At 42.3% G+C, this 71,359-nt stretch overlaps 3 protein-coding genes across 3 annotated transcripts; 1 reads left to right on the plus strand and 2 right to left on the minus strand.

Moving 5' to 3' along the window:
• Positions 1 to 252: 252 nt before the first annotated feature.
• GOLT1B (golgi transport 1B) lies at positions 253 to 12,224 on the minus strand. Its single transcript, XM_086466750.1, has 5 exons — positions 12,200 to 12,224; positions 7,629 to 7,720; positions 5,596 to 5,774; positions 2,123 to 2,204; positions 253 to 759 (listed from the first exon to the last, which is right to left on the minus strand). The coding sequence occupies exons 1-5, from the start codon at positions 12,222 to 12,224 to the stop codon at positions 721 to 723; spliced, it is 417 nt and encodes a 138-aa protein (XP_086322876.1). The 3' UTR covers positions 253 to 720.
• Positions 12,225 to 12,555: 331 nt separating this feature from the next.
• On the plus strand, positions 12,556 to 34,276 carry RECQL (RecQ like helicase). The gene is made up of 15 exons (XM_086466761.1): positions 12,556 to 12,585; positions 14,802 to 14,874; positions 16,227 to 16,424; positions 18,730 to 18,909; positions 19,796 to 19,902; positions 20,905 to 21,103; positions 22,166 to 22,332; positions 22,893 to 22,974; positions 24,041 to 24,189; positions 24,275 to 24,392; positions 26,038 to 26,176; positions 27,017 to 27,108; positions 32,536 to 32,755; positions 33,644 to 33,773; positions 33,979 to 34,276. Exons 2-15 carry the CDS (start codon positions 14,859 to 14,861, stop codon positions 34,165 to 34,167), a joined length of 1,986 nt encoding a protein of 661 aa, XP_086322887.1. The 5' UTR covers positions 12,556 to 12,585; positions 14,802 to 14,858; the 3' UTR covers positions 34,168 to 34,276.
• Positions 34,277 to 41,777: 7,501 nt separating this feature from the next.
• On the minus strand, positions 41,778 to 60,090 carry PYROXD1 (pyridine nucleotide-disulphide oxidoreductase domain 1). The gene is made up of 12 exons (XM_086466771.1): positions 60,010 to 60,090; positions 55,645 to 55,725; positions 53,341 to 53,460; positions 51,778 to 51,906; positions 49,847 to 49,920; positions 48,715 to 48,875; positions 47,601 to 47,701; positions 46,222 to 46,351; positions 45,238 to 45,350; positions 42,982 to 43,104; positions 42,544 to 42,681; positions 41,778 to 42,043 (listed from the first exon to the last, which is right to left on the minus strand). Exons 1-12 carry the CDS (start codon positions 60,088 to 60,090, stop codon positions 41,795 to 41,797), a joined length of 1,500 nt encoding a protein of 499 aa, XP_086322897.1. The 3' UTR covers positions 41,778 to 41,794.
• Between the last annotated feature and the right edge of the window lie 11,269 nt (positions 60,091 to 71,359).

The following is a 71,359-nucleotide window of genomic DNA, read 5'->3' on the forward strand; positions in this document are numbered from 1 at the left end:
AATAAAGATTGACCTTTTGCATATTCCGAAACGGAAGGCAAATACAATCAACTTACATTTGGCTTTGAAACATTAAGATAACAATGTTTTATTTCAGCCACGTATTTACAAAAATGTTTACAACAGAACCATGTAGGGTCTCTTTTTTTTGTCGTAATACACTTGAAGATGAACAGCCATCTTAACCTTCATGCAAAGACCCATCTCTTGTTACACAAGAAGTTTTCTGTTTGGGTTGTTTTGAGTGTTTTTTTTTTCTCGTTGTGGGGGTTTTTTTTTTGCCCCCCTCCACTCTGAGGATAGCAAGCAGAGAGTTGGATAAATTTGGGTCACCCCTAAAAATGTAGGCCTGTTTGCTCTACTGCACCTTCAAAATAAGGACGTAAAGTACAGGCACCGTTAATTCCACAAGGGTTCACCGCCTCTAGCGTGTTTTTCAAAACCAACAAAAATAGTCTTGAACAGTTGTAACATGGGTTATTCCATGACTTTCACCTCTTCAGTTTACTTCCTGAACTCTGGAGTTACTTTCCTAGAAGCGTACTTGCTGAGCTTCTTTCCTAATGTATATTGTTGACTATACATTTTAAATTAAACTGTTATGTAAAGAATGTAACAAGCTTTTCCTTTGTACACAACTTAATCTTTGTGCTGAGTATTCTTCAAAAGGACTTTATAAATAATACAGTAAGTTTAGAATCAGTCTTCTGCCCTCTTGCATTATACCATGTTGTTGCTTTCTCCAACTTTATCTACAAGCTGCAGAAAAGGAGACAAAAAGGTTAAGTTGCATGACACTTACGTACACCGAAGTTACTCTCAAATATTACTTGCTACTTGCACAGTTAGTATGCGACTGAAAATGAGAGTCAAATTGTACTCACCAAGGTCTCATGATTTAAGTTTGTGAAAATTAAAAATCTTACATTGCAATTGTGTTTCTGCATGACATGTTTTTCTCATATCGACATTAACAGTGCAACATGAAGATGCAACAGAATGAAAAAGGAAATAAAACGCAGATAACACTGCTAGCTTAATGATTAAAACAAAACAATACAGTATCAGCCACACATGCATTAGTAGACCAAATAAGATATTTCAACTGACCATTACTGTGGATTCTCTTCTGAGCCTACGTAGGCTTTGAATAAAACATTAACAATTATCTTTCTAAAACAAGATTTAACCCCATTATGATCAAATTAAATATGACTAAGTAAGATCAATTGACAAATGAAACACTCAATTGATCATGAGTTATGAGCCAGAACTTGGCCTAACTGTGAGATTGGAACAGATGATCTCGAACACTTGTTTTTAAAAAAACAGCCTGTATACATCTGAGTTACACCCCCTGTTAATTTTTTAGTAGTAGCTCTCAAAACTGTTGCTTTCAAAACTAAGCTTAAACACACTTGTGTTAAAATACATATGGAAATTAGCACAGTAAAAGTAGTTGACTGAAACACTCTAGATTAACAGGTGCCAGAAAGATGGTAATTGTCTTCAAAACCCTGCCTATTTGGTTAAGAAAACGGAAAACTGCATTTGAAAAAATCCCAATCTTAATAAATAGCAAGATGTAGTCTGGTGCACTGGACCTTAAATGCGTTTGATGAATGATTATGCACCACAAGAGCTTCTGGATTTGCCATCCAAGCTGCAACTCAGCATTGAACTAAACCATTTGCTTTCACAGGCCACTTTTCATAAATACTTCCAAACGCTACCCAGAGAAGAACAGCGTCCTCCTCGTCGTACAGACAGCAGAAGAGGCACAGAACAGTGGCATGATTCACCTATATGGTCACCTAGGGCCAAGAGGGAGGCAGGAAGCAGAACCCCATCATTCTGAGTCACAGTCCAGGGCTCTTTCCACTTGACAACACTAAGTGGGGGCAGCTTCTGCAAAGGTGTCCTTTTGTTCCTTTTACATCTAGAATCCTCTCACTGGGAATGAAGGCGATCTGTATGGTGCAAGAGCTACACAGGAATACACTCAAAGTCACTGTTCTAAAGTCATATTTGCTTTATTTCTGATGCATTTCTACGATTACTATGACAATGGAATAAAAAACAGTACAAGCTTCAAATTTTGCATAAAGTACTGAACACTTACCGAGCTTATACCAGGTAAATTCAAGAGATATCCAAGAACTGGAACTCTTCTAATAAAGCCAACAACCACAGGAAAGAACCCCCTTTAGATCAGATAACAGAAGATTGTATTAGTTTTTATAATTAAACTATTCCCATATTGCTATAAAATGAAGAAATAAGAGGTATTTTTTAAACCAGGTTTACATAAAATCTTGTAGCTTGTTAGCAGCACATTAATTTTACCAAATATATCAACATACATTCAGCAGAGAAAGGAGAAAAACAGGAAAGAAACACCTTATTTTTAAATGGACTTAATTTTCTTCATAGCTTGCAACCCTCAGCCAGCTCTTCAAAAAAATAACTAAAAAAAGAATACCCAACTTAGTCAACAGAACTGATGCTTCCAACTGATTTCTCAAAATTACCATACATATTTTGAGACACTTTTTATATTATAGGAAATACATCCTTGCAATACCCAATGTAAAAACAACTGAAGCTAATTCTGACCAATTAAACCATATATGGTACTTTTTACACTGACTAAAGACAATTAAGCATAACAGAGTTGTGCATTCACTTATTTCACTAATTCACGTAAAGTCGGGGATTTCAATCGTGACCCAGGGGATGCGGCCTAGCACTGTGGCTATGCTGTAGCCCCCTGCACTGCCCACTTCATCTCTGCAGCAGGAAAACAAGTTTTCTACGGCAGTACTGCAGCTGTTTGTGGTCAACTGCAGCAATTCAGCTGGTGGTGACACTCAGATCTCTTGTTGAGCTACACATTCCCTGCCTAGAATGAGGATTAACGTGTAATGAGACCTCAGCCACAGGGAGGTTTCACAACTGATCATCCTCTTCACTACACTGGTAAGAACTATTTGCTGGGTAATATCAATACCAGCAAGTTTTCCCTGCCCATCTTCTTTTTAAAAGGCCGGATTATTCCAGTGGTCCAATAAATAGTGATGCAGGGCCCACAAACCACTTGTAACAGATTAAAACACTGACACAGCCAAGAATAAGGAACAGTCAGTACAGGAAAGATGACATTGTTAGCCGTAACTGTGGGTGCCTGTAATCTGAACAAGGCTCCAAAAGCAGCTTAGAGGACAACAAGAGATACCGTCCCATAAGAACCTTCTGCAGTGAATGAGGTTTGAGCATGTGAAAGTATGGCAGAAGACTACACCTCCAGTGGGAAACTTGTGGCAGCATGTTAAATAAAGACAAGAAGGCAAAGCCATTCTAGATTTAAACCAGAGTAAAATAATAATTGCGTGTGTCTCTCACTTCAGTCAGACACATCTTTAAAAAAAATAAAAATCTTTGCAATCCTGTCATTCCTTTAAATGTTCCTGGTCACCAGTGCTTTGTGTCCACCCTTACTTTGTGGGCAACAGGGTCTCTGCAATTACTGCTACAGGGACTATGAAAGGTGACTGTAAAACAGATATGCAAGACAACAATCTACAAGTAAAGATACTAGAGGGATCTGAACACCTAGTGGAACTGGTTTAGTGGTCTAAAAATCAAGAGACTGAAAAAAGTACAATACAATGGTTTACACTTGTACTATCGTACTTGTTATGAGTTGAAGTAAAGTTACTAGAACTGCTAAACTGCCCTTGATTTTAAATATAAAGGTTTTCCGTACAAAAGTCCTGGTAATCCACATGACCTAACCATTAGGATACACAGAAATGCCCATCCTCACAACATACTTCCCGAACAAATACAAAGGTGCATAAATTGATCTGATATTCCTTGGGCTTTAGAAATGTATGTACTTCAGAGACCAATGATAACCACAGTAGTTTTCTGTCACGCAGCCAAATAGCAGGATCCTGAGGAATCATATAAAATGATGTTTGAGGAAAGGCTCCATTTTTAACTTCTTCAGAAAGGAGCAAGCTGCTGAAAACAGGGTAATGGCCAAGACTAAAGCAAAACAAAAAGCTTTGTTTGAAGTAGTAACTACCTAACATTGTAGCAAGGGATTTAGATTCTAAGAACTATTAGAAAAGACAATCTAGAGATGTTTTAAATTAAAACAGATCAGATAAACATTCACACCTGGGAATTACCAATCCCTTGTTGATACTCTTCTGGCTAAGGGATGGTCCTAGTGACCTAGGGACGACTGTACTGACCTTCTATAATCTGTTCAACGTTACTTTACCCTGCTAGTCCCTGGCTAGCACCAATAGATGATCCATAACCATACCTGCATAGACACGGTAATTCGTAATTCTTCCGAGATCTTTTAAAAGGAGGGGCTTTTGGTTGGAAACACTCTACTTGCTTTGTACTGGCTGATTAAACCCAAGCGCTACATCCAAGCAGCGACAACGTATTCAGTGACATATTGTTGTTTTCAAAACACTTGCAGTGATAGAGTTCAGAGTAATACAGAGCAGAACAATAAGCAGCATATCAAAATCAGCTCTCATAAATCTGTCTTCAGTAGGAGCCAAGTCAAAATGTTTAAATATTTTTTTGAAAAAAAAATCTTATCTATAACTAAATACCACATTAGTAGATAGTTTTACTGAGTGGAAAAAGGGAGGGCCATGAGAACAGTGGTTTGATTTTGATTAATGGGAACTGCACTATTTAGCTAGCAGCTGAACACTTTGAAGATGTTTTAGGGGTCTGTTACTAGATTAATAGTCATTACCGAAACAGTTTCCATCTGAACAGAAGTCCAAGAACAACTACAGGCCTCCCTTCTTACTTAGTAACATATTTTGTACTTTGTTCTACAGTGAAGTATGGAACTTCAACCATGGAAATAAAGATAAAAATATAGATATATACAGGCTGTAACAAGTCAAATTCTTTCACCATTCCAATTCCATTATGAAGAAGTTAAATGACACACTGTGAAAGCTGTAACATGTACCAAGATTGCTGTTCAAATACATAAGACTTTTCATCTTTCCTTAACTCGGTTGAGATAATGCTAACCAAATCCAGCCCTACACTAGGGCACAAGCGTAACGAAACGTGACAGAAAACACCTTTTCACTGGGCTTCCATAGTAATAAAATGCTAAGGTTACAGACCTAGGACATTTGTAACAAAGTATTTTGCCCCATTTGTTAAAGAAAAGAACAAACTCCCCACCAAAAAAACCCGAAGTATCTAAGTTGCCCTTTTTTATGAGGGAGTATTTAAAATTTGCACTGCTAACAATTTGGGCTCCCAGATATTTTGAAGCTTTATAATTCTTTGGTTAGACATAAACAACATTACCAAAGTCAGTTTGGTATACGCCTCACAAATATGAGCAGATTTGAGTCTTGGAAAAACACTTACCAACTTTCCACCGCTTGCAAATGTGAATCAACAACTTTATACAAAATCTAGCAAAAGCAAACATTGAAAGGATGCCGCTTTATCAGCTGTAATGCGGCAACACTAAATGAATACATTTATTGCCGGATACACTAATACAGAAAGGTATTTTGAAATAAGTCTTACCTGAATAATAGGAAGAACCCATAAATTTCAAGGATCATTCCTATTAAAGGCCAACCAATGAGAACTATGAGCACGCCACCCAGGAAAAAGCCCGTCGCTTTCATTTTGTGTTTTTGAAAAAAGAATCTAAATGTTCTTTCTAAACCGATTACAAAAGACAAGCCAGCCACAAATAAAACCTAGAAAAGACAAAAAACAACCAAAGAAAGAAAATAGCAAATTATATTCCCAAGTTGAGGAGCTAAACATACGTACATTCTATGAAATCAGATTGCGTTTCTTGCACAACTTATTTTAATACCAAAAGACAGATGGTGAGAAGAATTTACTAGTGATTGTCTTTTGTAAAGTCCATCTTAAAGCATTTGCAGCTAGCATCCAAAACTCTTCTCTCAGATGCTTAAAGAGTAAAGAGTCTACCTTTGTGGTCTCTGACAAACACAATCATGGCAAAAGACCTGGTGACAACAGTTATATCTGTCCTGCAATGTAAGTGCAATCATTATCCACAAGCAGTGCTGAAGCTTAGTACCACTGACAGCAAAGGTTGCTAAAAACTGAGACCAGACATATTACAAAAGCACCTCGCCTCTGTTCTGTACCATGGACATCTTCAACAGCTTGTACTGATCTACTGAACAGTACAAAGCCAAAAAAGGAAAAAAAGCTGAAGAGCATCATCAGTTATCTTATTAGTCAGGTTTGTGGGGGGTTTTGTTCGTGGTTTTTTTTTTTTTTTTTTTACACTGTGTATAGACTTTTTACTAGTTCCAGTAGAGACTGAACACTATCACACTAGTCCAACCTAGTTAGAATTACTTTTAGTGTCCTTTAACAACAGGACCTGTAATTATTTCAGCTTGTAAGCATACATCTGGGCAACATTTTTGCTGAGAAGGGAATAGTATCTCAGACTTTACTCATGATTACAGATGAAATTTCAGTTTTGTATGTTAATAAACCACTTTCTTACCACCTTTTCCTCTTTCTGATATAACTTTTTTTTTTTAAAACTTGCTGTAAGGTTACAGTACTTTTCTTGCATTAGCTTTGGTTACCACATAGTGTCATTGTTTCTTCCTACCTATGTTTCATCACTTTCCCTAAACAGGACCTCTTATTTCCACCTTACATTAGGAAAAGAAAAAATAAGCATTATTTTATTTTTTACACTTCCACTATACACTTCATTGATGGTTAAGAACAATGCTTCAACTAACGCACCCAAATTCAGATATAATTGTAATATTTTCCTTCAGTGAATCTCAGTATTTGACTCTGCTGCAACAGAATGAAACTGATCAGTTTTGACCACAGACTTTTAGGCATCAGCAAAAGAAGATGTGAGCCTCTGCCAGGTTGTGCTCTTGGCTGGCTGTAAAAGCCGAGAACAGCAGAGGCACAGAGATTATCACACCATCATTTTATATTTGCTTTGGATTGGGAATTTCATGTACAAGAACTAAGATTTATTTTCTATGCTGCTTTAAGTGAAAACTTGGATTTGGTAAAAACTGAAGATATTAAATCTCTCTAGCATGCAGGGTGATTGGCTCTTCTAAACCCAGACTATCAGCAATTCGTACTTCTTTCTTTCCTCACAAAGCACAGCAAAGCTACATTTGCTAGCATGTACAAAACGCTTCACTATTCTTACCCAAATATATACTTAAATTTCACCATTATCTTACAAGACCACAAAGTGGAAAGCATTAGTAATGATGGCCAACCTAAAAATCCCATTTGCAGCAGCATAACAACTGTGGGACAAGCTGCTTCTTGCCTGACCAACATCCCGCAGGTCTGACCTGAAGGTATGATATTTAGATTCATGTGAGCTGTTCTAACTTTAATCAGGAAAAATGATTCGCTCCTATCACTGAGCATAATTCTCCCTGTACCCAACTGCCACAGTATTTTTGTAATCCAATTTCAAACTGACAATATATTGTTCTGTTTTCAGTTCATTTTTAATAAATCATATACTTAATTCTAAGCAGTGCAGAGTCTGAGACTAAACAGAAGGCACTTACATTTCCAATAGCCAAAAGAGCTTTGTCAAAGAAGAGTATCATTCCAAAGAAAAGGAAGAACACTCCAAAGCCTGTTAGTCCCATTCCGATCTCTGAAAAAGAAACAAACTTAGGCATGTAACAGAACACAGTACCAGGAAAAACTCATGCATAAAAATAATGAAAAACTTAGAACATCCAATCTACAGACATTTTAAATTTATAGAAAAAAAATCAGCCTATTTTATGACCACCTAAAAAACTTTCCTGAGTGTACAAATACCGTGAGTCTTTTACGCACTGATTACTTCAGCAACCGACAGATCTTTGGAAGCTGCTTATCCAAAAAAGTACATATTTGGAACTATGTTCTGAAACAGAATGCAACAAAACCCACATGCATATATGCATACAGCAAAGACATCCCTTTTGATTTACTGCTAGTATGGAGAAAATAATTGTTTTGTGAACAGATAATAAAACTGTCTTCCGTTTGCAACTCTTACCCCATTATGTTTACCACAGTAACATAAGTACCCTGGTCCTTTCCATCCTCCTGAGACCTCACGTTCCACCTGCCATACTCTTGCATAGCAGCCCCACTTCCCCTGACTTCTGGGCTGAATACAGCTCAGATTAATGCTGTAGGCTCTGACCAAGCTATACACACACTGTTGGCTACTAAACACCAGCTTGGTCTCCAATCAGTTGCCCATTTTCACCAAACTAGTAGATACTATGCATCTTTGAGTTCTGCCTGTCTGTAAAGGTTGTTCAAGAAATACTGGGAAGGCAAGAGTAGGATGGAAGGTTTGTCGGAGAAACTGGGCTAGAAACATCAAGCTGTGATTAAAGATACCATTTGACAATGGCCTCTAAGGTATCCTGAAGACCATACTTTGAATCTCCTTTTAAAATTAAACCTCTAAGGCCTTCCTTTGACTCTCACACTGACTGAAGGGGAGAGAAATAACAGGAACATCAGCAACACTGCTGCAAAAAATCTTGTATTTATCCATGCTCTCACCCGTACATTTTTCCTATCCCTGTGACCAGAGAATTTAGAAACCTACAGGATACACAAAACCAGCTAACAAGAACAGCTGTAATACTACAGACAGATATTAGAGATAGGCTGGCAGCAGAGTTTATGTGTGTCTGTGTGTGTGTATATATATAAATATATAAAAAGACCACAGTAGTTTTGTATAGTCTACCCTGAAACAAACAAAAACCCCCACCCACACTGCTACTGTTAGCCAGATCCACCTAAATATATTTCAGCTGCACCTTTGACTGCTATGTAGGTCTAGCTGATTGTTCACGGCTGCTTGAACAGCTCAGGATTAAAGGAGTATCATTCTGCCTGTTTCAGAACTTCCATTTGGTTATCTCAAAAAAAAATTTCTAAACAGCTCAGAGTAAAGAGATTCGTAACAGCAACATTCAGCTTCCCTAACCTCTGTCAGGGCTCATCTTTCCGCAAAGTTGGATCACATGGTGTTAAATCTGTAGTTCTATAGATCGCCTGCCGCTTTAAACTCCCACTATGAGCATTTTAACCACACAGAATTAAAACTATTAAGTGATCTGCTACAACTGATTTACTGTAGACAGTCTCAATACTTGTTTACAATGAGAAACAGAATTGCAAATTGTATTTTCAGTGAAATCTGCTGACTGAAGGCAACATAACAACTGCAGTCTGCCCTTTTCTCTAGTACTCTTTACTTTAGAAAAGCAGAAACAATCTGTATTCTGGAAAGAAAACACTTGAAGGCAGGACTCCAAAGGAATTACCAGCTGTCAATAAGATAAATATGCAGTCATGGGAAGCAAGTATCCCTTCCTCCTGCAGACACAGCACAAAGCAGGGATCTAGCAAGAAGGCAGAGGCCAACTCCCAACAGCTGCTGCAGTTACTACTCTGACACTTCTCCTGAATGTTTGTAGTCACCTACTCCTGCAACGGATTCAAAAATCTCTTTAAGAGTCAACCACATTCTCTGGTTAGTGGAAGGAAAAGAAAAAAAGGAACACCATTCTCATCATCCCAAAATTACTGCTGAAAGACAAGTAGTCCAGGACTATCATTCTCAGTTACTGGTATCTCAGTAGAAGGTATTACTGACTTGATTCATATCAAAATTTGGAAAAACATTTGACTAGCACTCTTAGAGGAAGAAAAAAAAAAGCACTGATATTTTGTACATAATCTTTGCAACAAAGAACTATGATTTTTTTATACAGGGTGTGAACTACCTTTAAACACTTTCTCCTGCACCAAAACAGCCTTCCCACATTACACAAATACAACATTTCAATGCCTAGAAATGCAGAAACACACACTAACCATGTGCCATTTACTCTGGATTTTTTTTACATTATTATGATTTACCGAGAGGAGGGAGCAATGCTTTCCCAATGTTTCTGCAGAAATCCCATAGCTGTGCAAGAGTGCTGCAGCACTGTATCAAAACACCTTAGTAAATACTAAGACTTAAAATTACGATCCATTGCTTGTGAAAGTTCCGGGAAGACAATGCACAGTCTTTATAATTTGTGTACAAAATAACAATGTAGTCACGCACTATAGGCTCTCAGAAGACAATAATTAAGTTTATAGGTTATGAAAAGTTTTAATTTTTAATCGTTATTTTACTAATAGTGGTTTTTAGTATTGAAAAATTAATTTGTTTGGCAAAACCTAAGTGCATTCTTTTGCAATTACTGGTGATTTATAACTCCATTCACTGACTCACTTCAAAAGTGTTCTAGACTACAGCTGCAAATTTAACTTTCCAAACATCAATCAATACAGTGGTCCTCTCCAGCGCTACTCCACCAGCAACTCTACGGCAAACTCCGTATTTTTCCAGACAGCAGTGAGTTTAAAAATATCTGATTAAAGATCTTCAGAATTTCAGAAAAAACTGTGAAAAAAACTAAAACCCTTGAACTCCACAGTATTTTACTTACTGCTCTTGGCTCAGAAAGTTAAAACCAACAGAGTCAGCACCAGAGTTAGCTGAAGGTCCCAAATGAGGAACCAAGAAAAGGAAAACCGGTAAGCACATCTCCTCTCTCTGAAGAGATTTTTCTTTTTTTTCAGAGTATGAATAATACTCTGGACAGGAGGGCAGGGGAACAGGCAAAAGCAATGCCCACAAGGGCTTAATCAATCAGAAGTCTCAAAACTAACCCCAAGGGTTAGTAGCCACCCCAGTAACAGAGCATGGCACCTGAATTTCTCAAGAAGTCATTGACCATGAACACTGCTAACCTGCTTTTCTGCCCGTCTTCTTCACCCTTGGCCTTGACTGGCTCTCCAACACCTCCATTTCCAGTATCCTGCTATCAAGCTAAACTTAGTTCTTTTAACTTTCTTCTCAACATCTTTCACACTTACCGTCCTTCACAACTGACACTATGGTGCTTATCGAGCAGACTCATTTCCTTTCATAGCAACCATGCCAGAAACGTATCATATGTGAAATATTAATTTAAATCAAAGACCTAACATTTTCCTTTATCTTATAGTTTAAACTCTTAAAAACGCCTTTAATTTAATTTCTTTGTATTTTCCCTTTCAGCATCTCTATTTCCAAATATTTCTATTCAGTGAAACCAAAGCTACAGTCACATCCAAGTACTTCTTTTTTCACTTCAGATTGAGTGTCTGGTCCTCACCTTACCCCCCCCCACCCGCCCCTTCAGTGTCACCTGCAAAGGTTCAGCGCTGTAACAGCAAGTTAAGAGAAACACAGCAAAGCCACGAACAATTACGCGATTCCAAACCACTGCCGTCCACACGGAGGCACACTAGAGGACTTTAGCTAATTGTTAATTTTGTTTACCGTCCAGCTTTCATTCATTCCCACCACCGGCACATCACAGCACCCCCGCCAACGCGAAGGGGCTCACAGCCCCAGACAAAGGCCAGCGGCAGCGGGGCTGGCGGCGGTGCCCTCCCAAGGACAGGGAGCCAGCCCTGCCGAGCGCGCCTCAGCAGCCCTGCTTCCCGTCCCACCTCCCGTTTTGCCTGGCAGCTCACGGTACCACCGCTAGACCCGAAGCCGGGGCCAGCGCGGCTTTCAACAGCCCTCACGAAGCGGCGATGCCGCCAGGCGCGGCCGGGTGAGCTCCGCCTGCGCCCTCCCGTTCCCATCCCGCGGCCGCTCTCCAGGCGGTGCCCGTCGGGGACCGCCGAAGGGGTGGCAAACGGGCGTGCCGACGGCCCTCCCTCACCCGCACAAGCCGGACCCCTCCCCGGCGACTCCCGCCCCAGAGCTCAGCCGGGCGCCCGAGCGGGCGTGGGCCGAGGAAGGAGACAAGCTCTCCCCGCAGGGCCGCTCCGCCACAGCGGCCCGGGCCGGGGCCCTGAGCCCCTACCGCTCCAACGGCTACGACCGACGCGCCGCGGAAGCGCAAACAAAGGGCGAGGGCCCGGGTGGGTCCGGGACCGGCGGGCCAGGCCCGCCCCGCGCTGCTCGGCCGCCACCGGTGTCCCTCCCCAGCCCCCGCCTCCAGCCCCGCGGAGGGCGACCCGCTCCCCACCGCAGAGCGCCGGTGAGCGAAGAGACGACGCTTACTCTGGGTGTCGGAGAGGGAGATCATGGTGGCGGCGGGAGCGGGGGGCAGCGGGCGCGGGGCAGAGCGGCGGCGGCGGCAGCTGCGACGGCCACGTCTTCCGGAAACACGCAGCCCCCTTCGCTTCGCCGCCGGGTGAAAGGGGAGCGCCGATTGGAGGAGCCGGCGCCAATCAGCAGCGGCGTTGTTCGCGCGGCTGCGCTCCCTGCCGTCTCGGTGCCCGCCTTTCTGCTTTCGTTACAGCAGGCGGGCACCTCGCGGGGCCGGTGCTGAATGGGCGGGAGGGGATGCACGTGGTCACCCCCGCGCTGTCGTCCCGCTCTTGGTGATTGGCCGAGGGAAGCCGTCAGCGGAAGGGGCGGAACCGGGAGCGGAGCCGGCAGTCCAGGTGGGAGTGGAGGGGGAAGGGAGGGGGGGGTGGCGGGACGGGAGCGCGGAGGCGGAGCGGGAGCGCGCGCCCCGGCACGAACCGTTGAGGGGGCGGGGCAATGAGGCGCGGCGGGGGCCGAGGCCGGTGGCGGCGGCGGCGGCGGGGTGTCTGCCTCCGCCCGTGCGCCCCCGCCCCGCCCCGCCCCTCCGCCGCGGCGCTGCCTGCCCCCCGAGCAGGTGCCTTTCCCTGCCTGGTCGTGGCGGTGCCGGTACGGGCCGCCGGGGGCGTGGGGCCGCTTGGCTAAGGCGGGCGCTCCCCGCGTTCCGTGCCCGCGGCTCGTGTTCGGTTTGCAGGTGAGGGGCGGTGAAACGGGCGGGGCAGACGTGCCTCCCTGCGGCCGGTGTGGCTTCCTCCCCCCCACCCCTTAATGTTGGTTGGGTTTTTTTTTTTTAAAGGGGGCTTCACAGGGTTTTATGGCCGGATGGGGGATTTTTTACCCGGTTAAACTGCCGCCAAGGTGGCACCTCTTGCTCGCGCAATTATTGTTGGGTTTATTCCCCAGTTTAAGGGCTCCTGGTTCCATAATGCTCTGTTAGCGTCACTTAGAGTTGGGAGCGAAGGGGTTTCATTCGGAGGCAGGGGTGAAGCGGGGAAAGAAACCGTCCAGCGCTGGGACGCCGGTTTAGGGCTGTGCGAGGTGGAAAGGGACCCTGGTTGCAAATCTGGCCGGTTTAGGTGTGGCCGTCGTGGATTGTTTTAGAGGCCCTTCCCCCCCCCCCCCCCCCGCCACGAGTGGGCTACTTAGAAAAGGCAGTGATGGGGTGAATTCACACGAATTCTGCTGGTTTTACAGTGGGGTAAAACTGCCTGATGGGCAAGATGCTGCCACTTGCCGTTTGTCCACCGTGGTTTATAAGCTATGAGTTCAACTTTATTCAGTTTCTCAAGAGCTGCATTTTTGAGGGATCAAATAGTGATTGGGGGTCTTTGGTGTCAGTGGTGGTATAGAGTTAATTCTAAGGTCTGCTGAGCTACTTCTTTTAGAGACAGGTGCTAAATTAAAGATTTGTGTAGTTTTAGCAGCGTGTAGGGAAATTTTCATCAGTCATTGTCATTCTTTTCCCACTCCCTGGATGAGAAAATGGCTTATGTTTCCTGAGCTATCAGCCTAGTGATATTTCTGAGGTTCGTGTTTACTGTGAGGAACAGAAGTGGTGTGTTGCGCTTACAGCATGTCAGTTCCACACCTACTGATTTTTCTGGATGTCCCTAGTCACTCTGTACTTTGAGGAGACTGATATTTCCAAATACTTTTGTGCAAGTAGCAGGTGGTGTAAGGACAGAACTGTGGAACTCGAATTATGTGGGTGACCTGGACACTGCTGAGTTATCTTACACATTAATGAACTTCTTTCTGAAGTGTGGGCCTTTACTGTATTTTTAATTATAACCTCTTCTGGCAAAGACAGTGTTTTATTCACACATTCTTTTTTTAATATATATTTCCCTCTCATTTATAGGAACACAGTAAAATATTTGTTATGTTGGGATCAGCTTATAGTGAGGGTCTGCTGAATTTGTTCCCTTTCACCTTCCCTCACATTTGTCTCCCATATATATATAATAAATAGTTTAGAATTCAACAAGAGTGAAAGAATATCAAGTTTCTTGAGTTTTATATTAGCATGTAATATGACAAAGAATGTTGTTCATAAAATTAGCCAATAAATAGAATTCTAAGTTCATCTCACTGATGATATAATCAAAACCAATCTCCCTTCTATGAACCAAACTACCTTTCTGTTTCCTGCTAGAAGATCCTCTAGGTGTTATGGTGGCTGTTTTTCAAAGGGGCACAATATAATTTGTTCAGACTTTTCTGTAAAAGTCTTTGAAAAGTTGAAAAAAAAACCCAACCAGGAGGCCGAAGGTAGGTGGATGACTGGTCTATATGAGACTGTGTCTCGCAGAAAATTCATGAGTTGGTCCAGATTCACTGGGTGTTGTGTATAGAAGGCTGACGAGCTGTAGCCTCAGGACTTGGTTGTGACTTGGCGTCTGTCCCTTTTGCAGAAGGGGAGAAGTGTGTTGCCATCTAGTTGGGCATATTGATATGAACTGGTGCTTAAGCTGTTGTAGTGAAACCTCCTATATTAATGAAGAATCTGCTGCAGTAAATGTGTTCTGAGTTTAGAAAGATTGCTTATTAAATATTTTTTCTTATTTATTCTTAGTGACAGTTGCTTGTTTAAGTAAGATCTCCGAAGGATAACATTCTCCAGTCTCCAAAGATGGCAACTGTTGCAGGTAATCCAACATTAGTGCTCAATAGGTTAATTTTGCTATCTTTTAGCTAACAGACACAAATTATTTCATTATTTACATGAATATAAAGTATTCAGAAAAGTTTGTGGGGTCTGTGTTATACTTCAGATTTGAAGAGAAAGTTCTTTTACTGGATAATTTTTTTGCTGTTAGATAAGAACTAAAACAAAAGCAGGTTAGTCAAGGAAATTACTTGGTTTTCGGTAGGCTTCATATTTTAGGATACTTTCAACTTTTTCCTGCTGAGTAACAGTGGGCATTTAGGAAAACAAACGTCCCCGTTTTGTGCCATTCCTAATGAGATTATCTTTTTCCTTATCACACATTTCTGCCTCCGTAAGCAGATTATGGTATCTGCTATGCTTGAACCAAAACCTCTTACTTTGTGGCGCGGGCTGGGGGAAGACATTTCTTCTTGTGCTTTTCTGACCTGGCTCTGACACAGTGGCACGCGCTTGGCTGCTGTGGTATGTGTTAATTATGCTTTTAAACCCTGGGGGCTGGATTCTAGAAAACAATCCGTAATTCACACCGATGCCTATTAGGATGTAAAGAGGCCAACTCCCACCAAAGATTCACTTATGTAACCCCAGCCTCTGGGGAATATTTCCTTCATTTTTTTTTCAGATCTGAAGAACGTCTTGTGCTTGCAAAAGCCTTCAGCTTCTGTGTTCAAACCTTGACGTTCCGCAGATCCTCTGGTTCTGCACAGGAGGGAGATCTGGGTGCATGAAATGTAGCTTTTTGCTATTGTCCCTATTTCCGTCTTCAGAAGACATTTACTTGCTGAGATTAATGTTGCTTCTCACGTGTAAATGCTTTTTATTAAAAATGTTCTAACGTTGTGCTGGATTTGGCTGGAATTCTAACGCTTTCAGCTTTAGTATCAGGCCAGATTCAATATGTCTTTCACTGCTTAACACGCAGCTGCAGAAAAGAAAATCGATTCAAGTGTTTCTCTGGAGAGGCACTGCTTTTGAGAAACTGGATTATGATACACTTTTTTTCCTCTGTTAATCAATGCAGACGATAGTGTTGCATATCTCATACACCATATTGTAGATGACAGCTTACAGCATACCTGTGTGTACATGACCTACTAACGTAAGAAATATGTTGTTAAGCATTGCTAAGTGTTTTTACATGGCATATACAGTATTAGATGCTATAATCTTATCAGTGGGCCTGTCAGGCTGTCAGTTTCTCTAGATACTTTTGGTTAGTGCTTAATTCTGATTGTTCTCGATCAGCAAGTGAAATAAAGTATCCTTTAAAACTGGGATTAGCAGTTTACCGTAGTCTCTGTTCTGCCTTCACCTTGCTTTTCCCTTCAGTGCTAGAGGAGGTGCTGGTTTCCATTGAAAGTGAGCTGCAGGCAGTGGAGATGCAGATTCAAGAGCTTGTGGATAAACAGCAGGAGCTCATCCAGAAGAAGATGAGGGTAAAAAGTCTGATAAAGCAGTCTGCAGGAGACTCGGAGGCAGGTGGAAGTAAGGACACCGAAACCTCAGCCGAAGCATGGAACAAAAAAGGTTTGCAGAGTCAAATTCAAATATTCAAACACAGAAGAAAACTAGTTCAGTAGGGGAAAAATGTGTTCATATAGAGTTTTATTTGGATAATGATAGTTTCCTATTTTGTTTTGTTCAGCTGGGTGACCTGCCATCTTAATTACACAGGGCAACGTTTGTACTTAACTCCCTGGACATTCCTGAATGCTAATCTGAGTTCTGGGGAGGATTATCACAAAAATGACCTGTTATAACTACTTTTATTCTTTTCTTCTTGCAAAGTGACAGGTTGATTTGATTTGCTCTAAGAATCCCAGAGCAACTTTGTGTGATAGGTAGAGACACAGACAATTTAAAGTGTCAAAATCCAATGCGAATTTTATTATATTAGCAAGCGAACAAGAGCAAAGGCAGCGCTGGGCGGCCGGGGAGTCTGCACTCCGCCAACGGCTCGCAACTTCCCGCCTCGTGTAAGCACATTATATACAGTCTCATTTTCTGTATTCGCGACGTCACAATCAGGGTGATGTCGCAATCAGGGCGATACTCTGCGCATACTCCTTCTGTTGCTAGGGGGTCTTTTTCTACCTCCTGGTGGTCGTAAGGATGAAGGCTGAGGGTCTTCCTCGTTGCCCTGTGGGTGAACTTATGCAAGAATGTGATTATTCAACCCCTTCAGCCACGGGTCTTGTTTACTTTGCCGAATGTCCTTCAGTTGAGCTATCAAGCCTTCTTGTGAGCACATAAATCTTTCATCTATACCCTCCCATACAGGTTTAATGAACAAAGCACAACATGTTACTTCTTACACTTTGGATATATTGCGATACTTATATTCCCTGTTTATTTATGTTCTGAAAATACTTGCTCTGGGTATTTTTAGGATTAGGTAATAACGATCTTGCACTCTCAGAGTTACTTCTCACTGCCTTTGTGTTTCGTTTTGCTTGAGTGGGTAGGATGTTGGTTGTGTCTGCCGTGGATTACGTAGCCCCACCGTTGTACCAAATTACGCAAATTAGATGGATGCCGACTGCCAAAAGTAACATGGAATCCATTAGTATGGTACAGTTAGTCCAAGTGGCCAGTGCCCCGTGGTGGTGTGAGGGCTGCTGTTCTTTTGGAAGTGCCATCTTTCAAGTTAATGTCTGACTGAAGTCCTGGATAGTTGCTCGGTCTTGACCACGTTATGCCTAGCCAAATTCAATTCAAATTTATTATTTATTATTTTTTTTTCCCCTCCCTCTTCATTTGTGGTTTGGAAGTGCATTGTTAGTTTCTGCCTGTATCTATTTTACGTATTCTGGGTTTTGGCTTTTTAAAAAATGAAATTAATTTTATAGTCTTATCCATATTTGTCTGCGTTTGAGAAAAGTATTATGCATCTATAAGAAAACTGATACTTTATAATTGCAAATTAATTGCAAATCAGTTTGTTTTGGGTGACTGTGCCTAATTCTTTCCTCTTATGCTTTGAAAACTGACATTTTGGCAACCAGATGCTGTGTACACGTTGAATAAGAGCAGTAGCTAAATTTGGTCCCAGTATAAAGCTCACTGAAGGCAGTGGGAGGCTTTTCTTGCTTTCAGAGAGTCTGTGAGTTCTCGCAGTTTTTCTGCATTTTAATTTTAATAATGCGAAGATGGTTAATATGCTTCCTGAGGCATCTGAAATTTAAGTTTTTACAGTATTACCTCTTTAAGTGATTCAGTCTTTCACTCTTTATTGAAGAAAGAATAATTATAAGCAAGTTGGTGTGACTATTTTGGGGAAGATGAAACTTCCCCTTCCCCCCTGCCCCCCCTTGGTTTTTTTTAATAAATGCTAATTATCTCTGGAATATGTGGGGGAAAAAAATCATAGCCCTGCCTTCATTGTACTATTTGTAATCACTGCGTTTGTGTGAGGGAAGCACTCGGGCAACTTAGTAGTGAGACTGCTCAGTGTCTGGTTTTATCTGTTTTCGGGGCTTCTCATTTCCATTTAATTTTGGACTAATCAGTTAACTTGATCATTAGCACTTTGAAGCTCTTCGTCTGCTTCTGGGTTTTTAGCATGAGTTCACATTTATGTGCAATGAGAGCTTTTAGTCTGGCGGTGGATTGTGTTTACATTTCATAGGGTTTTCAAAGGCCCACCTTAGAAATTAGTTTGTCCAGACTCAGGTTGTATGTAGCTTTTTGTGTGCCATTATTGAATCTTTGAACACTTTCCCAGATCTAAAATTGTGTTGCTTCCAGATTTAGTTGTTGTCTATGTAAATTGCCCTTCCTTCTTGTATTTTAATGTGGTTATGAAACATGTTTGGTTTTTCTCCCTTAACAGATTTTCCATGGTATGAGAAGATAAAAACGGCACTGCAGGGCAAGTTTAAACTCCAGAAGTTTAGGTCCTTGCAACTAGAAACAGTAAATGCTGCAATGGCGGGAAAGGATATATTTCTCGTCATGCCTACAGGTGGTGGAAAGAGCCTTTGCTATCAGTTACCAGCTGTCTGTTCTGATGGTATGTAAGGGAAGAAAAGGTCATATATGAACAACTGGATTTGTTTTCTCCCTTTTATAGCTGTTTGGAGAATGAACATTGTATTGGTGTCTAATATCACAGTATGGGGAAAAAAAGAGCAAAGATATGAGAGAAAGATTTACTAGAAATATTTGCTTTGCTCTGTTTTCACTGAAGATGCAACAGCAGCTTTAAAATAGATACACCTTTTAGATATGATTTCGATTTAAAGAATTTATCTAGGTTCTTTTCAATACATTATATTCTTAAACACTGAAAGAACTTTTTAAAAGTTTGTTGCTTCCCCCCCCCCTTTAAATTCAATCTACAGACTGTAAATTATTAAAAGTACGGATATCTGTTATTTGTCTGTTCCACTGTAAAGTTTTAGCTTCAGATTATTTGGGAGACTCTTTGGGTGTTAATTTTTAAAAGTAAGTATCCAGTTTCAGTTTTTAAGCTTTTTTTTTTTCTTTGAAAAATAACCCACCCAATTGCATGGAAGTTTACTTACTTACAAAGACCAAATTTACCAATACCTGGCATTGCTTAGTTGTGTGATAAATCAGCAGCTCATGACAGAGACGTGAATCCAGCTTGCTTTGTTTTGTGTGTTAGTTCTTACACTCTGTTTGTTGCAGCTCAGTTGTTTGTGGTGTAGATCCTAAGAGAAGGCGCATATCACGGGCAGTTGATAAGAAGTATCTCTGTGTGACCTAGCACTGACTGACCAGCTGTCCAGGAGGGGAGTCTGCTACTGTGTACGAAGCTCAAGCTCACGTTTGGCAGTTCCTTCAGAACAGGGCTGATGCATTAGTAAAAAGTATTAGAGGAGATGTTTGTGGCATCAGAACTGTTCAGTTTGCACATTGATTGATTGTTGCAGGTTTCACACTTGTGGTATGTCCTTTGATATCACTCATGGAAGATCAGCTCATGGTTTTGGAACAGCTTGGTATTTCTGCAACTTTATTAAATGCCTCAAGCAGCAAGGTATGTTTAATTGCCATGTCTTTATGGTTTTTGAGGTGCATGTGCCAGTGTCTTGCCTCTGTATATGTTACTTATGAATACCAAACGAACGGCATAGTTTTGTCAGCTAATGCCATTCTGTCAACAGTGTCTTGCCAGCTATGTGCTGTGGTACGGATTATGTGACTAACTACCTTGCCTTTTTGTTTTAATGGCAAAAACATGTGTAAACCTACATCTTTTGTGGTATAAATAAGTTTAATGGGACTATTTAGAGGATGTGAAGTACTTTTTGGCTGGTGTATGTTGTAGATTTTTACTCAGTTTCTAAACTTAAAAGAATATCAGAGTAGATGATTTTTGTCCACTAGCAACATGTTAGGCAGTGCAGGCTTTTACATGTAATTATTAATCTTACTTTAGGATGGTAAACTGTTTGATCCAGAGGCCGAGAAGCAACTTATTTCCCAGTCTGTTATTAGTCAATTGCTTTTTACAGTCAAATATATTTTCCTGACTTACCAGGAGGCTGTGGTCGTTAACTTGCACATGACACTGGATTTAATAGGTTGGTGGCTTGATGCAGTGTCCTGAACTTGGAGCCTGCTTTGAGGTAGAGCCCTTGGAAAAGTCAGTAATAAAGACTACAGTTGTGTACAAGAAGTTATTTTACACTTGTAGTCTCAGAGGCATGTTTGGTACCTTATAGTTTACTGGGAAAATACTGATACCATATGATGAAGCAAAGAGAAGTATTCAATAGTTTGCTTTTTGAAAGTTCAGTGACAGATTTTCCAAGTATTAGAATTAGCGTTTTGATATATATATTGATATAGAATATAATGATATTCCACAAAGACTTACAGTAGTGGTAAATACTATGTAACAGTTTATCAGTCTATTAGTCTCTGTTAATTACCCCTTATGAATTGTTAATAATCTCTTAAGAATCTTACCTCTAAGCGACTTCAGCGTGTTGTCCCTAGTTAGTTAGCCCCTGATTTCTCCTTTTGTTTTGAACAGGAACACGTGAAGTGGGTTCATACCGAGATGCTAAACAGAAATTCACAGCTGAAGCTCATTTATGTGACCCCGGAGAAGATTGCAAAAAGCAAAATGTTCATGTCGAAGCTAGAGAAAGCTTATCAAGCAGGCTGTCTTGCTCGCATTGCTGTAGATGAGGTCCATTGCTGTAGTCAATGGGGCCATGACTTCAGGCCTGGTATGCTTATTAGAAATACAGTTTGCAGTATTATTCAGGCATCAATAAATAGTGCCTTAGCTCAAGGACTTTAAATTTAATTCACAAATGACGATGTCCTTGTCCAGGAGCTAAGTGCATGCAAATGGCAGTGATTTCAATGTGGCTTTTGCTTTCAGTATTCTTTATTCTTTACTTGGAGTTTAATAAAAATGAAAGATTTTGTCTGCCATCTTTAATACAGACAGTACAGTCATCTTTAATCTACTGCTAAATGAAAAAGTGTCATTCCGTATGCTGCTCCCTAACACTCTGGGTGACAGAGGTAGAGAACTTCGTAATTTTGTGAAATATATTTTAATCACTTCTGAAGCGCGTTGAAACAAATGCTCTTGACCTGCAGGGAAAGAAGGTGTGCTTTGGTTTGTTTCCTATGTTGTCAGTTGTAGGAGACAATTACTGGTTACTGTTTCTTTGCCTTTGAAAGAAAACCTGATTTGAAGCAATAGGAACTGTAAAGTCAGCCTTTGCGGTTTTGCTAAACAGTGGTGTCTGAGCAAAAGCCATGCCAGTTAAACAGGCAACGTGGATTTTGGATATGTAGCTCTGGTTGCATTTCTGTTCTAAGGCAGCAAGTGACTGTCAGCACTGAACCTATAAAATCTTTCCTTAGTACAGTCTGGTTGGTGTATCCAAAATTCCACATTGCTTGTTTATTAGCAAAGCTGTGTTTTCTGAAAAACTGTTTGTAAAAACAGACCTGCAAAATAACCTGAACGTTGATTAATGTGATGCCACTTAGGTTTTTCTAACTCTTTAAGAACTTCCATTTCAATCTGTTTTGCCTTTTGAATTGTGGCTGCTTTTAAAAAATTCAATTAGAAGAGAAAGCATCTATTTTAGTAAGTGCAACTTTTCTGTGGCTTCATTTGTTGTGTAAATTAGCTCTGTGGTAAATGGATGTAATAAGATGTATTGCAGTATTACCCCACTGAATGCTATCTAATATCTTTTTAACTTTGGATCTATGGTATGAGAAATATTTCCTCTTTTTGTTTTTTTGGTTGTTTTTTTTTTGCTTAGACTACAAGTCTCTTGGTATCTTGAAAAGACAGTTTCCCAATGCTCCCTTGATTGGATTGACAGCAACTGCTACAAATCATGTTTTAAAGGATGCTCAGAAAATTTTGCACGTTCAGAAGTGCATTACCTTTACTGCATCTTTCAACCGGCCCAATCTTTACTATGAGGTAAGTCTTACTACCTATTTGTTTGACAGCATCACAGTCATGTTGTCTTCTGTAAGTTACAGTTGATGATTTTTAGAATAGATTTTCAATTACACATTTTAATAATAAATAGCTTTTCAACTGAATGATGGTGTTCTTTCATGACTTCATCTTGCTGAACTTGCTGTCATCTGCAGAGGAACTTGGGCTGCTCTGTCTTCGTGAGCAAGGCTTAGCAGATAGGACTGTGTATAGGCAAGAGGTAGGTAGCAGGCTCAGGCTGCTTCCAGATTGTTGGACGATAGGTCTCATGATTGCAAAATGTTGTGAATTACTGTGTTGTACTGTATTTTCAGTTTGAGCACAGCTTCTTTTATTGTTCTTCATGGAAAAATTTGTGCACCTTTTTTTTGGTGGACTTTTGAGATGTAATCTGACTACACAGAGAGAATCTAGTAATTTTGGCTAAATGGCAGAATAGTTGTGTTTGTTGTACTGCAGTAGGATTGTTTGACAGATTGTTTGACCGATTGCTTGCCCACTTGAAGAACTCTCTGGCACGTGTTTATTATGTTTTTGAGGTTCGACATAAGCCTTCAAATAATGAAGATTTCATTGAGGATATAGTTAAGATCATTAATGGAAGATACAAAGGACTCTCAGGTAAAAAGCGGGGCAGGGGGCGGGGTGGGGGGAACAAACCAAAACCCAAACCAAAAACAACAGCAACAAAAAAACAAAACATGAAAAGAAAAGAGCATGTTATTTTTTTATAATCTTCAGCATTACAGGGATGTTTTCAGCTGGTACTGAAACATGTAGAGAAATTCTGCCTTCACCATACATTAAACATCCAGCATTAGAAGAAATGAAATTTAATAAGATTTGTACCTTGAATAATTACTCTTTTCATTCATTAGTGTTTAAATGTCTTTACATTTTACTTATATTCTGAAGTATTGAAATATAAATAAGACTGTAAAAACAAGGCTCAAAAAAGTTTATGTTTTTAAATCACGTGTATCTCATTTAGTATCTATGTGTCTGGATACTTACTATCTTTAACACACTTCTTTTTCATATTTGATCGTAAGGTTCATGTATTATTCAGTGCCCAGAATGGGTGTGTGATGGGGTGAATTGCACTTTTGTGATGAAAGCAGAACTGTAAAAGTTGGACTTCGTGTAATCAATGAATTATATAGTGCAAACACAGAGGGGAGCCGTATTACAAAGGCAAAAGAACAAAATTTCCCAGATCATCAGCCTGTCCCTGTCTCTGCTGTGATGAGCAGCTCCCTGAGTACAAACCGTGCTAAGGTGATCACAAATCATGCGGCTTTGTGTGTAATCCTTGACTTAGCCCAGGCTGACTAATGACAAAAAGCAGATTTATCTGAATCCTCAGGTGAAACGTCATAGATGATGTAAGGAACAGCACCCCTTTACATAAGCATTAATAACCATTGTCCTCCTTGAACATTAGTAAAATACTTCTGTGATTATATGTATTGGATTGGCACTCGTATTTTCTCTTTAGTCTGCAAGTCAAAGCTGATAATTGAAGTTCCCTTCGTGGCTACCGATACTGCAGACTGAACAGGCACAAAGATTGTTTACTGGTTTTTATTTATTTAAGTCAATAAAACTTTCAAAATTGTTTTTAAGTATTGGGGATCGTTTGGGTTTTTTAATACATTACAATAAGCCATCTTTTACTTTTGTCCAGGAATTGTTTACTGTTTTTCTCAGAAGGATTCTGAGCAAGTTACTGTGAGTTTGCAGAAACTGGGAATCAAGGCAGGGACATACCATGCAAACATGGATGCTAAATGTAAGACCAAAGTTCATAAAGGATGGGCAGCAAATCAAATCCAGGTTAAGTAGAAACTTTTCATAGACTTAAGTCTCATTTAAGCGAATTGTGGTTTGGTACCTTGATGGTTTCTTAATCTTTTTTCAGGTTGTAGTGGCTACTGTTGCTTTTGGCATGGGAATTGATAAACCTGATGTGAGGTTTGTAATTCATCATTCTATGAGCAAATCCATGGAGAACTACTACCAAGAGAGTGGACGTGCAGGTACTGTAGGAAATGGCTTTTGCAAAGTCGCCGTTTGCATCCGTTAAACCAATAAAATTGTACTTTGGTTTCAGCCGTTTGTGCAAAGTGTCTTGTCTTTGAGACAGGTTCAAAAGTGTATAATGCCACTCTGCCTCTGTAAAGAGGCTTTAGAGCAAATATAAACTACATTCATGATCTCGGGCTTCTGTACTGCAGTGTAGCAAAGAATAACCGGGTACCTAGCCCTTTACTCAGCAGTTTTTTAAATTACTTGATTTTTGTGGCTTACCAGAATAATTTCATAATGTAACATTGTCTATCAGATGTACGTTACAGAAAAGATTTTTTTTTGTTTTCATTTGTGTACCAGCTGGGATGTGTGATTTGCTCAGATTGTCTCTAGATAATGTCTAATCGCTGTAAGAATTTCAGTGGGCACAGAAATACAAGTAGGATGTGGAGTCTGGAGCAGGGAATTTTAAGGCTTCATCAATGTATAGCAGCATTCAATAGCTGTTACAGCTGAAAAAAAGGTTTTCTGTTGTTTTGGTTTGGCTTGTGGTTTTTTTGGCCTTGTGCATTATTACTTTTTCAAAGACAGATTTGAATCCACGTGGAGGAAAGCTTTTTAAGGACCTTGAGGGGCAATTGGTTGAGATTTTAACTATACCTGTGATACAAATTGATCGTAATGCTACCTAAGAAATACAACAGTCATCAAAGTTTGTGGGAGTTTGCATCTGCTTACCCTAGAACCCGATTGCTTCTAGGTAGTGCTGGAAGTAACAAGAAGTTTATGTATTGAAGTGGTGAGACATAGGCCTTACAGATGCTGAAATAGTTGCTTCACAGTGTTTATTACCTTAGGATGATCAAAGCAAGCTTTTGTGGTTTTTTAAATGATTATTTAAATGAGATTCTTCTGGGAAGGGATTAATTAAGCACTGCTACCCATTTGCCTGAACATACTACTTAGCTTATGAAACCTTCCCTTTTTCCCCTTGAGTGCCTATCCCAGTGAAGTAGTTCCTTTCTGCTATATGTTAAACTTTTTAAAAAAGTGTAGGTTTTTTAGGCCTTTTCTGCTCTCAGGATCTTGTGGACAGCAGGAGGGCACCCATGAGCACATCATGGGAAGGGGTGGGAAGAGATGATCTAAGTTCAGCTATAGAAGGCACAGTTGGTTTTAAAGGGAATATTTTGTTTAAATCATACCTAATTCTCTGTTTATTTATTACCATTAATACCTAATAAGGTATTTGAAGCTCACAATGCCTTTTAATCAAATAAGAATTAGGCTTCAGTGTGTATTTGGCTAGGATTTTCCAAGAGGTGTTAGGGTGAGAAAAACAGTGATTTTGCTGACTTTCTTTATGATGCTAATATTTTTAGTTGTTAAAGAGTTAAAATCTTCATTGTGTAGTGTTTTCAGTTTACTTGGTTCTGTACTTTTAGAAGACTGCTCTCAAACTATTTTATTTCTAGTCTGTATCATGCTGTGTTCTATTGGCTAATATGTTATGCTTGGTACTCTGTTACAGTCATGCACTCTCTATATAGGGGCTGCAGAAGCCCAAGCAGATAAGGGTGGAATTTGTACCAGAAAATGCTGTGCTTAAAATAAATCTCTTCTAAAATTTTTGTTCATTTTAATGCATTGCAGGTAGAGATGACCAAAAAGCTGACTGCATCTTGTATTATGGTTTTGGAGATATATTCAGAATCAGTTCAATGGTAGTGATGGAAAATGTAGGGCAAGAGAAGCTGTATGATATGGTGTCTTACTGCCAGAGTATGAACAAGTAAGTTACTGTGGTGGCTTGGTTGCTTAGTTTTTAAATAGGCTACTTTTGTTACATTTTTTTTAGAGGGCATTTGAAAAAAAAAAAAAACCAACCCCAAACAAAACACCCACAAAACCAACAACAACAAAACAAAAAAACCCACCCACAACACTGTAGAAACACTGCGATTGTAACAGAGCCTTGAATTTGGAGCTTGTGGTTTGGCTGCTCAGTACGTGTACTCTTGCACACAACTGAACGTTGGTGGCTTGTGTGCCACCTTCAGGATAAAGCTCTGGAAGCAGTTATGTTGAGGTGAAATATCTGTCAACAAACACTGTCTGGATTTCAAATCCCATTCAGAGCAAAAACTGGAATGCTTTGGGTTTGACTCTGAGGTACCAGGGTTTAATGGCCATACAGGAATCCACATGGGCTTAATGCTTCACCTGCTGCACTGGGCTGTTTGGAATACTTCATGGAAAACACTTGTATCTATGGTCTGGACGACTCATGCATTCAGTATAGCCTTTGTTGGCCTCAGTCTAAGAATTAGTTCATACTCTTATGATTTTTCATTCTATTGAAATTGAAGGTTATACTTACTTTTCTGCTTTAACCAAACTGTTCCTACAGCGATGTTTACTATTACTGAAAGCTACTAGTTATTCCTGTTAGTGTAACTGACAGGGAATACTGTGTTGTGGTATTTTTCTGATTTTTTCCAGAGATAATTCTTTGTGCTTGTTTTGAGATATGAGCTGACCCAAGGGACCTTCTTTTTGCCACTTTCATGATTTATAACACGGGCGTATATGCTTATGTTTGATAGTCTCTCTTTGCTCTCTGTTCTTTCAGATGTCGCCGGGTCCTTATAGCCCATCATTTTGATGAAGTTTGGGATTCTGCAGACTGCAACAGAATGTGTGATAACTGCTGTAGAGAGAACTGTAAGTAAATTTTTATAACCAAGGATGGAGAACATGGAGAAGGTTGGCTTAAAGAAATACCTGGTTTAGACAAACTGTGAGCAACTTCTGTAAAGTGTACTCATAATACTGCCTGTTTCCAAGGTGCAAATCTTGTTATGAACATCAGTTTTTGGTGGCTTAGTGTTGCCAAGCTCAGGGTGTTTAGGTCGATGCTTTTTGCCTGAGGCGGAACACTTTGGTATCTTTCAGGCTCAGCTGTTCACATGTTCCCAAAAGTGAAGCTGGGACAAGGGGGAGATTGGCTTACCAGTTGAAAAAAAGATTCTGGTACGTGTCAGGCTTTGTTTCAGGATTTGTTTGGGTGCGAGAGCTTTATTTTGAGAAAGAGCCTCTTGGTCTCTGCATGCCAAACTGTTCCACTTGGGCTCTGAGAAGGCGCAGTTTGCACACGTCCTCATACAACTTGCCTGGTAAAATCTCTGAGGATTTCAATGCTGTGTGCTCATGAGACATACCTGTGTCAGGACTGTGCATGACAGTTGTGCAGAACAATTCAGCATACTAATTCAGGATTTCGCTATGTGTTAGCCCTGACAGCACAATGTCTGTTTAGTGTGTGCTCTTCCTTTGGAAGAAAGTTGGGATTGTTAGAGGGAAGGCATATGAGCCAGACGTAGAGGGAACTTGGGAGATGAGCTGAAACAAGACCTGCTGCTTGGTAAATGAGGATGATTATTATGTACTATATGGATGTGTTAGTGCTTGGAATAATTATTCATGATGAAGCTAATTTGTGTGATGAATTTAATACCTTTTTTCTGTCTCATTCTGTCTGTAAGTGTCATGACAGAAGATGTGTCTCACATATTCTTCAGTTCATAGAATCATAGAATGGTTTGGGTTGGAAGGGACCTCAAAGATCCTCTTGTTCCAAACCCCCTGCCATGGCAGGGACACCTCTCACTAGACCAGGTTGCTCAAGGCTCCACCCAACCTGGTCTTAAACACTGCCAGGGATGGAGCATCCACAGCTTCCTTAGACAAACTGTTCCAGTGTCTCACCACCCTCAGGGTGAAGAACTTCTTCCTTGTATCCAGTCTAAACCTGCCCTCTCCTAGCTTCCAACCATTACCCCTCGCCCTATCACTGCAGGCCCTTGTAAAAAGTCCTTCCCCAGCTTTTTTGTAGACCCTCTTCAGGTACTTGATGGCTGCTATAAGGTCTCCCTGGAGCCTTCTCTTCTCCAGGCTGAACAAGCCCAACTCTCTCAGCCTGTCCTCATAGGAAAGGTGTTCCAACGCTCTGACCACCTTGGTAGCCCTCCTCTGGACTTGCTTCAGCAGCTCCATGGCTTTCTTGTGTTGGGGGCTCCAGAACTGGATGCAGTATTCCAGGTGGGGTCTCATGAGGGCAGAGTAGAGGGGCAGAATCACCTCCCTTGACCTGCTGGCCACGCTTCTTTTGATGCAGCTCAGGATGTGATTGGCTTTTTGGGCTGCAAGTGCACACTGCTGGCTCATGTTCAGTTTTTCATCCACCAACACCCCCAAGTCCTTCTCCCCAGGACTGCTCTTAATCCCCTTATCGTCCAGCCTGTATCTGTCCTTGGGATTGCCTTGACCCAGGTGCAGGACCTTGCACTTGGTCTTGTTAAACTTCATGAGGTTGGCCTGGGCCCACCTCTCAAGCCTATCAAGGTCCCTCTGGATGGCATCCCTTCCCTCACAGAATCAACAGAATCACAGAATGGTAGGAGTTGGAAGGGACCTCTGGAGATCATCTGGTCCAACTCCCCAACCAAAGCAGGTTAGCCAAGAGCAGGTCACACAGGAACACGTCCAGATGGGTTTTGATTATCTCCAGAGAAGGAGACTCCACAGCCTCCCTGGGCAGCCTGTTCCAGTGCTCTGCCTCCCTCAGAGTGGAGAAGTTCCTCCTCATGTTCCAGTGGAATTTCCTGTGGTCCAGTTTGTGCCCGTTGCCCCTTGTCCTGTCATTGCACACCACTGAGAAGAGCCTGGCCCCATCCTCTTGACACCCACCCTTTAGATATTTCTAAGTGTTGACAAGGTCCCTTCTCAGTCTTCTCCAGGCTAAAGAGCCCCCGGTCTCTCAGGCTTTCTTCATATGAGAGATGCTCCAGCCCCCTAATCATCTTAGTAGCCCTCTGCTGGACTCTCTCCAGCAGCTCCTTGTCCTTCTTGAACTGGGGTACCTAGAACTGGACACAGTACTCCAGGTGTGGCCATACCAGGGCGGACTAGAGGGGGAGGATGACCTCCCTCAACCTGCTGGCCACACTCAACGCACCCCAGGATGCCGTTGGCCTTCTTGGCCACAAGGGCACATTGCTGGCTCATGGTCATCCCGTTATTCACCAAAACTCCCGGGTCCCTCTCTGCAGAGCTACTCTCAAGCAGGTTGACCCCCAACCTGTACCGGTGTATGGGGTTATTCCTCCCAAGGTGCAGGACCCTACACTTGCCCCTGTTAAACTTCATTTTGTTCCTCTCTGCCCAGCTCTCCAGCCTGTCCAGATCTCTCTGAATGGCAGCGCAGCCTTCCGCTGTATCTGCCACTCCTCCCAGCTTCATATCATCAGCAAATTTGCTGAGGATACACTCTGTCCCTTCATCTAGGTCATTGATTAATATATTGAATAGGACAGGCCCTAGTACTGACCCCTGGGGAACACCACTAGTTACAGACCACCAGCTGGACTCAGCACCCCTGATCACAACCCTCTGAGCTCTGTCCTTCAGCCAGTTCTCAACCCACCTCACTGTCCACTCATCTATCCCACATTTCCTAAGCTTACCTATGAGGATGTGATGGGAGACAGTGTCAAAGGCCTTACTAAGGTCAAGGTAGATCACATCCACTGCCCTCCCCTCGTCCACCCAGCCAGTCATTTTATCATAGAAGGCTATCAGATTGGTCAAGCACGATTTCCCCTTAGTGAATCCATGCTGACTGCTCCTGATAATCTTCTTTTCCTCCATATGCTTGGAGATAACAGCCAGAATGAGCTGTTCCACCAGCTTCCCAGGAATGGAGGTGAGGCTGACTGGATGGTGTTTCCTGGGTCCTCCTTCTTGCCCTTCTTGAAGACTGGAGTTATATTTGCTATCCTCCAGTCCTTGGGCACCTCTCCTGTCCTTCATGACCTTTCAAAGATGATGGAGAGCAGCTTTGCAATGGCATCCACCAGCTCCCTCAACACTCGTGGGTGAATCCTATCAGGGCCCATGGATTTGTGGATGTCTAGTTTACTTAAAAGATCTCTAATATAATCCTGCTCGACCAAGGGGTAGTCCTCCTTCCTTCTGACTTCTTCCCCTGCTGCCAAGGTCAGGGATTCCTGAGGGCCAGCTTTAGTAGTAAAGACTGAGGCAAAGAAGGCATTCAACAGCTCTGCCTTCTCCATATCCTCCATCACCAGGGTACCCGCCTCATTCAGCAATGGGCCCACAGTTTCCCTGGTCTTTCTTTTACTACCAACATATTTGAAGAAGCCCTTCTTCTTGTTTTTGACATCTTCTGCTAGATTTAATTCCACGTGGGCCTTAGCTTTCCTTGTTGCATCCCTGCATTCTCTGACAGCATTTCTATGTTCCTCCCAAGTGGCCAGTCCCTTTTTCCACCTGTTGTAAATTTCCTTCTTCCCTTTGAGTTTTTCCAGAAGCTCCTTGCTCATCCAAGCAGGCCTCCTGCCTCCTTTGCTCGACTTCTTCCTCAGAGGAATGAACCAGTATTGAGCTTGGAGGAAGTGCTGCTTGAAGAGCCACCAGCTCTCTTGGGCCCCTCTGCCTTCTAGAACCCTAGCCCGTAGGATTCCTCCAGGTAGGTTTTTGGGGAGGCTGAAGTGGCTCTCTAAGTCCAGGGTTGCAATCCTGCTTATTGGCTTGTTTCTTCCACGCAGGACCCTGAACTCCACCATCTCGTGGTCACTACAGCCAAGGGTGCCCCCAACCTTCACATCTCCGACCAGTCCTTCTTTGTCAGTACAAGGTTGAGCAGCGCCCCTTTCCTTGCTGGTTCCTCCACCACCTGTGTCAAAAAGTTATCATCAACGCTCTGTAGAAACCTCTTGGACTGTGGGTGCTTGGCTGTGTTGCTTTTCCAGCAAATATCAGGGTAGTTGAAGTCCCCCATGAGAACCAGGGCCTGTGATTGTGCAATGTGTCGACCACACCACGCAACTTGGTGTTGTCAGCAAACTTGCTGAGGGTGCGCTCGATCCTATTGTCAATGTCACAGACAAAGATGTTAAACAGCACTAGTCCCAGTACCAATTCCTGAGGAACACTGCTTGTCACTCGTCTCCACTCAGACATTGAGCTGTTGATTACAACTCTTTGAGTGTGACCATCCAGCCAATTTCTTATCCACCGAGTGGTCCATCCGTCAAATCCATGTCTTTCCAATTTGGAGACCAGGATATCCTGCGGGACAGTGTCAAAGGCTTTGCACAAGTGCAGATAGATGACAACAGTTGCTCTTCCCTTGTCAATTGATACTGTATCTCCATCATAAAAGGCCACCAGATTCGTCTAGCAGCATTTTCCCTTGGTGAAGCCATGCTGGTTGTCACCAATCACCTCCACAGTTTCCATGTGCCATAGCACAGCCTTCAGGAGGATCTGCTCCATGATCTTGCCAGGCACAGAGGTGAGACTGACCAGCTTGTTGCCTGGGTCTTCCTTTTTTTCCCTTTTTGAAAATGGGGGTCATGTTTCCCCTTTTCCAGTCAGTGGGCACTTCACCAGACTGCCATGACTTCTCAAATATGATGGAAAGTGGCCTAGCAACTTGGTCTGCTAGTTCTCTCAGGACCCATGGATGGATCTCATCAGGCCATTGGTCATCCTGGTTAGGTCGCCTGGAGCAGATCCCCACTGTGATATCACCTTCCCCTGCCTTTCCTCTAATCCTGATGACCCATAAGCTCTCGGTCAACTCCTCATCCACCCCCAGGTCGAGCTCCATGGATTCCTCTTGCTCTCTAATCTTTCCATAATAAATGTAATGGGTGAGGAATAGGATTCCTCGGCGGCAGAGTAACATAGCTACCTTACAATTTTTAGGCTTTGTAAATGCTTCTTTGTGGTTTGTAACGTTAAATACATGTACAAATGTTTGCAGGACTGGAGTTTTAATAATGAAGTAGAAAAATAAATGTAAGTTTGAGTACAAATACATCCAAATATATCCTGATGTGATAGAGGGAAAGTTACAGCTTTATTTGTTAAGTTATAGTTTAAAAACAAAACAAAAAAAGCATTGCTGTTATATGGCGTATAGATGCATACTTATAGAAATATATATATCTCTCTATAAATATATAAAAGTGCATAGATGTATACACCTAATGTATATATTGATACTATCTAAATAACTATAAATAACTTGCTATTTAAATATTATTTCACTTTTTTTTGTAGCATGTGAGAAAATGGATATAACAGGATACTGCAGGGATCTCATCAAGATACTTGAACAAGCTGAAAACATGAGTGAGAAACTCACCCCACTGAAATTAATCGATGCGTGGTCTGGGAAGGGTGTATCAAAACTCAGGGTGGCTGAAGTTACTCCACCAAAACACCCTCGAGAGGAACTGGAGAGAATTATTGCCCATTTACTGCTGCAGCAGTATCTGAGGTATGTAAGATGATTTTTTTTTTTTGTTTACATCTAGTAGTCATTTTTCTTTACTCTCATGTTACTTCTGTATAGTACTAATGGATACAATCTGTAGTCTCATTTTTAGCCTTTATTTCAGTTGTATTTAACGTCTTTTAAAAAAAACTCAAAAGAATGCTATATTTCTACTTTGAAATGTTAAAACAGAAGTTGGAGGAACACTTGAAATGCTGCTGCATCTCTTGCAATTTTAAAAAGCTGGAGTCTTCTGTATGCAGCTTGGACCTTGAAATCTGCAGCAGGCTTCATTGTGGAGAAGTCTGCTGTTTATACAGAGCCTTATTTGCATGCCATGGGTAAGCAAAGCAAATGGGGCTGCCCAGATGAAGTCTTAAGTAATGACAGGCTGGCTTATGTGGAAAGTGGTACTCGGAAACTTTAAGAAAGCGTCGTGAAAATAACAACAGTGCTGCTTTTGCAGCCTGGCTGTCTGTGTGGTACGTGGCTTTGTCGTTTCATATCGTTTTAGAAGTTCCAAGGATATGTACAAATCAAATATTTAATCCCTTCATTTTTGTCTTAAATTTTTTTGGCATGTTTGTACAGCTGACTCTTTATACTCTTAGAAGGATGAGCAGGTGACTTATTACATCTTTTTTCCTCATTTACTTCCACTTATTCCAACAGATTGACACATGCGTGTGTCTGTGTGTGTGTTTAAAGGTCCACAAACTCAGTTAAGTGTTGACCAGGCTCACTCGTAAGTTAACTTGAATAGATAAAGCAGAATCAAGCTGCTATTTGGAATATCCATCAGAAAGGTTAATGTGTCCCATTTTCCCCCTGCATGTTCTAGCCTGTCTTTGTCTCCAACCTTCCCCCATAACACTCATTTAATTTATGCAGGGAAGACTTCAGCTTCACAGCATTCGCTACAATATCCTACCTGAAGATAGGACCAAAAGCAGGTCTGCTGAAAAACGAGGGGCACATCATAACTATAGAAGGAATAACAAACAAGAAAAGTGTATTCAAGGTATTTATACCTGTACTGACTTACTATATAGATATCTTTTCCATTATAGTTTATTTTAATAGTTTTATATCTGCTCAGTATATTTTTTCATAGTAATGCAATCAACAGGATTTAAAATAGACCTTGTGTCTTCTCTCCTGTGTGGGAACACTGAAAAAGAAGGAAGACAGTGTTCAAATTTTAATAAATTGTTTATAACTTACAGGACAAACCATCTCAATCTTCGAATTCCAAAGGAAGCAGAGATAATGCCCGGACTACCTCAAAGACTGCCCAGGATTCAGTGGTGAAGAAGTCACAGGAACATAAACGGCCTAACTGCAGTTCTAATTTAAAAGCAAAGAAGCTTAAGCTTCAGGCAGGTGGAGATGACCAGCCAGTAGTTCTTGACTGAGCTTCACAGACTACATTTAGGATCTAGTCATGTTTGCTTCTCCATGGACAATGCAGTGTGTAAGTTCAGTTTGTGTTTTAGCAGTGTTATTTTTTGTGCATTTTTTTAATAAAAAAAAGGGAAACAAGCATCTTTAAAATCCTCAAACTTAGAAAAAGTCCAGTGGCTAAGGGGAAAATGCTTCATTGCACAATAACTGGTGCGTATCTTATGATACAGCAATGACTACAAAATGTAAATAATTACCATGTTGCCTTTTTAACTTTTTTGGAAGTGTAATGTATAGTAACACTATTGCAGACTCATGCAGGCTGGGAGGGACTTCCAGAGATCATCTAGTCCAACCCCTTGCTCAAAGCAGGTCCGGTTGGAACTGGACTCTCAGGGCTATGTCCAGTTAAGTTTTGACCATCCCCAAGGATGGAGAATCCACAACCCCTCTCAGAACCTGTTCCAGTGTTTGACCACCTTCATGACTAAAAAAAAAAGGACCATTTTTAGAGCTAGTTGTTATTTCCTGTGTTGCAATTTGTCTGTTGCCTCTTCTACTACCACTCTGCTCTTAGAGAAGAGGCTGGCCCCATTGCTGCTATGAAGACAATAAGATCACCACCATCACTTCCCACCTCCCCCGGCTTTCTTCTGTTTTAATCTGGAAGGAATCTGGTTCTCTGCTTCTCCTCTTTGAGCACCTGCTTGTCCTCTCTGAGCACCTAGGCAGCTTGGTATCTCTCTGCTAGACTCAATCCAGTGTATCAGTATGTTTCTTTTACTGGGAAGTGCAGAACTTAACCCAGCACTCTAGCTGTAATCTCACAAGTGCTGAATACCCAGGGTGAGTCTTTCCCCCAAATTGCTGATTTTTTGCTGATAAAGACCACTATGATTTTTTGCTGATATAGTCTATTGTGTGTGCTGCACAGGCACACTGCTGATTCGTGATATCTACTGGGAACCAGGGTCCTTTTCTGCAAAGCTTTCTAACCAGTCCAGCCCCAGCCTGTACTGTTGCATGGTGTTACTCCATCCCAGGTACAGGACTTTGCTTTTGTCTTTCACTTAGAGGTCCCTGTCAGCCTACGTGTCCCTCTGAATAGCAGTCCTGCCCTACAGTGTATCAACAGATCAACAGCTCTCCCAGCCTCAGTATCATCTGCAGACTGGCTGGAGCACACTCCATCCCTGTACCTAGGTGGTTAGTGAAGACCGTAAGTTGTATTTGCCCCAGTGTTGCCACTAGTAACTGTCCACCAGTTGGTCTTTGTACCACAGATCCCAGCTCTTTGAACCAGGTGGTCCAGACAACTTTCTGCTTATCTTGTTGTACATTTATCCAGTCTATATCTCACTGATATTTTTAGCTGTAAGGGAATTATAGGACATCACGTCAAAAGCCCTGCTAAAGGCTACCCCCTTATTCACACAGGCAGTTATCTCAGTCAGTCTGGTTGATCAGGTACGCTTTGCTTCTGATAGATCTACGCGGCCGTTGCCAATCACCTCCGTGTGTCTGAAAATGTTTTCTGGGAGTATTTGCTCCTTGAGTTTTCTAGGGGCTGAAGCGAAGCTGACTGGCTTGTAACTCCTTAGATCCTCCTTTTTGAAGGTGAGTGAGATATTTGCATTTTCCCAGCCGTCAGGAACCTCCCCCAGTCTCCAGGTCCTTTCAGAAATGACAGCAGTCTGGCACTGACCTCCGCTAGCTTCCTGACCATCTCTCAGTGCAGCCCATCCAGTCCTGTGCGTCTGTCTGTGCCAATTGGCTTAAACAATCTGTAACTCTACCTCCCTCTACTGTTTTATTCCCATGGACTGCTAGTAGGCTTAGGGACCTGGGAGGTCTGAGGGAAAACCTGTGAGGCAAAACATGTGAGTACCTCAGCCTTTTCCATGTCCTGTGGCACTAGTTTCCCTGCCTCTCTAAGCAGCGGGACCTTATTTTTCTTACCCTTCCTTTTGCTGCTAAGGTACTTTTACAGAAGCTCATCTTACTGCCTTGCACATCCTTTGCTAGTTCCACCTCCAGCTGAGCTCCTATGTTTCTAACTCCCTCTCTGCGTGCTCAGTTAATGTCTCTATTTGTTCTGGATATCTTGTACCTTCTGCCTCCTTTTTGAGTTTGAGCTAGCTGAGGGGTGCTCTGTTCACCTGTGCTGGCCTTCTGCCATGATTGCTTGACCTTCTGCACATAAGAATAGACTATTTGTCTTTTGAGGGGGTTGTGGTTTGGAAATCAAGCAGCTCTCCTGAGCCCCTTTGCCTTCCGGGGCAGTCTCCCTGAGATCCTGACAAGCAGATCCCTGAACAAGCTGAAATCTGCTCTCCTGAGGTCCAAGGCAGTGGTTTTGCTATGTCATCCTCACTCCTCTGTCAAATTTAAAATTCTGAATCGCACAGTCACAGAGCAACAGCTGGGATCTGGGCACTAGTAAGAAACAAACCTGGCGCTGTCTCCCAGTCAGGCTGGCAATGAGGGCTGCTGTCGCCCGCAGGAGGGGTTTTCTGGTAGCTTGTCTTCCGTTTGTGTGAACACTTGGCTCAGGTTCAGCTGTCATGGAAGCATCCCTTGGTGGAGTTCATCACCCTCATCTTTCTCAGGACACTGCACCTACTTTGCAATAGCAAAGCTGTAGCTGGGAAAGGAGCCCTTTTGTGTTGCTGGAAGCAAGAGGTTTCCAGCCTTCCCTCCTGTGGGAGTCTCCATCCACTGCTCCTGTGAGGGTGCTCTGAAGGTTTTCCCTCCTTTGCAGCACAGGACTTGGGTGGTCCTTAGCTCTGCAGCGTCTCTCTGAAGACCCTGTCACCTCCTGTTCCTCCTCCTGGCTGCTATGCAGGTGGCTCACCTCCTCCTGCAGCTCCTTCACCCAGCAACTCAGCACTGCAACCAGAGCACGGCTCCCAGCAGTGAGGCTGCTGTCACCAGCCCCAGGGAGAGACGTCGGACAGCCGGAGCCCTGGGCTGCTGCAGCACCTTCCTCAGGAGCCATGCGGGGGTCAAAGCCTCTGCTGCGCTGGGGCGGTTGTCCCAGCCCACGTGGACACCCCCATCCCTGTGGTTTTCAGCAGCGATGGGGCCCGTTTCTGCGATACTTACACCTACCACAGTGTATTTGAGTACTTGAGGGTACTTCAGAGAAGAGCAACAACAGGGCGTTGTTACCACATTGCACTACTTCTGACTTGCAGAGATTTTTTTCTTAAATACTATATATATTTATCCCTTTAAAGTATGTCTGTTGCTCTCAGAACTGGATTACTCTAGCTTATTATTCAAATAGAAAATTACCACTTTGTGCTTTTCAGAAGTATCTAAATGTATGTTTAAAAACAAGACACCTTTTCTTGATCTCAGCTCTTCCCTTTGTAAAAGTTACACTTTATTTAGGAAATACAGAAAAAACACCACTCAAGAAATACTTCTCTTTCCCCCCCCACCACTTCCTGCTGTTGAACTGGCTTATATTCCAACCACAGATCTGTATTCTAATTAGAAGTGAATCTGGTTGTCCTGAGAAATATTATTCTGCTCGATAAGCACTGTAACGCATGATGGCAGTGGAAGTTGCATACTTTAAGCCTTAAACCTCTTTGGGAGGTTTCTGAATTTTAGTCTCTTAACGTTGCTGCTCCACCTATCCATTTGCTTACATTCCTGTTGTTTGTGGAAGTGGAAAAGAGAAAGCAACTACAGGAGGGTATCGCTGCTTGCCTGGGGCCTCAAGCAGTGCATCCCCACCATTTTAAAAAGCGGCCTGTCTCTTGACTCACTTACAACTCCTTTCACATAACGTTTTGGTTCTGTCCAGGTAAGAGACAGCCAGTGCTGACTGCCGCAGGGGTTCTGACATTGCTGGGTGGCCAACAGCAATTAAATACCCATCTGGATGAACACCGGGTGTGTTTCTCCATGATCCACAGGTTCAATGCAAGCTTAGTCAAAACCATAACAGGGAGAAGAAGGGTGGTAAAAAAATCACTCAGGGTTACAGAGTAAGAGCAGAACAGAAGACAGAATGTGCTTTTAAGAAGTTTCACGTAGGAACGTGGTAATTTAGAAATTATGGTAGACTTTTGAGGTTTGGAATTGATGGAAACTGATACTTTTTTTCCTTTTTTTTTTTTTTTTTTTTGTGCTAGAAAGGCAGAAAAATCACATTTGAAGCTGAACACTGTCAGGACCCAAGACTGACCATGGGAAGACCTTAGCGTACTAGGTGCAAAGGGGTAGACGACAAAAAGAATCCTTGTGCCGTTACCTTGATGAGTTTGGCAAAACATGAGCTGCTACGGCCATCCTAGCAGTCGGTAGCCAGTAAGGGCTCTGCTGCTACCAAGAACTTGGTGCTTTCAGTCCCGCTTGCGTGTGTTTGTTAGAGTTGGGAGCAAGAATAGCTGGGCTGAGGGAAAAGGCCCAGAGAGCAGCTCTGCCCACGCTTTCTGTTCCTGAGTGGCAACAGCTGCTGGGCTTTAGTTTTGCTTAGGCTTAACCTCTAAGCAGTGCTTAATCTCAGCACTGCAGATGCCATGGTTACGCTATTTATTAAAAAGAATTATTTGAACCATGTGAAAATTACAAATACGGCCGGTCCTTTCTGTGCCCCTCAGCATTCTGGATTTCCCCTCTGATTTCTTCTGAACTAGGTGGTGATGGATATTGAGCCCGTAATTCCAGGGCTGTAAAATGCTGTTGGGATAAATGCAGTGACCAGGAAATTACCCTTGTTAAGTCCTTGGAGACCAATCTCAACATAGAACCACGTGACCTCCCTTCTCTCACACATACTTCAGGAAGCTGCTACTGCCATCTTAGTATTTACTTTCAACTAAGTATATAAAAGGAAAAACTGTAATAACAGCAGGCTCATTTTCATCCAGTAAGTAGACTTGAGGAAAGCGGTACTCTTTTTCCAAGCAAGGAGCAAACCATGCGGCTTAGCAGTGTTCCCCATTCAGACACCATCCCAGCACAGCCCAGGCAGGAAGGGACCTTGAAAGGTCTGGTCCAAGCTCTTGTGGGAAAGGGAGCCGAGGGGAGTTTATTGGCACCCTGTCCAGTTGTTGTGAAAACCCCCTGTGAGGAGGACTCTACCCCTGCCCTGCAGAGGTTGTACTGGTGAGCAAGTGACTGATCTCACTGTAAAAACTCTCCTTCGGGTTTATTTCAACATAAGAAATAATGCTTGGAGGGTTCAGAACAGCCCGCTTTTCAGTACGGGCAAGCATGAGGGTATGTTAAAAGCTTCGGTTCTTTTGCAGTGGAGGCCTTTGTATAAGGTTTTTTCCATTCCTGCTTTTCCCAGTCAAGACGTGTTTATGGTTATATAATCAATATCCTCTGAAATTGGTTATTTAAAGTGCATCGACACCGTTTTATTTGCTCAGCCCCACCTTCTGCATTGTGTAAGGAAGGGTGTGCCACACCGAACCCAGCCTGTAACGGGACACCACACCCTGCTACCTGGACTGCAGCCCTTCTACACCAGGGGTCACCAGCTCTCTCCTCAGCACGGGACCGAAGAAAATCTTCAGCCACGCTTTTTCTGCCTCCCATTTCAGCACGGAGGATATTTAACTGCACGTGAAGTACAAATACGTACCTGCTGGCTTCCTTTGATAAACATCAGTGTTCCCACAAACAACTGCGCTGCCAGAGCAGTAAAGACTCAACAGCTACTGCTGACTTGAAGCACTGCTCAGGCACGCATAAGGGGGAACGCCAGATGCAATTTTTGGTTTTATTTTTAATATCTTGGATCTGCCGCCCCCCAGACATGCAGATGTATGCCAACTTCAATATAAACTAAACATGATTATGAACATGCTCTTCATCTTTATTGTCCTGGTAGAATCTTGTCAGTGACTAAAGCTTAGTATTTCACCCATCATTTAACTGAAACCTTTGCCAAAAGTAGAATTAGTTCATTCAATTAAACAGTCATTCTCTTAAAAAACAGAGTGATTTTCCAGGAGAGGTCTCCATATGCACTGCCAACTTTGCATTTAGTGGGGTACAAACTGTTCCCGGTTTGACCCTAAATAAACAGCAACTCCCAAGTAGCAACTGTAGAACAAACCCAAAAGGCAGAATGAAACAACCTATGTCCACGGATGGCACGATGGAATACAGACAGGACATTAACGAACAGCTTAAATCGTTGGGCTTTATCACCCAGGCACTACACTATGCCTGGCAACTACAAAAGGAGGAACTTGATTGAAGCACGCCTGTACGTACACATCACCATTACTGAGGTGCATCTTGTGTAACTGAACATACAGCCAACAGCTTAAACCCCCATCTGCAACTTACCAGGGGGTATTTTGTCACCAGTTACCACAAGTCAAACTGGTGTTTAGTACCTGCAAGAATTCCCTCCTGGAACCAACACGCATGACAGTGGAAGTGAGGCGAGGGCAGGAAGTGGCCAAGACACACAGTCCCCACGAACACCTTCATGACGTGACTCTGAACAGTTGTCTACGAAGAATCCCACTGGCATTCACAGTGGTGTCCTGTCCCACCTACCGCGCACGCCGACACCACAGCCTGCTCCACAGGCTCTCGCCAGGTGACGTCCACCGGTGCTGCTGTCAGCCTTTCCTTGGGAGCGCGCTGCACGTCGATCCTGCTGGAGATCAGACCGGCTGCCCCAGTGCAGCTCTACTACAATACCTGAACAGCTGAAGTGACAAGCAGTAAAAAAAGCTGCTCTCAGCTGACATCTCATCCTGGCTTTCATTGTTCAAAGTTTGTGTGTTCTGTGCTTAGCTGAGTAGAAAATACACTTATTCCAGAAATAAAGTTAAAAAAAAAAAAAAAGAACAAAGGTAAGGCATCCATCTTGCCGTTCATTCGCAGAGCTCGTTGCAGGCAGTGAGAGCTCCGAGCGCCCTGTGCGCTAAAGACGTCCTCCGCTAACCTGCGCCAGCTCGACAGCGGTGGTTCCGTCAGCTGGAACAGGCGTCTCGGCACCTGCGGCGGGTACAGCGGGGTGGGAACACGCTGCGGGCCTGCCTCGTGAACCTTCACCTGAGCAAGGGGTTTGAGGGAGCAGCGGCTTGTCCCACCCCAGCCAATGCTCACACCACGCACATCCGGAGGCAGCTTTAGGCAGGTAAGGGGGCACCACGGCTCTGAGGCATCCTGGCTCATGAGGGGGGCTTACGGGCCGGGATAAGGAACACGCATGGCGGCGAGCTGTGGGGGAACCGGGCTCTGGTAACCGTGGCAGGTGCATTATGCACAGTCTGGGGAAGAAGGGGGCTATGGGGCAGGCACCGGATTTACCATCTTTTACTTACTTTTGAAAAGGGAAGGCTGCCTCGCATTCACGTGGATGCGGCGCTGGCTAACAGCTCAGCGAAGCCCACCTTTCAAGACTGTTATAGCCCCGTTCTCATACGCTCATCTAATCTAGACAAAAACCATTTGCCAACACTAATCCACTTGCTTTTGTTGCTGCATTTCTACACAGATTAATTTAATTTGCCAGTCAGTATTTTGGCAAGATCAACACAAAATCTTAAAAAGGAATTGCATTTATCCCTCATTTCTGGTAATCCTGAGGAAACAGTTTTATAAGACATATTACTCAGTGTCAAAACTTTATGCAAAATGGGGCTTTGTTTAATCAAAATAATCTTCTATATCAATATCTGGATTCAAGAGATCTTCACCATAGGCTGAAAGATCCATTTGATTTAAAATTAAGTTTTCAAAGGTTTCTTCCAAGTCCGTTTCACCGATCAGCACAGCTCCCATCATTCGGCCGTTCTGCATCACTACCTTAACATACTCTTGTCCCTTGGTACATCTCAGCATCAGTTCATGGTCTAAACCCAAGCCTTGAGCATTGTATTTTCCCAAAACCACCACCTAACAGGAGGAAAAAGGAAAAGCACTCGTAAGAACATCGCAGGGGCTTTCGGTATTTCTGCCGATAACAGTTCTAAGCTTCAAAAGACTGATGTAAACAGGGAAACACTTGTCCCTAGGGAGCTTGCCCCCTTCACTGGCCTTCAAACCCACAATAGAACTAAAAATCTTCACCTTGAAAGATACACAAAACCCAATAATGAACCAGTTACCATGCTGAACTGGGTTGAATTTATCCACAAACAGAAACTTAATGAAATAGAATATATACAGAGATGCAAAGTAGATCAGTTGTCATCCACCAGTGAAGATTTGTAATGCATCTGTAAAGATTGCTGCCCTCTGGTTGCAGCATTCAAAGTTAGTATGAATGGAGTTACACATTATATACATAGAGAAAACTGTTTTGTCCGTATTAAAGCATCTGCTCAGTGTTAGCAAGTGCATGTAAGCAAGCAATGTGTTCCTCAGTGGTTTAAGACTATTAAGACTGTATTTACCTTGTAATTGAAAAATTTCGTAACATGAGCAAACAGTTCAAAGCAGAAATCCATATCAATAGATTCCCCTAAAGCATCTGCTGTCATACATTTTGCTGCATACCATCCCATCTGCCTAGCTTGAGTCCACAGTCTCATCTAAAAAGAAAAAAAAATTAAAAAGATTTGAAACCACAGATACACAGCACTGTGCACTGACCGACACTCGCTGTTCTCAGCAATGCCCACTACGTATTTTCACTACGCTCAGGAAGGCTGAACAGCTTGGCTTTCAGCCACACAGGGAAAATCACCTGCCATCCACACACCCAGCATTATCTACTTGTTCCCTGGTTTCTGCTTCAATTAAACTTCCTTTTCTCCCACCGGTGTAACAGCAGGTCATTTACTCCATAGACGAGACAGCTGCAGAGCGCACAGTCGCGTGACTTGATTTACCTGATGCCACACCGGACTGGGTTCCCACGAGGCCGTGCAGATATCCCCGGCCGCATAGATACCTGGCAGGGACGTGCGCATGTGTTTGTCGACTTTAAGACCTCCATCTTCACCTACAGCAAACTACAGTATTTGCACAGATCAGCAGTAAGAAAAATGTCAGTAAATTCACTATTCTGCTTAATTGAAACATTTGAAGATATAAATTTATATGGATAAATACCACGGGAACCCGGCAAGACGCTCTTCTGGATGCCACGTAGCAAGGGAGAAAAAGGTCATTCAGAGTAAACAGTTTATGGCTGTTCATTCTCCCTCCTGATCTGACTCCCTTAGGAAAGACTGATAACCCCATGAGAAATGTCTTGTTCAAGCCTCACACTCCCAAGACTCCTTCATCTTCAAGGGAAGACAACAGATCCCCTGAAGAGTGCCGTAACGAGGTATTTTTCACACCTGTCTACACATCAAGTATTGTTTCTCCGTACTGTAACACAACCCTGCTCCCTGCAGAATTTTTCCTCAATCTTAATCAAACCTGGAACCCTTCAAATAAGCAAAGACAACGTTCGCCTGCAAAAGCAGAATTTCGTTGTGATCTCTACATTCTTTTCTCACCAAGTTTAAGAACAGATCAGTGTTGCATTTTACAAGTCATCTTCACGTATCCTTTAAAACATCTCAAACTCTATGCATTAAGAAAAGCTCAGACCAGCATTACATACTGAATAAAATTATTTAACATCAGACTATCCGGAGTGGCAAGACCTCCATGGTAAGATGCAAAGCATTATTTCTAGAACCCGGCACAGGTTTTTAAAATAAAAATAAAAAACCTGATACCAAGCCAGGGAAGTAACAGAGCTTGCCAAATTTCAAATCCCACTACACGTGTTACAGGGACACCTAGTCTTAACAGTTCATTTTGTATTTTTGCCAAGGCCAGAAAATACCATTGCAAATACCTAATTCCTAATCTAACGTCACAACGTAGGCCTTGAAATACTTCATGGCTCAATATCAGATGTTTTCACAATTTTCTTCTGTTTTATTCAGAGGATAGTGTTTAACTTCCTAATCAGAAGGAACCTCAAAACACCAAATACCTTCACGTACTGGTTTGCCTGGGACAGAGTTAATTTGGTGTATAGTAGCTAGTACAGGCCTACGTTTTGGATCTGTGATGAAAACAGCACTGATCGCACTGGGATGTTTTCACGACTGCTGAGCTGTGCTCCCACAGCACCAAGGCCTCTTCCGTTTCCCACGCTGCCCTTCCAGCGAGTAAGGCTGGGGGTGCACAAGAAGTTGGGAGGGGACACAGCCAGGGCAGCTGACCCCCACTGACCGAAGGGGCACCCCAGGCTGTATGATGTTGTGCTCAGCAAGAAAAGCTGGGGAGGGAAGGAGGAGGAGGAGAGGGGAACATTCACAATCATGGTGCTTGTCTTCCCAAGTAAGCATTACAGCTGTAGCCCTGCTTTCCTGGGAACGGCTACACATCTCCCTGCCAGTGGGAAACTGGGACTGAGTGCCTTACTTTGCTTTGCTTGTGTGCACAGCCTTTGCTTTGCCTAAATCGTCTTTATCTCAAACCATGAGCTTTCCCACTTTTAACCCTACCAGCTCTCTTCCCCACCCCACTGCAGGGAGCAAGTGAGCTGCTGCATGGGGCTGAGCTGGCAGCCAGGGTTACACCAGACACTTAATGCAGACACAGAACGATCTCAAGGCCTGGAAACTCACATGGGAGCTCTGAACTCTGCAATCATCATCCGCGTTTGGATGCTGATGGGAAGCGTCACTTCCCTCGATGAATATGAGCACCTTTATACCTTAGTTTCCCAGATGAAGAACACTGAAAATAACTGCTTCCTTCGCGGGTGAAAATTTTAACTTGCAAGATAAGAATATGGTGCAGAATTAATCCAAAATTATTCTACATTTCTGCAACACTAACCAATTACACAAATGCTTTTCTCTCTTTGCATAGGCTTAATCTTAACAGTGGATATTGTACATCTACATATGAAGAGCAATATAATAACCCAAGACCACAAATGAAATTAATTTTTATCATGTTGGGTATTTCCAATACCAATATTACCTGCCTTATTTTGAAAGGCTGCACAACATTCAAAACCTTTAACAATCAATGTTTCATGTCAGAACAGAAGCATAAACCAGCTGAAAAAGCTTATTTCGCCCTACCTAAAAAACCCAACTTAAAACTTCCAAAGAAATCAGTATACTTACATTATTGCCATCAAGAAATGGTGTAACATTTGGCACAACTCCAGTTGCACTGACAATGAAATCGCATCCATAAATTTTTCCATTAGTTAATTCCACGTATACAGGCCATAGCACTGAAAAAGGGGAAAATTTTGCTATAAGAATGTAAACAACAAGTTATTTTTTTAATTATGTCTTATAATTACACATGAAATAAAAAGAAAAAATCTGTTCAGATATCTAACTGATTAGGTAGGGAAAAATAAAAATTAAAAAAGAAGAAAATAATCAGAGATTACTTATAACATTTCTTACCTTCACTCAGGACTAGAAAAAAAGAGATTTTGGAGCTTAGCTCCAAGTCCTACTAACTCTCTCTGGAATTTCCCTAAATCAAAGCCCTTATTTGTAGGGGGGTAAAATACTGTGCCCTGCATGGGATGTTCTCTGAAGTACGCTAGTGCCAAATTTCGTTTTATGTACACATTTACAGATGCACAGGAAATACCTCATAAGCAAAAAGAATGTCAGAGATTTGCCTTCCTAGAATCTTACGCTGGAAGTAATTGGCTATTAAGTTTCATTTTCATTCAGTGGAATTTATAGATAGAATTATTCATGAAACAAGTGGTATTTTTACTTTCTTTAAAGGATTCCTTCAGGTTTGACACTAAATGTTTGTTTGTTCGGGGTTTTTTTTCTTCTGTTATAAGTCCACTATCAATAGAGGATTTTATTGGACTGTCACAAGGAAAGAGTATTCTGCATACAGGATTTAGGTGACTTTGTGGATAAAGGGTCTGACCCATAGCATTTTGTAATTTCACTGTAGCCCATAAATCAAATCCTCAACTACTGTAAATTGCTAGAGCTCCATTTAATTTATAGATATATAGGATTTCTTTTTCAAATTTGCATTTGCTCTAAAACAGCAAAAAAAGATCAAACATGCTCCAGCACTGCTTTATCTTCAACATGTTATTTCTAATCAGCACTGGCACCTACCCTCATCTGGTTCTATATTTTTCTCTTCCTTAGGAAAAGCCAAAGAAGTCCGTTGCAGTTGTATAAATTCTTGCTGTAAGTGTATTTTCTTTACTTCACATAGTATTTCAATATGTACTTTATGAGAAAACTAAAGAAAGATTGACAAAATTGTAAACATAATGATTAGCAATAACAGTATTTTTAATAGCAAGTATTCGCCTTCACCTGAATTGATGTTATTAAACTGGAAAAAAAACCATATATCCCATCCTAAAGCACAACACATTAGCTTAGTTACCACAGTTTTTCCTTTCTTAGCACAGATCTAACCATAGCAGATGGCAATTTACCTGCTTTTTCAGCAGATTATCTGATGTTCCTTAAAATTTCATGACAATTTAGATTTTTCTGGCATGCCAGAAAACATATTCAAGTTCCCCTTGAGTTTACAGAAAGAGAACATCAGAAGAAAGTAAACCCATCTTTTCTGTCTTTCGTGATTTCGAATCCTTCATTTTTTCTATCATGCATTAAATTCTGATAACAATAATAAGTTGATGTTCTAAATGCTGTAAAAAGAAAAAGAAAATATACTCCATTCCATCAACCCACATTTCAACCATTTACTCTTATTCTGAGCTCGACAGAAGTCGGAAAGTTAGCCATTTCTCTGAACTGTTCTGTGGATTCTGGCCTTGAAGGGTTTTATTCCCTACTACAGAAACACATCTCTGCAGCCTTCAACAGCCAAAACGCCACCGCTTAATCTGCCAAATATCTTAACACCCCTTAGCTGGCATTGTAAAGCCACTTCTGTAGAGTCTATGACTGACCACCTCTTTTTTTTAAATATGTGTTACAGATGCAAACAGCTGAGAAATTAATGAATAAAAACATGATAAAAAGCTATGAAATGTGAGGATTTTTTACTGTATTTAAAACACAGAACTGTATCCAACGCTCATGTCCACCACTGATTTCGCATTTCATTACCTGCTGTGACAAGAGACCGAGGTTCCCTGTACCTCTGTACAAAACCCCCTGCCCTGTTTTTCACACAAGAAAATGTATGTATGGCAGCTAAAATCAGGACAACAGAGGTACCACTGCTTCTGGTTAGAGTGAGCATCGACACTAGTCCTTCAGAAATACGCAAACCAACATTTATGTTTCAATCTGAACAGTAAATTGCTAAAAGCATGCCAGTGGGTCTGGTTAGCCACCTTTCTCCTGAAGCAGAAAAATGACTTTATTTGTGTTAACATATTTTCCTGTTTAATTCTGAACGAACAGGAAAATCAGTTCAAGCACATTTTATTTTTATTTTTCTAATAATCCTGAATGTGACATTTCATGTTCTGTCATCCTAATCCACTTAAGCAAGATTATGACCATACCTCTTTAGTCCCTTTAAGACGTAAGCCCTCATGCCAATCGGGGCCCAAGGCACTGCCCAGTACATCAGATGCTGCTACAGGTCTTTCTTTTTCACCACTTCCTGAAGGAAAGAGATGACGAAGATCAGATTTAGCACACATACTTCACTGCCTGCAGAATTGAGAGCAAGGATTCTGCGTTAAGAGAAATATGATCTGGTTGACAAAAGGGAAGACAAAGTCTGTAATGTCCCAAAACCCATTAATTTGCAGACAAATCAGACTCCAAGCCAGCATTTTTAACACCTTTCAACTTTATGCCTTTCATTACTTCACTCATCTCCGAAACAACCACACCACTGTCAGGTGCCTGCATGGACCCTTAACAGCCAGCCAGACCCCAACAGCACTGGGGTTCTGGAGACCCACTGCAGACTTAGTTGATTAATATCACTGCTAATACTTAAATCTATGTCCATCTGCTAGTGAATGTGCACTTCCCCCTCCATTGCACAGCAGTGCAAATTCTAACATGCCATGACACACGTGAAGAACACCAGGTGCCATTTTGTCATGTTTAGGCCGAATCTTTTACAATTTATTCTTCCGACCTGAAGTTGGGAACCATGCTCTTCTTTTTGATATTATTTTGGTCATATATATGTCTGCGTAATGTTTGTTCAGGCAGTTCTAGTTAACTGTTGCTATTACGACTGCAGTTTCACTGCATCTGTGGTAACGGTCTGTGAGGTTTCATCTGGTCCTCCAATAGCTGATTACGGGATAGCTCCTTCCTACATAATGCTGACATAATTCAGAAAAACATTAAAATACTACAGAAAATAGAACAAGTTCTTCAGCAGATGGAATACAGGAAATGAAATGGAAACAGGGCACGGATATAAAGAGATGCACATTTTTTTACAGTCATAGGTAACTGTATTACATGCTGTCGTGTGTCTACATAAAATCTGGATGGGTTTTTGTATCGCTTTTTTACTTTTGACTTTTTGAAAGAAGGAATTGCCATTGATGGTAACAGTAAACCTTATTTATGACCTGCTAAATTAACTGATTTTAGGACTATCCTTAATATTAAATACTGCTGCAGTGTTAGGACACCAAGACATCATACCTTCCGTTGTATACTTGGTTCGTTTACATTCAATTGGAGTATCTTGGTTTTCAGCAGTTAGCTTTGGAATGAGAAATTCAGCTGCTCCTGCATCAAAAAAGGTGTTCCCAATTGCTTTGTCTTTGATAGCCCAGATTACTTCACAGCCTTGAATTTCATACCTGTGGACATTTAAACAACAGATAAAGTGACAGACTATAGCTGAAAAGGATCTGACTGTCAGCAAGACAACTAGAAGCCTGACAAGTTTAATTCCAGAAGCTAGAAACAAGGGATCCAAGACTTCTAAACCTACCAAATCCACTCCTGCTTCTAAATATTTACATAAGGAATCCCTTAAAAAACAAAAAATGGAAAAAAAAAAAATCTCTTCAAGTTGACAGGTCATACTTTCTCATCAGCACAACCTTGACTGAACGAGGGCGGAGGGTGAGGGGAGGCAGATCAAATTTACAATAATAGTACTTAGTATTTCTGTCTCCCATGAGAAAAAAAAACATGCATTTTTGCCAGACTGCCCACTGCTAAGAACAGCATTTGGATCTTGTTTGTACTACCTGGAACATGAACTGGTAGAGACATGCAGAGGAGAATTTAGTGAAAGTGAAAGAAGTTACTCCCTGCAACACCAAACAAGACCATACAACTGCATTACACAGGTGGTTCCGCAATCTAGCGGGCTGCAGGACCGCATGGTTCAGTGTCCTACCTGAGACAAAGGCCACGTCAGACGCTACAAAAGCCCTACCAACCTACATTAGGCCAGGTGCAACATAAGCTGCCTCTTTATTCCAGTTACATCTTCTGTCTCCGGAAGTCAGACAAGTTTTATAACTTAAATATTGCCCCTAATAGTCTTAACAGAAATCTCTATTGCTGCCAAATCAGAAAAACGCTGTATATTCTTGACATCTACATGTCAAAGCTTCTTCTGAAGCTTGCTAAATTTTATGTGACAGTAAGCACCACTATACTGCCAAAAAATTTATTTTAATCTTTTTTGCTACTAAATGCTTTAAAAGCTACAATTTGATAAGTCAACCTTCTCCCAAACTCACGCACACTAGATTTAACATTGCATTGTTAAGGCTTTATTTGCATACGTATCTTTAAGACTTAATCATTTACTTACACCAATTCAAGTGCAATCCCACCATTTCCTACCACTACTATTCTCTCAGCTTGAGCCAGATTCTTCTGAAAAGCCTACATTAAGAAAGGAAAAGTAAATTACAACTTAAATCATATGTTCCCTCACATTGATCAATTATATCCTTTTCAGTATTTTCTTTCTCTCTTATTTTGATTTTCTCAGACTAATGATACACATTTATTTATGCCAAGATCTGTTACAGAAGCTAACGAAACCTGTGAAGTTCTGTCACATCAAGGGATGAAGTTATTGATACAGCCTTACAAGTCTCAAACTGAGACAGAAGTTAAATAATTACATTTAAGCCAATTCAACAGAGCTCTTAATAGAATCCAAGAGACTTTTCTCTGTCCTACAGATCGCTAGCACTGTGATAACTCTTAGTCCGGTTTTATCACAACTTGCATAACTTTCACAGTAATTTGCATATCATGAAAAAGGCAAAGATACAGAAGTTTAGGAGTTTCAAAATGCCTGATCAGAAATCAGGAAATTAAAAAAATAATTCATAGTGAATCTGAGAGCCAATTTTATTTGTGCAAAGATCTCCCAGAAAGAAGCAAGTCTCCAAATCACATCTTAGTGGTGAGAAAAATTAAAAAAAAAATAAAAATACAGCCCCGACAGTATTTTTTAGATTTTAGATTTTTAGATATTTTTTAACATAACCACTTCAAGTAATTTCTTTCAAACGAATCAAGAATCATGACTATCAGACCAACTACTGCAATTCCACAAAAATCTGTTCATCCTGCTTCCAGTTTACCTGACTAATTGTGTCAGAGAACCTAAACTGTAGAAGACCAGGAAAAATTGCAGTCCTTTAATCCCGTCAAAGAAAGATACTGAAGTTGTATCAGAGGGGACTAGTGAACACAACCAATCACCAGTGAAAAAGAACCCCAAACAAAAAACCAGAAACAAGTACTTTCAGCCTCGTTCAAGTTCAACATCAGTTTTGACAAATGACAGCCCAGTCTACTGTCTGCCACAGCGGCCAACAGAGGATGCACAGGGAAGACCATCAGAAGATGACAAGCACACGACTATACTATCCTGGAACACTCTCCCACGTTCCAGACACCACTGGTGCCACTCAGGTGGCATCTTTCTCTTCAATTTAAACTAGATAAATTTATTGAGGGCTTGCTTTTTGTGTGTGTTTTTTTCTTCCCTCCTCCTCTATTTCTTTCTTTTTTGAAACTCAAGTAAAGATTTAATAGCCAAAACAAACAACAACATTTTCATAGTTTCACTTCAGTTTGCTTGAAAAAGCAACTCCTTTTTTATTCTCAACATTAAACTTCATCTGATGAATTACAGCTCTTATGTTATGGAGAAGCAGTGTTCACTGTCACCCTGCCTCCTCTAATTCGAAAGACCTATAGCACTGAAACCTCTCTTTCTACTTCCAAGCTGAAGTTTTAGTCAATTAAGTCACTCCTTGTGTGGAAACTTTTCCACTTCTTTGACTATAACTACAACTCTGTTCCGTACAATGAGGAGAAGCTACGGTAGAACTAGAAAATAATGCCTTTCGGTAGCTTTTCCCTGGAAAAAGTAGCCCTTCACACCATGTGCCAGACACCCCTTCTCAGGGAAGTTTCTATTGGTGCCTACTTCCTGTTTGTATTTTCAGACTGGCTTCTGCCTGGAAGGTAAATAAATACCACTTACTCTAGATTATCATGTTAGAAATACTATCTATGAGCGATCTATAAACTTTGTAAGATTAGTGAATAATTAATTTATTTAATGGTATTTTAAGGCTATTTCTCTGCTACTGAAAGTGTTCCCATTTAAGGATATATAGTAACAAACATCATCTTATGTTTCACTATGGAACATTTTTTTGTATTTTGCATCAGAAACAGGAATATATTATACACTTAAGTCCAAAACACATTTACCTGTGCACTGTCAGTATCCCGGATTCCTAATACATACGGGTTTCCTTCAAAAATTAATTTTGGTTTTGCTCCAGCACACAGGCAAAGTTTTTCATACATATATTCTCTCCCATCTTCAGTGAAAATTTTCTGTTAAAAAATAAAAGAAAAAACAATTGGAGATATCTAAGAGAACATCAGCATTTTTTTTTCCTTAATGTCACAGGTTTTAATATCTGCAAAATACTGCAACTGGATTCTTAAAGAGCAAGCTTTCATTCACTCATTGTGTGTCACTTATCTGCATTACACTCACTGCAGACCTCCAAGCCCGAGTACACTACATTATATGACCGATAAAACAGAAAGCACACGCGGTGGACTCAAAGGAAGATGAAATATAACGATTACCACTTGGTGGCACTCTGTACTCGCTATCCCTGCTAAAACAAGAGTAGGTTTTCTATGTGACAAATGCCCCCCCCCAGTAACAGATGTAGACCTACGCACACCTATATATTAGCAGCTAAGAATCTGATTCAAAACATTTCAACAACAGTAGAGCTGTGTTAACTTAACTAGGCACAGGCTAGAATACAGTTTAGAAAGACCACAAATTCAGTTCTTTGCTAAAGAAACAGCATAGGCACTAAATAAACTACATTATTCTGCAACAAGCAGTACCGAAATTGTAACATTTTATCTGTTTTCCAAACTAGAAGCTAAACACTTCGCAGTGGTTTTGCACAAAGAGCTTTAAAGGTTTCGGGCAAAAGATCCTCCAAACCCATATACATGGAACATTTGTGTCCACAGCGACATACCTAAACTAAAACACCATTATGGTAATAATACAAGAATATCATTAGATCCAGAATATTAGCAAAATCTAACTGGAGTCGTATCTCTGTGATTTAAAATGAGCAAACTCAGTTTTGGATCTGAATGTGAGTTTCCGATAAATGCTGAAGGGAAAAACAACATGTTGAATGGACACAGACACGAACAAGGATCTGTACGTGCTGTACACTGCTCGTACTTGCAACACGCTTCCTGCTAAAAAGAAACACGAAAAGGTGAAAATGTTGGCTCTTTCAAGAATTCTTTTTTTTTTTGTATCACAAAGTTGTTAATACTTTGGTGTCTGTAGCAACAAGCAATAACTCAGGAATCAGAGAGCTCTCTAAATCAAGGGTTACAGAAATGTTCAGACACCTACATTCATACACAGTATCAGTTTCATTGACTGGTTTCCCTACTGTTCCAATCAGGTATTCAATGCTGTGTCTCTAAGGTGTCAAAGATTTAAAGCTAAAAGATAGTTTCTTAACTGACAAGTGATTTTTGATCTACAATTCTGTCCCTTGTATATATTTCTATTCGAACAACAGTGTAAGTGATAAGTGAAATTAAAGTCAGGAAGTATGTTCTTCTAATTTTGATAACTTAATAACACTTTAATAACCTGAACATTCTGGAACAGGATTTCACACCTAGAATATTCACCTGTTTCTTAAGATTTTAATTTTTTTTCCAAATAATTCAAAAAACCACACAAAAATAAACCAGAAAACATTAGCTTACATGTTCATTGCTGTTCAATTGTTTTACTCCAGACTGTATAACTTTAATATTGGGATAGCGTTTTTCTAACAGAGAACTTGGTTGCTCTTCTACGTCAAATTCCTCAAGTGTTTTGGAGACCTGTAGGAAGAAGAGAAGTATTTAAAAATATGAATCATTTATCGATCTCTTTTTCTAAAGCTTGTAACAAACTGTGTTATGTTCATTTCCAGTAAAGAAGTCACAACATAAAGCCCATATTGTCTCTAAACACATTATTGTTTTACTGCTAAAAGTTCCTTTTTATATACAGGATCTTCTCCTGCCTACTCCTGGTAAAGAGTCAAAGTAGCACAGAGAACTTTAATTCCAAAGCTAGAGATTACGCAAAAATGGAGAACCCTGATGGCTGCTCTAATGTTTTATTCCACAATAGACTCTATTATTAGAGATGTTAGCACTGCTTTTTAACTTGCCTGACACAGTGTTAAGACCCTGTTTTTCTGTTTGTCATGGCTTTGATAAAATAACTCCATGATGTTCTCACAGGCAAGCGCCTTCCTCGGCATTTTGGGAAATAATATTTTAGTCAAACTAGCTTAAAGAATTATGGAAAAGCTTTTGTCTGGAATAAGTATTTTTATTCTATTAAAAAAAAAAAACCAAAACTGGTGACTTTTTTTTTCAAAAACCTAATGATTCAAAAACCTCTTGTTGCAGGTAGTTGGCCTTTATGTCAGGAAAAGAGCTTACTGTTGTCCTGCTTGTAAGCAGGACACATAGTACAAGTGTTTAGGCAAAACAGATTCAAGATCACCTCAAAGCATTTACTCAGCATCTCAACCCTACTCACTCTGGCATTCCACAGACTGGGCAGGGGAAGAGGCAAACCAGAACCTGGAAAACACTCAAGTGAGTTATGTTGGTTTTGTGTTTCTTCCAGAAGGAAGCAGCTGCATGGGAACCTCCAGGCCTTCTCTTTATAGAATATTCAAAGAACACGGCTAAGAACCAGAAAGCACACCATCCTTCTGCAGGGAAATTAAGATGCTCATGTCCAAAACTTAGATGCTGCTGCCTTCAAATAGTGTTTAGCTATTCCCTTATTTCTTCAGATACTGAAACTTCTGCCGACTTGAATTACAGACTTTACACCTCCGCAGTATACAAATGTCTTTCCTGGGTACTCACGATCCTGCTGTGAGCACTCTCAAGCTCAGAAGATATACTTTAGTTGGGTGTTACTCTACTAGTCTCACATAGCGCTCCCAATCTCTCCATCACGTTCTGTGCATCCCATTAGCCTCGGCGAAAACCCACAGTGCAAAAAGGAGAAGATGCTGACAGCTGATTACAGTCACTAAATGCAAAGAACTGCTCTTATAATCTGTCTATGCTTTATTTTCACCTGTAGTGACCTGAATTAAGCACTCATACACCAGGAAGAATTATGTGTATCTGACAGCCTGGTTTTAAGTGTAGCGTGGTCTTTCTTTACTTGTCATGAGATAATGCCTCGCCTGCTAGGTACCACGTTTCAGAAAGAAAGTTGTGAATATAAATGCCAGGTGGAAGCCCAGCTCTCCTTGTCTTAACTTTCCCTGAGGCGTAAAACCTAACTTCTTACAGGCAGGCAGCTTTGCATCCTGAGCTCTGTGTGATCCAGTCTCCAACTCTTTCCATGCCCTATGGTAGAGTTTAAAGTCCCCTCAGAGTGGGAGAAGGAGCAGCGCTTTCCAAGACCTGAGTACCTCTGCGAAACTAGCTTAACGAACCTACTAGCCAGAAATCTGAATTCATGTATGGATTTTTCTTCCCTTGTTTTTCAAACCAGCAGAAGAGAGGTCATAGAATCACCAGCTGCTGGAGATGTAGATAAAGCTGAAGGCCATTTCACAGAAGACCACCCCTCTTTTTGTAACTTCTCAGAAGTCTGTTTCTACCCAAAATTCAGGCACACTTCTGTATGCAAGACCCACCAGCAAGACTGTTGCTTAAGTAATGTATTCCAAAGATACCATTTCAACACTTAAAATGGAGCACCCATTAACAAAGCAGTGAAATAAAAGCTTCAGTAACTTAGATAATACTTCAACCATGTAACCAGTTTAACCTTTGCTCAAATGCTGTGAACATATTCACCAATTACCAATGATTATGAATCACTACAAAATATCTCGTCAGTCCTACTAACACCACTGCAGTCACACTAATGTGAAAACAAGTTCAAAATCATAAGCATTTTCAGGATTAGGTTCTAAATTATCTGTATATATACAAACTTCTGAAGAGGTCTTACCATAAGAAAAATTAAGTCTCCCTTACCTGTTTGAAATTTGTTATAGCTTTTATAACTGGAGAAGCTGTCACTAAAAAAATGTCTTCTGATGGGAATTCCACGGCCAGCTTGTAATGAAACAGAGATCATGATGAGCGAATACAGCCATCAACAGATTTTGCCTTTAAGACAATAAAATTATTGGCGAAAACTAGCACGTGTTACTACTACTTTAGTCTTATAGAATCCTGTAAGATAAACACTACCTCAAGATTATGGAAGCGTAACGACTGGAACAAGCAGAATTTGGAGACCCAAGATTTTAATTCATTCACACACAAACATATCTCCAAGAACTGCAGCCGTGGTATAAAAGACTCCTCAAAAGACTACTCTCACAGTATTCTAAAGGCCAACTGTAGGAACAGACTATGATCATGTGATTCCTGGAAACACCCAGTTGCTGGACATACTTTTTTTTTTACTGCATAGCAATGACTAATTGTTCGCAGATTTCATTTTGACAGAGGAAACGCTGATTCCTATTGGCTATTTTAAATGTTATTGGATATACGGATTATCATCTTCAGAGTGCTACTAGTCAATACAAGACTTTTATAGGCCCCGAGCCGAAGTGAAGAGTTCCCATTTTAAATGTGCATTGCTCTGCCACAGAAAATAAATCAGCTCTGTCAAGTAAAAACCACTCATCTCTGAGGTACAGACAAAACTCAGGGTTCCTTGTCACCAGCATTCTACAGATCACCAGAACAGTTGTATAAGCCACCAAGAAGAACATTTCACGTCGTACACAAGCAACTAAGCTATAAAGGACCAGCACGTATTCCTGTACCTCAGATAGGAGCAATCTAACATAGTAATCTGAAGGTGAACGTGGTGAAACCTCATTGCTGGTTTAAGGGAGATTCATGCTGGTATGCTGGTCATACCGTTGGCAAATACAAACGAATTTAATGAGGCTGTGCAAAACAATGTAATCCATACTTTATAGCATGAATCCCTAATGTGTTTTACACTTATTGTAGCTGTATTCTTTGTATTGACAGACAATAGGAAGAAAGGTTGGCAACACACTGTGCTGCAGCACCTGCTTCCAGCTGTATCTAATAAGCCTCAGATAAACTACAGAATGCTATAGAAAGCACACAATATCTTTATTAATGACAGCCTGAATGCACCCTCAGCAAGCTCACAGAGAATACCAATCTGAGTGGTGCAGTCAATTTGTTAAGAGGGAAGGGAGGCCATCCAGAGGGACCCTGACAGGCTTGAGGAGTGGGCCCATGTTAACCTCGCGAAGTTCAACTAGGCCAAGTGCAAGGTCCTGCACCTGGGTCAGGGCAATCAACAGTATCAGCACAGACTGGGGGACAAATGGATTGAGAGCAGCCCTGATGAGAAGGTCTTAGGACACTGGTTGATGAAAAATCAGATAAGAGCTGTCAACAGGCACTTACAGCCCAGAAAGACAATTGTATCCTGAGCTGCATAAAAAGAAGCAAGGCCAGCAGGTCCATGGACACCAGCTGGAGTGTTGCATCCAGCTCTGGTGCCCCCAGCATACAGACATGGACCTCTTAGAGCAGAACCAGAGTACGGCCATGGTCACGGTCAAAGAGCTAGAACACCTCCCCTATGAGGACAGGCTGAGAGAGCTGGGGTTGTTCAGCCTGGAGAAGACAAGCCTCCAGAGAGACCACATAGCAGCCTTTCAGTATGTACAAGGGCCTACAGGAAAGGCAGACTTTTTACCAGGGCCTGTAGTGACAGGACAAGGGACAACAGTTTTAAACTGAAAGACAGTAGAGTTAGATTAGGTGTAAGTAAGAAATTCTTCCCTATGAGGGTGGTGAGACACTGACACAGGTTGCCCAGAGAAGCTGTGGCTGCCCCCTCCCTGGCAGTGTCCAAGGCCAGGCTGGATGGGGCTTTCAGCAACCTGGTCTGGTGGGAGGTGTCCCTGCCCATGGCACGGGGTGGTCAGAACTAGGTGATCTTTAAGGTCCTTTCCAGCCCAAACCATTCTGTGATTCTATGTAATAATCATCAGATGTACACTGCAACTCAAAATTTTAAGACTGACATCATGTACTCTGCATCGTTTACACACGCTCAAATGCTTACCCTGCCCTCTTATTAAGATTTAATGGTTGTTTGAAACTTTCAGTCAGTATTATTAGGGTTATTGCATTTATTTACCTTTTAAAATACCAAAATTAGAGATCTGCCCGATAGAGTATTAGGTTTATTCATGTGTAAGGAAATGTGCACATCACCACAATCCAGAAAGAAAGGCTGCACTATAGCATGAAAGGCAGAAATTACCTAAGACGTGAAACATTTTCTGACGGAGAAAATAAATCTAACTCAAGCTTTTAAGAAGAATTCAGCTTTTAAGACTTTTTTCAGATTATTTCAAAATGTACTTAAGAAGTAACTGTGATTTTTTTTGAAACAGACCTGATGCAATGACTGTTCTCAGACAGCTGAGAAGTCTGAACTACATCACGTAACGTATACCCAAAATGCAACATGATGGGCAAGTTGTTTACTGCCACTATGTTCCCCAGAATCGTACTTACTCAAAACCAGTACTGAGAAAAATGGTGTTCAGTCTTCCTCTTTTATCTAAAGCATGCCCCCAGCTATGGATACACAACACAGAAATCCTTCTAGAACACACAGTGCCACTTTTAATGGACTTGGTGAATTAAAGTGTATGCTAGAAGACCACTAATACTCACTGCTAACTGTGCTTCCTGAAGTACTAAGAGATGATAAAAAAAGGTAAGTCTGTGTCATCACATAACAATCTGATTTGGGTTTTCCAGGAAAAAAAAAATGATGGTGAGAGAAAGCAAAGAGCATAAGAAACGAGGTGTGAATTACAGCAGTAAGTGTCACTCTCTGTGAGCTTTGGCAGAAAACAAAGCCTGAACTCTGTAGCAGTAACACAGCAGAAAGCATTTTCAAGAAAACAATACAGTCCCTTTTATAGCAATCTTAACGATTACAGACATCCAATATATATTGGAAAGAATTGTATTGTGAAACAGGATCATAGGAATTGGATAAAAGTCTAAATTACTTCCAGGAACACATAAAGTCTCTGGGAATAAAAAATATTGACCCAGATCTTTTTCTTGCAAGCACATAAGGATGCATAAGAGTCTTAATTATGTGACTACTTTAATCAGTTTTTAAGTGATTACTCATACCAATATAGCATTTTGGTCTGTAGTACCAGAGCCCACATATTACATTAACCACGAAAACAGGAAAAAAACCCTCAACAATGGTAGAAACAAACCAATTCCATAAAGATGGAGAAGAGTATCAGTATTTTTTTTTGTAATTAAGTCTGCATGTGGTTTACAGTATGTATCACTCCATCACCAGAGAACACATGCACTCGAAACACCATCTTTATACTGCTTTGTAGTTTTAACAGATAAAATATTCTTCACCAAAGTAATATCCACATCATTTCACTCCACATTATAGGTATAAAATTATCTCCAGTTACTGTTACTTTAAAAGCAACAAAACCCTTGAAACCAAGAAACGAACAAATGTGTTTTTCAAGCTCGAGCTCATGGAAAGCTGAAGAGATGGGACAATCTCCACAGGTGTGCAGCCCTAAACATGGATCAAATAAAACCAGAGCAGCATCTTTCCAAAAAGGAAGTCACAGAGTTTTAATCCTCTTTTTATGAGCTAGTCATAAGCCCTTATCAGGTTATATGCAGGGCAGTTTTAACCTCTTGAGAAATATTTCTAGTCAGACGAATACTGTTCTATGACAACATTGCTTCCCTGGGGCTGGTTTTGTCTAATTTGTGGGGTTTTTTTTGTTTCTTTTAAGAGGAACAAAATATTGATAAAAAATGGGGGGGGGGGGGGGGGGGGGGTAGCACAGAATATGTAATTATGGTATGAGAATATTTATGCAATTACGATATAAACCTCATGAACTGTTTCTACCGAAGTTCGTAAGCTGAACCTGCCTGCAGACGCCTCCGTTTCTCAGTAAACACGAACACTCGGGCGGCCCCCACGGCCGCGCAGGCCCCGCTCACCCAGCGCGCGGGCCCCACACGCCGAATTTAAGGTAACGCCACGGGGCCAGGGCGACTCCTCCGGGGGCCCGCGGGTCACACCCCGGCCTCACCGGCTGAAACGACCGGGACACCCCCCAGCCTGTGCCGGAGCCGAGGCACGAGAGGGCCGAGGATCGCCTTGGGGGCCAACATGGCGCCCCCGGCGGAGGCTGTGCCCCCCCACCCCCGGCCGAGAGGCCGGCGGCGCCTCGCGCCCCCCGGCCCGGGGGTGCCTCCGCCGGCGGTGGGCGCGCGCATGCGCGAAGCGGGCGGCAGGACCGCCGCCCTTACCTTCTCGGCGCAGGTAACCCCCGCGATTCCTCCGCCCACCACCACGAACCCACCCCGCGCAACGCCGGGGGCAGCCGCCATTTCCCCGCCTGCTCCCGAGCGCGATGGCGACGAAGAAAGGGAGAAGGGAAGGGGAAAAAAAAAAAAAAAAAAAAAAAAAAAAAGTCTCCGCTCACACCCAGGAGCGATGTCTCAGCGCCGCGCCCTCCGCGGGGGGCGGGGGGGGAGGGGGGGGGAAGCCGGCGGGCTGCTGCGCTCCGCCTACGGGGCGCGGTAGTGGCCAAACTTCCCCCGCTGGCGGCGCGCCCTTCGCGCGGGGACCGGAGCGGGTGGGGTGACACACACACCGCCACCAGCCACCCCCCCCACCCCCCATCCTCAAACAGGTTTTTCTGCTGAGTTATTTATTTCTTTCTGTTTAATTCGGCGTTTACTTTGTCCCCTGGCCGGGGCGAGGGCTTCGCGGATCTGACCGCTGGAGGGTTTTGATGGATTTTCTCAAGGGACCAAAGAGAAGAGATAGCAAATCGTTATGATAAAAATTAAAGAAAAAAATTACGTCCATGCCTTTCCTCATTCCCTAACTGGAAATCAGGGAAAAGAAACAAGGAAGTGAGAGCCTCCCATAGGTCTCAGACGCACAATACCAACAGTACCGTGTAGACCATGGTGTGAAGAGGAGCACCAAGCTGATGTTTCCAAGATTTCCCTCTCCCGAGACGGCTGGCAGCACCCTGCAACAGCTCAGTGTTCAGGGGAATCCTCAGTGTCCTCTTCAGTCACCAGAGCAGAGGACTTTGCTGTTTTCTTTCTTTGTTTTTGAGGCTAGGATAAAAAGTGTAGTACTGTAACATGAGTTGCAGCTGACACGCTGGAGGGAAGGGAGGCCATCCAGCGGGGCCTTGACAGGCTGGAGAGATGGACCCGTGCAAATCTCATGAAGTTCAACAAGGCCAAGAGTGGGGTCCTGCACATGGGTCGGGGCAATCCCAAGCACAGAGACAGGCTGGTCAATGAGTGTATCGAGAGCAGCCCTGGGGAGAAGGACTTGGGGGTGCTGGTGGGTGAAAAACTGAACGTGAGCCAGCAATGTTCGCTCACAGCCAAAAAGCCAATCGCATCCTGGGCTGCATCAAAGGAAGCGTGGCCAGCAGGTCGAAGGAGGTGATTCTCCCCCTCTACTGCACTCTGGTGAGACCCCACTTGCAGTACTGTGTTCAGCTCTGGGGACCCCAGCACAAGACAGACATGGACCTGTTGGAGCAGGTCCAGAGGAGGGCCGCGAAGATGCTCAGGGGGCTGGAGCACCTCCCCTGTAAGGACAGGCTGAGACAGTTGGGGTTGTTCAGCCTGGAGAAGAGAAGGCTCTGGGGAGACCTTATAGCGGCCTTCCAGTACTTAAAGGGGGCCTGCAGGAAAGGTGGGGAGGGACTTTGTCAGGGAGTGTGGTGATTGGACAAAGGGTAATAGTTGGAAACTGGAAGAGGGGAGATTTAGCTTAGATATTAGGAAGAAATTCTTCCCTGTGAGGGTGGTGAGACATTGGCACAGGTTGCCCAGAGAAGCTGCGGCTGCCCCCTCCCTGGCAGTGTTCAAGGCCAGGCTGGATGGGGCTTTGAGCAACCTGGTCTGGTGGGAGGTGTCCCTGCCCATGGCAGGGGGGTTGGAACTAGATGATCTTTAAGGTCCCTTCCAGTCCAAACCATTCTATGGTTCTATGATTCTATGAAGTGTGTCAAAGTAAGTAAATAAATTGACATGTGATAAACTGCCCAGCAATGCCTATAATTTGGTATGAGCTGCTCAAAATGAGTTGAAGCTTTTGCAGTTTGGTTTGCCTTAGTTTTCAGCATATCAATACGTACGTTTGACCGTCAGTGCTTTTTTCCTCTGGGAGGAAGGGATAAGCTATAAAAGATAAAATTACTAATTCCGTGCACCACAGAAAATGACGCTTTTTAATGGCCAATGCCAGCTCAGACATTCCTATTGCTATCAAGATGTCAATCACAGTCTTCAAAACAGTCACTTCCTGATGGCAGTTAGTTATAAATACTTCCATTTTATCTTTTTTTTTGAGAAGTAACTTTTTTCCCTAGCATTGAAGGTAATTTCACAGTCCAGACAATTGCTGGCTGTTTTGGTCATAAACTAAATTCTGTTCTCTGAACACATCCCATTCCACTGTAAGTTACCTGAGTAAATGACCTGACCTAAACAGTGCAAGAAATTGGATAGACTTGCGTCATCAAGTACAAGAATACCTTCTAAGGATTTTATTCTGCAGTATATGATAAACAATGGGAGAAATGCTGATTTTACTTAGAGTGTTTGCTTGTGCAAAAGTTGTTACTGCCTCCATTCACAAAAAATGTAAAAAACCATTTTGGAAACAATGGGGTGAATTAAGACTGTGAAAATAGTTGCTCACAATTACAGTATACCTTCTTAGTTCCTAATTGACAGGAAGGAGATGATAAGTGCAGACCTGTAAAAACTTTTCCAGATTAATAACCTTTAATTTGTGTAGGGGATGTAATGACCTTGTCTTTAGGATCAGTAACCCTTTGCGAATTCATTCCTGCCACTTCTTACCAAGCTTAGAGCATATGCATTGGAAAGGGGCAGCAGAGGATGAAAGCAGATGGCAGTCATTAAGTAGGTTTTATTCTTTATTAAACAAGAACTCTCAATGTTCTCTAAGGAACTCTGAAAATCCCTGTGCACCCATCATGGTGCCTATGTCACTCATATCAGTGCGTGCATAACCTTCAATGCATGATTTTGCTTATCTGACACTCACAATATAAATATAAATGTGACTGTCATAACCACCCCAAACTCCAGTAGCCAAATCCTTGCTGCGGTCTATAGGTGGAGTTGGTATTGACCTGGGGATGTCCTCACAGAAATTCTGGAAGAAATCCTCTTGCCTGTAAATCACAATCATTTTTCCATGATTCATGTACAGCTGCAGGTTGACTGGGTCTCTGCTACCCTGCATCCTCTGCTAAATGGCCGCTGTTCTTTGTCATAGAGCAAGGCCTGCGCTAGATTGTGACCCTGTTGTGAAAAGCCAACCTCGCTGCTTGCCAGTGGTGATGCACTTTGCATTTCTATCATCCTTTCGTTTCTGCAAGTGTGTTTAAGCACCCCAGATGTCTGTAGGCCTTTGTTGATTTGGGCCAAGATGATAGGTTTACTCTGGGAAGATGAGTAATGTATCACTCATGAATAATGAATTAATGTCCAGAATATGACAATAAAGCCTTTATAGCGATACATACTATAAAGAATTATTTTTCTTTCACTGTCTTCCATGCCTCAAACAGATGAAAAAACTGCTCAGATAGTGAGAGCAGAAGGATCCACTGAATGATAAAGATGAACTGAAAATTGCATGCTACTTGATTGGCCTTTGGAAGGGGATCAAAAAAGTGATAAAGCCTTAAAAGAACACAAAACATTTTACAGGCTGAGCAAAATTAAACTTTCCAAGAAGATTTTTTTTGTCAGTTAGTACTTGGTTCGCATAAGGGCAGAAGATGTAGTATTATCATTGTGGTTAATCTGAACGATTTTTGAGACTACAGACTTGCTTCTTGAAAAACACCCACATGTTTTGGCACCAGAAGTTGCTGGTTCATTATGATTCCAGTAAGAAAAGCACTCAGACTCTGTAAAGTATCTCTTAAAATGATGTTTATTTGAGCTAACAATATAAGGAAAAAGAGGATAGTATAGATAATCTCACATCCCTCCAAATCTTGGGAGCCCCAAAGCAGCGTTGGATGGGTCTCCAAGGCACACACCATACAGATCCCATTGATGGAAAGGTAGCCTAGCACTGTGGTCTTTTGAGCTCATATAGGGTTTTCCTGCAAGAAAACATTTCTATTCATCATTTCTACTGTCAAACAAAGAGGACGGGAACTTGCTGCCACGCTCTTAGATAAAGGGAAGGGCGCGCAGCTGCTGTAATCACCAGCACTGAGTGGGAGCTGACGACAGACGACTCCTTACAGTTAGCCGGCGAAGTTCGTCCTGTGGCGAAGGGTTGTGTATGGCACAGCACGGCCTGAAGGCCAGGCTGTATGTGCAGCACTGTACAGCACAGCAGAGGCTTGGACCAGCCCAGGTCAGCTGTTTTGTGGATCACTAACTCCTCGATGTACAATGATCTTCCGGTCAGGATGACTAACTTCCACCCCTTGATCCACATACAGTTGACCGTTCCTACTGATACCGTAAGTTGCAGATTACACCAATAAGTTTCTTTGGCTACAAGAAAGATTATTTTATAAAAAACAATTACTAAAATTAATAATACAAGAGAAATAAGACAAATATTGATGGTGAGAGTAAGTAGAGGATAGCAGTTGCCTTGGAGCTAGGACCATCAGAGATGTCCTGCCATCAGGTTCCATCTCTAGTCCCACATACCCTAAAACACGGTGGCGCAAATTTCACCAAACAGTCCAGTTATGTGATGTAGTAGATGAAGAGACGCTTTGGTGTTGCTGGAGGGCAGACATGTCCAGTGCTTCATGTTCACCGATATACAGCATGCAGAGATCAAAAGCAATACTGTGAGGCTCCACATAGCAGTTCTGCGTGAGATAAAACAGAGACATTTTTTTACATACAGCATAAGTTCAGAGATGTAATGAGGGATGTCTGTTTACCCCTTTAGGATTAAGTATGTGGCCTCTGGTCTACGTGTCCCATCTGCAGGGATAATTTTCCCTTGAAGAGTCTGGGCTTTGCACTTGCCTCTGACCCTTGAGGGGTCATTGAGCTCTGTCAACATCCTGGACTGTACCTCGTAGTGCTGATGTCCCAGCAGAAGATGCTAGGATAGGAGGTATAGCCTTGGAAGCATGCTTTACTGTTCAAATTCTTTACAACCTGTAATAGCACTGTCGGCCAGTTATGGGGAGCGCGAGAGGGCAGCCATGCATGCATCTGCTCTTTTAATAAGGCATTGGTCCGTTTCATTAGATCAGTTCCTCTGGGTTGATAGGTATATGACATACCCTGTGTCCCTCGTGCTCAGCCACTCACTGTCAGAACATTTGGCCTCTAAAATGAGACCTGTTGTCTGACTGGATGCAGGCAGGTGGGCCTATTGGGCCTATCCACTGGCTAAGTGTCCTGGTTTGGCTGGAATAGAATCACAGGCCAGCCCTTGGCAGGCTCAATCCAGCCAGGACAGCTGACCTGAGTTAGCTACAGGTGTAGCCCATACCTTAATGTCATGCTCAGTATAAAGGGAGGAGGTTTGGTAAGGAGAGGAGGCTCCTGTGAGGTTGTTCCTGCTGGGATTTTTCCTGCTCCTCCTCTGCTTCTGCTGAGGTCTACTGTGGCAACAGCATATTCATTTGGCTAAGTATTTTCTGTTTGTACTGGTGGTGGTTTCATTACATCTGTTGTACTTGCACCCATGGGTCCTCTCTCCTTTTTCCTGATTCCCCTCCTTGACTGGTGAGGGTTCATTGGGTGATAGAGGGACTGTTATGTTTAGCCTCGGGTATAGGCTAAATGTAGATACTAAGAAACCACAGACCTTTCAGTGTTCCTCCATGGTCAGTGTGGGCAGCTGTGGACACAGCAGTGTAGCTGGCATATTTATCTGCCCATCGCTCTGCACTTATATCGCCTCCCCTTCTCCCTTTGCCACAAACTCCAAGGTACTATATCATCACCTGATAGCAGGACTTAGAAAGGTTTGTGGGGTTGACTGAGACCTAACACAGCAACATGGGAGACAGCATATTTAGCTTATTCAAAATCAGCTTTTTTGTCATCTCCCCATACAAACTGGTTCTTCTGTCTTGTTAAATTATTTGGGGTGTTTTGCTCCAGAGGAATGCTGATTATTTTTGAATCCTGACAAGAAAGACACTAACGCTCTCGGGAAGCATTAATAATCCAGAAAAGGTAGTAGCAAGTTATAAGATCTTACATTCTGGCTCATGCTAGGGACCCTGAGATGACAGAGCATCAGATGGACCTCTGACCAGTGCACTACATCCATATGTAAATGGAGAAAGCAAAATATCTGTATATGTATAGAGGAGTGTAAAAACATGTCTGCATTTATTTATACTGAGATAAATTTTATATGTATAATATAAATATGTATACGTACCTCTATAACATGCTGTCCTGGTTTGGCTGCGATAGAGTCATAGGCCAGCCATGCTAGGCAAGCTCAGTTCAGCCAGGGCAGTTGACCTGAGTTACACGGGTGTAGCCTGTACCATAATGTCATGGTCTCTATAAAGGGGGGAAGGTTTGCTGAGGAGAGGGAGCTCCTGTGAGGTTATTCCTGCTGGGGTTTCTCCTGCTCCTCTGCTTCTGCTGAGGACTACTCTGGATGACAGCATAGTCATTCAGCTAAGTATTTTCTGTTTGTTCCTGCTGGGGTTCCTCCTGTTCCTCCTCTGGCCTCTCCGGAGGACTGCTCTCCAGTAGATTGTGACAACAGCATATTCATTTGGCTAAGTGTATTTCTGTTGGTATTGGTAGTATTTTCGTTAAATCTGTTGCACTTCTACCCATGGGTCTGCTCTCTTTTTTTTTTTTTCCCCAGTTCCTCTCCCTGGCTCGTGGGGTTTCATCAGATGATAGAGCAACTGTTACAGTTTAGCCCTGGGTACAGGCTCAATGTAGACACTGTGGATTCGATAGCCTGGCACATCGGACCCACAGAAGTACAAAGTTTTAGTAGATACTGGTGCACAGTGTACGTTGGTGCCATCAGGGTATAGGGGCACAGAACCCATCTGGATCTCGGCAGTGACAGGTGGATACCAAGAATTATCTGTATTGGAGGCTGAGGTGAGCCTAACAGGGCGAATGGGAAGAGCACCCTATTGTGACTGGCCCAGAGACCCCTTATATCCTTGGCATAGACTACCTTAAGAGAGGGTATTTCAAGGACCCAAAGGGATATTGATGGGCTTCTGGTGTGGCTACTGTGAACACCGAGCAGATCAAACAGCTATCTACCCTGCCTGGCCTCTCAGAGGATCCATTTGTTGTGAGATTGCTGCAAGTTGAAGAACAGCAGGTGTCAATTGCTACCAGGGCAGTGCACTGATGGCAATATCGCACCAACTGAGAGTCCTTGGCTCCTGTCCGTGAGCTGATTCATCAACTGGAGAGCCAAGGAGTCATCAGCAAGGCTCATTCACCTTTTAATAGTCCCATATGACCAGTGCAAAAGTCTGATGGAGGTTAACAGTAGACTATCGTGGCCTGAATGAAGTGATGCCACCACTGAGTGCTGCTGTACCAGATATGCTAGAGTTCCAATATGAACTGGAGTTGAAGGCAGCCAAGTGGTATGCTACAATTGATATTGCCAATGCATTTTTCTCAATTACTTTGGCAGCAGAGTGCAGGCAACAGTTTGCTTTCACATGGAGGGGTATCCAATATACCTGGAATCGATTGCCCCAGGGGTGGAAGCACAGCCCTACCATTTGTCATGGACTAATACAAACTGCACTGGAAAAGGGAAATGCCCCTGAACATCTATAATACATTGATGACATCATTGTGTGGGGTGATAAGGCAGAAGTGTTTGAGAAAGGAAAAAAAAAAGGCAATTAGAATTCTGAAAGCTGGCTTCACCATAAAGAAAAACAAAGTTAAGGGACCTGCACAGGAGATTCAGTTCTTAGGAATAAACTGGCAGGATGGACGCCATCATGTGCCTATGGACATGGTTAACCAGAAAGCAACTATGTCTCCACCAGCTAACAAAAAGGAAACACAAGCTTTGCTAGGCCTTGTGGGGTGCTGGAGAATGCATATTCCAGGTTATAGTCAGCTTGTGAGTCCTCTCAATAGAGTAACACAAAAGAACTGTTTTGAGTGAGGCTTTGAGCAACAACAAGCTTTGAGCATATCAAAATAGGAAATAGCTCATGTGGTAGCTCTTGGGCCTGTCCGGACAGGACCAACTGTGCAAAATGTACTCTACACTGCAGCTAGGGAGCATGGTCTCACCTGGAGCTTCTGGCAGAAAACATGAGGAGAAACCCGAGGTCAACTGTTCGGGTTTTGGAGCTGAGGATATTGAGGATCAGAAGCCCACTACACCCCAACTGAAAAGGAGATACTAGCAGCATATGAGGGGATATAGCCAGAACAGCTGACCCAGACTGACCAAAGGGATATTCCATATCACATGACATCTGCTCAGCAATGGGGAAAACAGGAAGAAGGGGGGACATTTGTTTCACATTTGTCATCCAGAACAACCGCTATGTGTACTGGAGGCCTACTTCCCAGAAAGTGGCTGGATATCGCCTGCTGATGGGAAGTAGAGAATAAGATCTTTTGCTTCCATGCATGGCTATTTGCTTCATTAAACTGTCTGTATCTGACCCAGGTGTCTGTTATATTTTCTCTCCCCTGTCCAGCTGAGGGGGTGAGAGTGATAGAGTGGCTTTGGTGGGTACCTGGCATCTGGTCAGGGCCAAACCACCACAGACACATACATTAAAAATATATATATCCATAAAAGTGTTTGTATAAAATATGCTGGTTTGTGTACTGTGTCCAGTTTTGGGTGCCATAGTGTAGGAAAGATGTCAAGGTCCTGGAGTGGGCCCAGAGAAGGGCAACAAAGCTGGTGAGGAGTCTGAAGAACAGGTCTTATGAGGAGCACCTGAGAGAACTGGGATTGTTTAGCCTCGTGAAGAGGAGGCTGAGAGGAGACCTTATTGCCCTCTACAACTACCTAAAAGGAAGTTGTAGCGAGGCAGGTGTTGGTCTCTTCTCCCAAGTAACTAATGACAGGACAAGAGGTAATGGCCTCAAGCTGTGCCAGGGGAGATTTAGATTGGATGTTAGGAAAAATTTCTTTACTGAAAGAGTGGTTAGACATTGGAAGAGGCTGCCCAGGGAAGTAGTGGAGTCACCATCCCTGGAGGTGTTCAAAAGACGTGTAGATGTGGTGCTTAGGGACATGGTCTAGTGGTGGGCTTGGCAGTGTTAGGTTAATGGTGGACCTGATGACCTTAAAGGTCTTCTCCAACCAAAATGATTCCATGATTCTATGCTGTAATAAGAGCTAATGAAATGAAAAGTTGGCATTTAAATGCCAATAGAAAGTAGTTAAATAAAAGTAAAAAGTGAGCTTGGAGACCACCACTTTACATGGCTAAAGCCAGGTTTTAACATGGCTTGGAGGGGGGATGATCCAGAGGGCAGGGGGTGTCACAAGGGTGGGGGACAAAAACAAGTTAGAACATGCCTGAAGTCTGCAGATCCATCTTATGTGGCCCTGTGCAAATAAGAGGTTAGTCCTGGGAGCTGGACCAAGAGGCCCCCTGAGCTGGTCCCAGCCCAACAGCATGGCCATGCAGTGTAACTGGGGCAGACTTTGGGTTTTGCATGGTGCTGCAAAACTATCCTGGTTTCAGCTGGAATAAGGTTCATTTTCTTTCTAGTAGCTGGTGTAGTGCTGTGTTTTGGATTTAGGATGAGAATAATGTTAATAATGCACTGATGTTTTAGTTGTTGCTAAGCAGTGTTTATAAAGTTGAGGCCTTTTCAGCTTCTCATACTGCCCTGCCAGTAGAAGCTGGGAGTGCATGAGGAGCTGGGAGGGGACACAGCAAGGACTGCTGACCCAAATGAGCCAAAGTGGTATTCGACACCATATCATGCTGTGCCCAATGTATAAACTGGGGGGAGTTGACCAGGGAATGCTGCAGCTTGGATATTGTCTGGGCATTGGTCAGCAGGGAGTTAGCAGTTGTACTGTGCATCGCTTGTTTTGTTTATTATTATTATCGCTTCCTTTTCTGCTCTGTTAAGCTCTCTTTATCTCAACCCATGAGTTTTACTTTTTTTTTCCTGATTCTCTCCCTCACCCCACTGGGAGGAGAGGGGGAAGTGAGTGAGTGGCTGTGTGGTACTTAATTGTCAGCTGGGGTTAAACTGTGACAAAGACACAGCCAACACTGGTGAAAATGGAAAACCAGGACAGAATGCTAAATTGTCTGAGGACAATATGGAAAAGCCCCAGAGGCATTTCCCAATAAGACCGCATGAAGCAGAAGAACGAGGCAAAGGGCCCGTGGGGTCAGAAACTGAGGTAAGTTTCACACAGAGAGGGTGGGACCTCCTTTTGCCAGTGGTTGTTGGGGGGATCTGACAGCTGCCTGCAAGATCATTATGGGGTACAGGCTGGTGCTGAATGTGTTTCCTTGTCCTTAGAGCAATGCTGCCAATAAGAGGCAGAAGGGTGAAAAGGTCTCCATTAGCATGTATTTTAAGGAATTGGAAACAAATAGGTGGTCCCTCAGGTGAAAATGTTACTAAAGACAATCTAAGTATTGCAATCAGTGGTGGCTGTTGTATAAATTGTATGATGGGGGAAAAGGGCTGAAAAATGGCACGTTGAACTATAATACCATGCTAAAATTAATGTTGTTAAGGAGAGAAGGAAAATGGGATGAAGTATTACTGGTAGCGGTATTGGAAGGACAATATTTGGGATAGGGAAGGATGCTGGGGAACGGGACCTGATCCAGACCTCGTCTAAAGGAAAATCAGTGTGCCTATTGCAAAAAGGTATTACAGAACCAATCCGCGTGGGTTACGAGCCTTACAAGTTTGGCAGATGGATGTCACGTGTGTCAGACTTTGGACGAATGAAATATGTGCATGTTTCGATTGACACCTTTTTCTTCTGTAATCATTGCTACAGCACACACCGGGGAATCAGCGAAGAATGTTGTTTGACATTGGCCACGTGCGTTTCCGGTTGCAGGTGTTCTGCAGCAAATTAAGACTGATAATGACCCAGCATATAAATCTAGCAAGGTGACACTGTTTTTGTCTTTTTGGGGAGTTCAATATGTGACCAGTATCCCTCGTTCTTCCACGGGACAAGCTGTCATGGAGTGTGCCCATGGCACCTTGAAGCGTACGCTTCAAAAACAAAAAGGGGGGATGGTGGGGGAAAGTCCAGAATCATGTCTTAATAAAGCTGTATATGTTTTAAATTTTTTACGGGTAACAGATGATTCACCACAGCCGCCAATGTGTAACACCAGGGGTCAAGGTGCAAGTAAAGGACCTGGTTACAGGTCACTGGTCCTCTCCATGTGAACTGTTGACATGGAGAAGAGGATATGCATGTGTTTCTACAGATGGCGGTCCTCGGTGTGTTCTAGCTCACTGTGTTCGGCCTGTGGTGGATGGTGTGTGCCAGCGATGGATGGATAATTTTGCAGCCAAAGCAGAATGTGTGGGTTACCCTAGCCAACAGGACAGGACAGGATTCTATTTGTTTATCTATTGTCTCGCCTGGTAATCTGTTTTC

This window comes from Leptosomus discolor, chromosome 1 (assembly GCF_034619465.1).
Source record: "Leptosomus discolor isolate bLepDis1 chromosome 1, bLepDis1.hap2, whole genome shotgun sequence".
Classification (NCBI taxonomy): Eukaryota; Metazoa; Chordata; class Aves; order Leptosomiformes; family Leptosomidae; genus Leptosomus; species Leptosomus discolor.

What these genes read in the sequence shown, in the direction of transcription:
- GOLT1B (XM_086466750.1), bottom strand. Translation starts at nt 12,224, where the DNA reads ATGATCTCCCTCTCCGACACCCAGA. An exon ending in CTCTTTTGGCTATTGGAAAT is followed by an intron (nt 5,775 to 7,628) that starts GTAAGTGCCTTC and finishes TGTCTTTTCTAG; the next exon opens with GTTTTATTTGTGGCTGGCTT. An exon ending in GGGTTCTTCCTATTATTCAG is followed by an intron (nt 2,205 to 5,595) that starts GTAAGACTTATT and finishes TCTGATCTAAAG; the next exon opens with GGGGTTCTTTCCTGTGGTTG.
- RECQL (XM_086466761.1), top strand. An exon ending in CGAAGCATGGAACAAAAAAG is followed by an intron (nt 16,425 to 18,729) that starts GTTTGCAGAGTC and finishes CTCCCTTAACAG; the next exon opens with ATTTTCCATGGTATGAGAAG. An exon ending in TAAATGCCTCAAGCAGCAAG is followed by an intron (nt 19,903 to 20,904) that starts GTATGTTTAATT and finishes TGTTTTGAACAG; the next exon opens with GAACACGTGAAGTGGGTTCA.
- PYROXD1 (XM_086466771.1), bottom strand. Translation starts at nt 60,090, where the DNA reads ATGGCGGCTGCCCCCGGCGTTGCGCGGGGTGGGTTCGTGGTGGTGGGC. An exon ending in AATTGAACAGCAATGAACAT is followed by an intron (nt 51,907 to 53,340) that starts GTAAGCTAATGT and finishes ATTTTTTAACAG; the next exon opens with AAAATTTTCACTGAAGATGG. An exon ending in CATTTCTTGATGGCAATAAT is followed by an intron (nt 43,105 to 45,237) that starts GTAAGTATACTG and finishes CAAATACTGTAG; the next exon opens with TTTGCTGTAGGTGAAGATGG.